The 65888-nt window shown below is 42.5% G+C and overlaps 2 protein-coding genes across 2 annotated transcripts; both read right to left on the reverse strand.

Annotated features, from left to right (window-relative positions):
- Positions 1–32410: 32410 nt before the first annotated feature.
- LOC131240497 (peroxisomal membrane protein PMP22-like) lies at positions 32411–46112 on the reverse strand. Its single transcript, XM_058238762.1, has 7 exons — positions 45946–46112; positions 45269–45367; positions 42545–42646; positions 42032–42107; positions 34415–34485; positions 34247–34332; positions 32411–32660 (listed from the first exon to the last, which is right to left on the reverse strand). The coding sequence occupies exons 1-7, from the start codon at positions 46015–46017 to the stop codon at positions 32609–32611; spliced, it is 558 nt and encodes a 185-aa protein (XP_058094745.1). The 5' UTR covers positions 46018–46112; the 3' UTR covers positions 32411–32608.
- Positions 46113–49362: 3250 nt separating this feature from the next.
- On the reverse strand, positions 49363–53368 carry LOC131238671 (uncharacterized protein At4g13230). The gene is made up of 3 exons (XM_058236291.1): positions 53235–53368; positions 51092–51223; positions 49363–49668 (listed from the first exon to the last, which is right to left on the reverse strand). Exons 1-3 carry the CDS (start codon positions 53346–53348, stop codon positions 49462–49464), a joined length of 453 nt encoding a protein of 150 aa, XP_058092274.1. The 5' UTR covers positions 53349–53368; the 3' UTR covers positions 49363–49461.
- Between the last annotated feature and the right edge of the window lie 12520 nt (positions 53369–65888).

Consider the following 65888-nt stretch of genomic DNA (forward strand, 5'->3'; position numbering starts at 1 on the left):
TGCCCCGCTCATATTTCAGTTTACCCCGCTGTTTTTCTAGTTTGCCCTACTCAAATTTCAGTTTGCCCCGCTGTTTTTCTAGTTTGCCTTGCTCATATTTCAGTTTGCCCCGCTTATATTTCAGTTTGCCCCGCTTTTTTTCTAGTTTGCCCTGCTGTTTTTCTTGTTTGCCCCGCTGTTTTTTTAGTTTACCCCGCTCATATTTCAGTTTGCCCCGCTGTTGTTCTTGTTTGCCCCACTCATATTTCAGTTTATCCCGCTGTTTTTCTTGTTTGTCCCACTCATATTTCAGTTTGCTCCGCTGTTTTTCTTGTTTGCCCCGCTGTTTTTCTAGTTTGCCCCGCTCATCTTTCAGTTTGCCCCACTATTTTTCTAGTTTTTCCCGCTCATATTTGAGTTTGCCCTGCTGTTTTTCTTGTTTGCCCCGCTCATATTTCAGTTTGTCCCACTATTTTTTTAGTTTGCCCCACTCATATTTCAATTTGCCGCGTTGTTTTTCTTATTTGCCCCACATATATTTCAGTTTGCTAAACTGTTTTTCTTGTTTGCCCCACTGTTTTTATAATTTGCCCCGCTCATATTTCAGTTTGCCCCGCTGTTTTTCTAATTTGCCCCGCTCATATTTCAGTTTGCTCCGCTGATTTTCTAGTTTGCCCCGCTCATTTTCATGTTTGCCCCACTCAGGTGGTAGACTAATAGGAGTTTCAACACCCAATCAAGCGTTCGAGTATCCATAGGTGGTGAAATTCCACTAGTGTGAGTGTGTGAGGGTGTGTGTGTGTGTATTAAAAATAAATAAGTAAATAAATAAATCATTCTAGTTTAGGAGATATGCTTGTTAAATACATAGACCAAAAAATGAATTAAAAGATAGGAAAATATTTTTATATACTTATATATACATATTTACATAATTATGTATTAGAGAAAAATGTAAGGGAGAAAAAGTTATCCTTGTATTAAAAAAAAAAAAAAAAGTAAAAAATCTACATAAATTTAGTTTTTTTCCATGTTGCTTTTGTGGGTCCCATCATGAGGTCTATCTTATATCCAAACTGTCCATTTATTTGACGAGCTCATATTAAGGCTTGAGATAAAAAATAAGATAGATCTAACAATCAAGTGGACCACGCTATAAAAGGTAGTGGGGAATTGAATGGCTACCATTGAAACCCTTTTAGGGGTTATAGAAGTTTTAGATCATTATGAAATTTGTTTTTCCTCTTCATCCAGGTCTTTGTGACCCTATGAATGAACTTAGACGGGGAAGATTTCTCACAAACATCACAGTGGGCTTCACCTGAGTTTCTAGTGGTTGACGATCATTCAACACTGTTTTATGTAATGTGGTACATTTGAGATTTGGATATACCTCATTTTTGGTCTCATACCATAAAATGATCTGGAAAAATATAGGGGCGGCATGGATGAAAAGAATACATCATGGTGGGGCCCACAGACTACCAACGATCTGCCATTGGCGTGTGGCAGTACCCAATCCGTTTCCTTGAAAAGAGGGGTATTTTCGTCGTGGAATTTTCCGTCCGTACGAGGAGGTCTAAGTGCGTATGTTAAGTTTGTATTGCTTCAAGAATATCCAAAGGACAAAAGGTGGGGTCCACAGGCGTAAATTTCTCCGTGGTATCAAATGTTGAGTAATTGCAAGATGCTGCTCATTAGGACCTTTATAGTGTAGTGACGCATGGGAATTTTTAACAATATGGACCGTTATTCAATGATCCAAAACTGTTGATATGATGGGACATTCTGTGAATGAGTTATGAATTAAAATATATTTCATATTGAGAGATTATAACAACTTCAATAAAACGGTCCACAAATAGACAGCTAGGGAGAAATATACAATAGATGTCAACATTCAGAAAGGAAATGGCCCAACAGTCAGGAATATTTTTGGAATCTGCGTCTTCCATAATAGGATTCATCAGATAAACGGACTGGATGAGTGGAAGTATTCAATTCCTTTGAAATGCTTGGCCTGTGGAATATCTTGTGGGAATTTGTTCCATTGCCTTTCTGGGAGTCAAAAGGCAGCCGGGGTTGGAGGCGGGTTAGGTACTGACGGGTTGCGTAGCTTGACTCACTAGTGAAGTGACGTCACCAAGTTCTGTGGGCCACACCATGATGTATGTTTTGTATCTACACTGTCCATCCATTTGGAGAGATGATATTAAGGCATGATCAAAAAAATGAATCAAATCCAAAGTTCGAGAGGACCCCACCACAAAAAACAGCGGGGAGAATGACGCCCACCGTAAAAAAGTTCTAAGGGCCAGGAAAGTTTTCGATCAAGCTAATATTTGTGTTTTCACTTCTTTCATGTCTACTTTAAACATGAACAGGTGGGATCTCAAATAAACATCATGGTGAACCTTCGGAAGGTTTCAACGGTGGCATCACTCTCATCACTGTTTTCTGTGGTGGGTCCACCCCAGTCTTGGATCTGCCTCGTTCTTTGGACCATGCTTTAAAATGATCTCTCCAAATGTATGGACGGTGTTGATACAACACATACATCATGGTGGGGCGACGGAACATCATGGTGGGGCCACACAAGTTGGTGACGTCAATTCAGTAGCCAGTCCCGCTACTCAACCTCTCATATCCAATCTGCGTCGGCCGGCATATTATTGAAAATTTTGGATGACCCATCTTTTTTCAAATACCTTCTTAGCCAGGCTGAGGTTTAAGAATCCTTGGCCCTTGAACGGTCTAAGAATAATCATTGACATGTTTGTCCTTTTGAGGGTAAAAGGCATCTCTTTCCTCATAATTTTGATTGACTAATTGTCTTGTTGGATATTTCGGTCGATAAGATCTCCCATTTGATCGAGTTGGCCTCACACATTTCTCACAAAAGTGTTGGTAATTTGGTATTGTTCTGCCTAGATATGCTTCGCCTTAGTCGACCGCAATCTCAAGCCTCACGTCATTTATGATGTTTTGCTCTTAGGTTGATTCATCTGAACTCCAAGATCGATCTTTTGTCATGGTCGAACCGGCCTTCGAGGATTGATGGTGGCCATATTGATCCCTATATTGGATGAAAATGAATCAATATCGCTTCTTTTTCTTTCTTAAAAAATTTCAGTAACCCTTTATCGATATTATCCTAAATAACATTCCTTGAAACAATACATTTGTTAATAGAATGCGACCAAATTGTATGCCATTTATAATATTTAATTTTCTTCAATTCATCGGCTGTCAGAATCTTTTAATTAACCAAAATTTTGATAAATTTGCCAACTAATATAATATCAAAGATTTCATCAGCATGAGAAATATCAAAGGTATCGAACTTTCTAATTAGAGGATGTCACTGTGTCTACTTTAACTTAAACTGAATATGTAAATGGTTGTTTAGCCACTACTTCAGCGATTGCAATATCATAATTAGGGTCGTAATAATATGTCCCTACCGATGAGTTGTTTTACCTCATTAACTCTTAAAGTAGGGCATCATATCGAGACACCTTCCTGGTCAAATTGTAAAGAGTTGTGGATTCCATTCCGATAAAGTTCTTTTGAAGTTTGAATTCCAGTCCATCTTGAGCCAACTTAACAAATTCTATCCCAATCGTAACTACCTTACATCAACTTTTTGCTCTTTTAAACCGAGCAATATAATTCTCGACTGATTCCCCTGGTAATTGCTAAAAAAAGCAAGATTGGCCATGAAATTTTTTTTGTCTTTATAAAAGAACTGAGCATGAAATTTTTCTTCCATTTCTTGTCCATTTTGTATGGAATTTGGTAATAAATTAGAATACCAAGTAAATGATAGCATAATGAGTGTGACCAAATAATTATAATTTATAATACTCATTATTGGCCAAATCTCTACATTGTATGGTAAATCGACATATGTGTTCTACAGTCGCTTGACCTATATCACCTGTAAATAACGTAAAGTCAAGTTAATAGTTCCTGTGCAATGAATATTGTTGGTCAATCCACTCAGGATATGGCTTATGATAAACTAGAATAGTAGTTCGACCAAGAACTTAACCTGCTATTTCTTGAAGTAGTTAAACAATTTGGTTACACTCCTAGTATTGTTGTGCAATAACTGGATATACTTTAGGGCCATCCTGATATTATATTCTTTATTATACGGTTGATTTTTAGGCAAGTGTTGCCCCTAGGCATTCCTTGATTCCTAGTTTCTTAATTACGTTCTTATTTTCATAGTCAGGACGTCCAAAATCTACCGGTAGCGGTCAATTTTGCATGTTCAGGACAGGAATACATTCGGAATATCTGAAATTTATCGATATCGGTGAATTTCGCACATTTTAAATTGGACCAGGGGTAGGAACAGGTGGTGTATTTTGTTGTAATTGAAGTCTCTATAGAATCGGCTGGACCAGTGGTACAGGTGTCCGATTTCCAACAGAACTTATATCTGCATGTTGCTAAGGTGCAATAGGTGCTCTATGATTGAACAAAGCCACTAACTGATTCATGCTCTTGGTGTGGCCGGCCATCCGCATATTGAAAGCCTCAATCTGAACTCGCAAGTTAAAACCAAGAATCAAGGAATGTTTGAGGAGCAACCCTTGTGTAGAAATCAACCATATAATAAAGAATAGTATCAAGATGGCCTTGAAGTACCTCCAGTTGATACACAACAATACTGGGAGCATAACCAAAATTTTCAACTTATTCAGGAAATAACAAGCCAAGTGTTTGGCTGAACTACTATTCTAATTTATCATAAGTCATATCCTGAATAGATCGATCAGCAATATCCATTGCCGAGATATTATTGACCTGATTTTATGTTATTTACCAATGATCTGCTTAAACTCGCTATAGTTCTGTAATGTGTTGAATCCTCCTTTACATATCAATCATTTCGGCTAATATAATCTCAAGAGGTTTAATTCAAGATGTCGATAGTTTATTTGAGTTTGGAGGAACAGGCACTGGCCTAGGTGGTGGATTTTCTTGCTCAGGCACTTGTTGGGCTTATAACTCATCCTCATTAGTAGGACACTCGTTAGCCACAATGACGTTTGTTGAAGTATTACGACCACCTAGGGGTGTACACGAACCAAGCTAGCTCGGTTGGCTCGCTCGACTAACTTGATTCGGATCGAACCTGAGTTCGAATAGAGTCGAGTTGATTTTTGGAGCTCAAAAATGAGTTCGAGCCGAGTTTGAGCTTACCCCAGATCGACTCGACTCGGATCGAATCCAGCTCGACTCGGTACAAGGTATATATACCCTTTATAAAAAAAACCTATTACCCTTTATTCATTTTCCCTTACCGCACGGCTGCTCGCCCCCTAAACCCTAACCCATCTTCTTTCCTCTCTCTCTCTCTCTGGTCTCTCCCTCTCTCTCTCTCTCTCCACATCCGCCAATGTAAAAAATCAAAAATAAAAAATCAAAGAGAGAGCGAGAGATGAAAGGCATCTCTTTGGCGCCTGGCGATTACATCCGTTTCAAATCCCAAGTTCCCCTCCACAAGATCTTCATACTCTCTCTCTCTCTCTCTCTCTCTCTCTCTCTCTCTCTCATCGTTGATTTTCCTAAGTTTTAGATTTTCGGTTTCTATCCTTAACACATTTGGTGCGTTATTCAATTGTTATCGATTATATATTAGAATTGGATGCTACTCCTTATTCAATCTCGTGGTTCTGTTGTGATTTGTTTTTTTTAGCTTATTTATTTATTTATTTATTCATTTTATGTTGCATACACTGCAATTTTGAAGTTGCAGTCAAGGTGTTTGTGAAAATGCCTCAATCTTGGCATTTTAGCTTTCTTTCTTTTTTTCTTTTTCTTTTTTATGTTGCGAACTCGGCTCAATCTTGGCTCGAACTCGGCCCGAGCTGGCCTGAGCTACTGACCAAACCGAGCCGAGCTGGCCAATCAGGCTCGAAGACCGAGCCGAGCCAAGTTGGAGCTTAGGTCAGCTAGTGACCGAGCTAAGTGGAGATGAGGCCAACTCGACTCGGTTTGACTCGATGTACACCCCTACGACCACCCATTCGACCTAGAATGCTACAAAGGCACTAGAGCATTTCTCTTCGATGTGTGCAAATAGCCAAGACTTTGTTTCCTTCTGCTTAACTGTCGTACATGTGTTCAAGATTCTTACCACTAATGAGATGGGCACATGGTAACCAAATGAGAGGGGCAGCCGTCCATCCATTTTTCAGCTCATTTTAAGGTATCAGCCAAAAAATGAGCTAGATCCAAATCTCATCTGGACCACACCATCAAACGAGTTCCATATGTGGCTGATTTTTGGGATATCCCATAACCTAAAGGGGACCCTTGAAATGAGTTCCATATGTGGCTGATTTGGGGATATCCCATAACCTAAAGAGGACCCAGCAAATGCACAGTGTTGATGTTCAACACACATCCCGGTGGGGCCTACAAAGCTCGACCTCATGGAAGTTCCCATGAGGTCAACCTTATAGTACCATTTCCCATGTCGACTGATCAAGTTGGTGGGCCCCACTGTGATGTCTGTAGAACATCTACCCCATTAGTCAGATGCACCATTCCATGGTGGGCCAAGGGCTTAAAAATCAAGTCAATCCATGAGGGCCACACCACATACAATAGTTGAGAAGGGTTACCCTCCCATTAAAACATTCATAACTATTTATTAGGCCCACTAAGTTGTGGTTCACAAATCCAGCCCATCAATTGTGTGTGTCCCACTTGGATGAGGGATCAAACCAAGTTTCAGCCCCATCTTAAACTCAGGTGTGCCCTATCAAGTGCTTTTATATGTTTTCGGCATGTCTTCACATGGTTTTAGATAGTATGGCCCACCTGAGTTCCATATGTATCTGATTTTTGGGATATCCCATAACCCAAAGGGGACCCATCAAATGCATGGTGTTGATGTTCAACAAACATCACGATGGGTCCCACAAAGTTCGACCTTATAGTACCATTTCCTATATATATATATATATATATAACTTCATCCAGTTCTATGTGACCTAATCAATGTGTTGGATGGAAAATAAACATTGCAGTTGGCCCTAGGAAGTTGGTGTTTAATCAGCACTATTTCTTGCAATGTGGTATATCTTAGATTTAGATCTGCATCAATTTTAGGGTCAGGCCCTAAAATGAGCTGGTAAAATAGATGGGCGGAGTAGGTAAAACACATACATTATGGTGGGGACACAGCACTGACCAGTACTGAGATATCAATGCTGGAGGGGATCATTACTGAGTCCGAGTAACTTTTCAGAACACAGCACGTGCCATGGGAAGATACGTCCTGAGGCAATAAGGTTTTTAAATCAGTTTTGGTTCGTTGCCGATCCTATGCACGTTGCCGTACAGATGGTGAATCTGGACAGTCTATACTGGGGAGCTTTCTATTAAGAACCTTGCTACCGTACATAGCATTCGTACCTAATGCTAACCTCCCCTGGATACCCACCGCTAACCGAGTGCCACGTGGGTGGATCCACCCGTCCATCAGATACCCTACTTTATATTAACCCTAGAACCTAAAATTATAAATGATCCAAAACTCTGGTAACCTACACCGTATTAAATAGTTGGGATAGTACGTACAACGTTAGTTTGTTTAGGGCCCACTATGAAGTTTCTACGCCGTTCGATCATGACTGGGATAAAAGGATGCATGAGAATATTAGAAAAATTTGTTAGAAACACTGAAAAATAAAATAAAATAAAATATTTTTGTTTCACAATCATGTGAAATATACACTGATGCAATCGGAATGGTCCAGTTTGTATAGGCACTAGGGAGTGGACCGTTGGTAAGTGACCATTAATGGTTCAAAACATTTGAAAAATGTTTCTAACCATTGATCATTAATTTCAGCCATTTCTAATCATCGGATCGAAAGATTTGATCGTTGGATCATCATGGTCCGTTCATTTTCGGACAATTGTGGTTTTCAAGGTTGTTAGCCTTTTCAATAATCCTGCCGTTCTCGGTCGCCTATAAAGCCCTGACTCATTTCAGACCCTATCGCCATTACAGGCACACTGCCCGTGCTTGAGCGCATGTGCCTTCCATTGCTATCCAACTCAAGCGTCTCAATCTTTCAAAACTCCAAATAAAAATATTACACACACTTCTGCTTATAAACCTCAAATCTTCTCACACACACCACACTTTTTCTTTTGGAATTTCTAAAACTTTTTGGTGGCAAAACCAAAATTCCAAAATTTCAAATATTTGATTTCTTTCAAAAAACCACAAATTTCAACTGAGTATTCCAAAGCTTAGGTGGGCCACACCACAGGATTTAAAGGTTTTGGCGTAATTTAAAATTGAGGGAATGATCATTTTGCCACGTTAGGGAAAGTTACCCTAGATAGGTGACTAGGAGAGGTACCCAAGTGTTTTGCCCATCCTAAAAATAATAATAAATAAATAATAACCACACCAATTAAATTATAACTATCCATCAAAGGACCTTTCTATTAATGGCCCATAATAGAAACCACACCAATTAAATAATAGATTTCCAGCTTGGTGCATCATCATTTGTGGTTTTCTATAGTGGGCCATCTGTGATAGTCCATCAGATGGCCGATCCAGACTCTCGACTTTACATGGGAATGGCAGGAAATGGAGAAGCATAGTGGGCGATTCCCTCCCATGGGCCCTCAATGTATGTGTCGTTTATCCATGTTGTTTATATGTTTTTTTCCTCCAACCATTTTATTGAATGGTTTGAAACATGAAGCATATACAAATCTCAGGTAGACCACATCACACGAAACATTGGTTATTGAATGCAACCACTTAAAACTTCCTAAGGTTCACCATAATATTTATTTGCCATTCAACTTGTGAATAATGTCGCATAAATTTGAACTAAGTGAAAACACAAATATTACCTTGATCCAAAACTTTTATGGCCTGCAAAAGGTTTTTAATCATCAATCACTATTATTTCCTATCACTGTCTTTTACCTAAAATTTGGACCTGTTTTATTTTTGCTAAAATGAGCTAGAAAAAGGGATCGATAGCGTGAATACGCAACACATATATCAAGGTGGGCCCCGCTGTCAGGGACTTACCCACTAAGCTATTATCCGGACCAGGATGGGTGATTCCACTGTCGACGGATTGCGTTCTACCCCTGCCTCAACGGACTCGGTCCTATCTAAGGCTCTGTGGGGTCCATCGTGATTTATGTGTTTTATCCATGTTATCCATTCATTTTAATGTATCATTTTAAGGCATAAGCCAAGGAAAGTAGGCAAATCCAAATGACACCATAGTTGAAATCTTTTTAAAGCCCACTGTTATATTTACTTGCCACCCTACCTGTTCATGAGGTCATATTGATCCAGATGAAGTAAAAACACAAATATCAGCTTGATCAGAAGCTAAGTTTTCAGCAGTAGGCGTTCATACCCCACTGTTTCCGTTAGTGTTGCCCACTTGAGCTTTGGATATGCTTGCTTTTTGGGCATCTGCATTAAAATGAACAGATGGCATAGATAAAACACATACATCATGTTGGGCCCACATAGAGTCTGTGTCAAGACCGAGTCAGTCGTGGCAGGGGTAGGACGTAAGCAGCATCCTCCACCAGCCATAAAAGATGGACGTGGATTGCGTCCTACCCCCGCCCGGACGGTAATCCGTCCAGGAAGGGATATGTTGGGCCCACCGTGATGTAAGTGTTTTATCCACGCTGTTCATCATTTTTCTCAAATCATTTTAAGTTATAAACCAAAAATTAAGGCAGGTCCACGGCTTCAGTGGACCACGAAGTGGGGATTGAACATCCACCATTAAAAACTTCTTCAAAGCTGGAGAAGTTTACGATCAAGCTGATATTTGTGTTTTCACTTCATCCACGTATAGATGACCTTATTAATAGGTTGGATGATAAAAAAAAAATCACGGTGGCTCTTAGAAAGGTTTCAACGGTGCATGTCATTATCACTGCAGCTTCCTTTGATGTGGTCCACTGGAGCATTGGATCTACTTAATTTTTTTTTTGTATCATACCTTAAAATGATCTTATAAAAGCGATGAACGGCATGGATAAAACACTTACATCACGGTGGTCCCCACAAATCCCTGTCGGATGGATTATCGTCCGGGTGTGGGTAGGACGCAATCCGCGTCCTAAAAGACAAAGATATCCATTTCTTGCCTGCCAACACATCATGAATAGAATTTCCCATCTACGCAAGAGGTGGGCCACACGTTGTTTCTCACTGGTTATGAAAATCTATTGGGTGTCTACAATACAAATCTGTTGGGGGAAAAATTAACAAGTCAATAAGTCGACTTATAGAATGGACCAACTCTACTGAACCAGCACGGACCTAATGTAAGTCAAGCCTGATAAGGCATCTACCTCCAAAAACTGGTCAATCTTCAAGGAGGTCGAGACAACTGTAAGGACACGCAAAGAACACAATAATGAGCCCGATCGGATAATTCGTGTTCCAACCTAATGGGTCAATTGCAGATCGGCCACAGTTCGGCCATTGGTCGGATATAGGTCGATCATAGATCTATCCCAGATCAGTCACTATCCGATGATAGATCGATCATAGATCGTCCATTGGACAGATATAGATGGGACAACGTCTAGTTACAAGTCAAACGACGTCCCAGGACAAGGTTAAGGACCATCAGCGCCCAGCTAAGGGTAAACACGAATCATCTGACCTAATTATTGGTCGAACATGGTGAATACTGATCTGTCGAGAAGGACGGGATTGCTCATTCCCGAGCCATCATCCGCCTATGGGAGCCGGCTTAAATTCGAGCTACAGATTCAAGGAATCTCTTATAATCTCTTAATCTTTAGGGGATAAGATCAATCCTGATAACGTAGGAGTCCGGTAATCTCGTAAAGATCTCGGATCTGGATGAATCTCTAAGATATCGGGGCAAGTGATCATACGGTCAGACTCTCTACCTTATATATAGAGGTATCCCCAACCTTCAAAGGTACACAACTTCTAACCCTAGCATTCGACTAGTGTCGCTTTTCTGGAGATCCTACCATACAAAAAGACCCCGTTCCTAACTTAGGCATCGAAGAGTCCCCTGCATCAGCCAGGGTCTCCTTTGTTTCTCTTTTACATCTATACAGATACAAGAGGGTCAACTGCGGAAGGTTTGCTGGAAAACTGCATTAACAATTTGGCGCTGTCTGTCGGAAACGACGTTTTAAGCCATTCTCAATTCTACCAGCAACATTAGTGATGGCCAGGGGAAAGAAGAAAGCTCAATCCCCTCCAATAGCGATTCCAATCGCAACCTTGCCTACAACTAGTTGCATCCCAGAACCACTAGTGCAACCAAGGCAGCCCAAGCCGCAAGAGAGCCATCAGGGTTCCTCCTCAGGCTCGAGCAGACGCGGCTAGCGGAATCGTACCAGGAATAGCCGCTTGAACAATCTCGAAAGAGAATTCAGAGATATGAGGTCACACATGGGCTACATAAAACGAATGTTGAAGCAGATACATCCTCAACATGCACCGAGAGTCATGAGGAGGACGAGCCACCTAGCCATGGTCCTTCCCGCATGCATACCATGCCCCAGTGGAGCCAGCAGCGCGGTTCGGTCAGGCTTATCCCATCTCACCTCTCAGGAACTGTCCCTTTTACTGCCTCCGACCTACGACACGAGTTAGATCAGAACAGGAATGACAAAGCCCCAGTCGAAGCCATTGCTTGAGCGAGGAGTCGTGGAAAGCCGAACTGAAAATTCTACATGATCAGATCGGAAACATGCAGCAAATATACCAAGCCAACACAACGATGACCGTGATGGAAGAGACCAAGTCCCCGTTCAGTGCTGAGATTCTACGCGCATAGCTTCCGGAAAGATTTCAATTGCCTTAGATTAAACCATTTGCAGGGGATACTGACCCATCGGAACATATAGAATCTCTTCAGGTTTACATGGAACTACATGTACGGGTGAAGGTCAGAAGATTTCGAGTCAGAGACTTAGTGCTTCGGAGGACGTTCCAAAATACTAAGAAGATAGGGTTAAGAACCTTAGGTCCAAACTGGGAAGGACCCTATGTGGTAACGAGTACAAACCGACCTGGTTCATATCAACTGGAGGACTTAGCTAGACAACTGCTCCCACACCCTAGAACGCTGAACATTTAAAGATCTATTACCCGTAAATTGGTCAATATGACATTAATTATGTATTGTTCAATTCTGAGTTACACTAATAAAACGTCAGCACGTTCTCCAATTAATTCTCAACCAAAGTCTAACCAATGAGCGATCTTAACCCGACCAATGGTCGGCCCAAATCTGCTCAACGACTGAACTATGTCTGAACTCACTGGTTTAGACAAGTTTCAGCAATTCTCTGTACAAAGTCCGAACGATGCCTGAGTTACAACTTAGGCTCAGTCTGACACGTTCATATGAAGTAAAAAACAATCTACTTAGCTCAGGAATTTGGAATTTAAGACGAAAGCATTTTCATTAATAAGGGCCCGAAGGGCATAATTACATCTGTAATATCCTAGAAAAATACATGTACACCGATCTACAAATGACTAAGTATTGAAGCTTAAAAAGGCATAAGTGGGCAGCACTTGAAGTGCTTAAAGTTAAAAAAGGAAAATGAAAGGCAGGACGAAGGAAATAATGCTTTGCAAAAGCCGAGCATCAGGCTTGAGAAGGTTGCTCGGGAGTCACCTCAGGAGCCGCCTCGAGAGTCTCTTCGTCGCTTGACCCTTCAGAACTTGATTCTGCCTCCTCAAAAGTAGAGAGATCAAGCTCTGGGAAGGTCAGCTTCATCACCCTCGCGCACTCAGTATAACCTTGGCGGAAGAGGTTATCCCTCTTGTCCAAGAACGTCTGAGACGTCTCGAACTCCCGGACGACCTCTTTCCGAGCCATAGCGATCGCAACCTTGGTCTCCTTCCTTAGCTTGTCCAACTTCACCTCGGTCTCGACAAGCCAAGCAAAGCACTCGTCATGCATGCCCTTGGATTCCTCCAGGCATGTGACTACCTCGGCCTTCTCAGCAAGAGATGCCTCAAGAGCAGTCTTCATAGCCTACAACTCGGCTCCAAAGTGAGCCACCTGTTGCTTAGCCACCTCAGCCTGAGTCTGCATCCAAGCAAACTCAGCGCGCTGCCTCAACACGCACGGGGCGAACTACAAAAAAAAAGTAAGGGTGAGCAACTGAAAAATGAAATTCAAATAAGTCTCGGACAAGGTACTTACTCCAAGGAGGGTCGTCGACATGTGCCCGAGGAGCGTATCCATGGGAAAGCCAAACAAATTAGAGAATTCCTCATCGGCAGCATAACAGTCTACCCACGGAAGGATCTCCTCCACGGTCTGATGAAGGGTCCCTCGCTTCTCTTCCTCCTCTCCCTTCCCCAAAGGTCGGACCTCAGTCGGAAACCCCTTGGATCTTGACAGGAGCAACTCCTTATGGAACTTCTGTTCCTGCCCCTCCAGAAGGGATCTCCCCCTTTGTACCCTCTCCCTCGACCTCGTAGACGACCGGGCAAGAGGGACTTACCTTCCCCTTGGACTTGGAAAAAGTCTTCTGCCTCTTCCTTTTCGGTGCTGCCAACTCATCCCGAGCGGGTGCGCAAACCTTTGAAGTTGGATGGATGAACGACCGAACTTTGGGCATCTTTACATTAACGTACAAGGATGAGATATCAGGAAGGTTATCGAAAAATTCCAAGTCGTAAAGCTCGGCTAAAGACCTTACCAAAGTTCTTGCCAGTAAGAGCGTAGTCCAAGCCTGTTTTGAGGAGTAGCTCGGGCTGAAGTACCTTCCAAGACCTCTCCCCTTCCTTGAGCGCCCACAAATCACGGATCCGAGCTAATGATCCACTGCTAAGCGTAGAAGGATGCTTGGGTGTGGCTACATCAGAAAACACAGGTAACAAAGGTCAGACGTTAGTGAAAACCAATCAATTAAGGGACAACTACTACAGTAGAAATGCTAACCTGTGTCGGAGAAAGCTCGGGGGACCATGAAGGTCGACTCTGGCTCAGCTGTCTCCCAGCACCCAGAGGCCTATAACCATTTGTCTCTCCAATTTTATTGGATGACAGAGGGTCGGTTATAAGGGCCTCACTAGTGTTCCACTAGGCGAAGAAGTAGAACCAGTCAGGCTGAAGTTTATTCAGCTTTAACTGGTACAAGTGAAGGAACTTGTCCACAGTAAGCTCGGACTAGTCTAGTTTAGCCCATAGGACTGCACAGCCTAATAAAGCCCTCCATCCGTTAGGGATCATCTGTCCCGGAGCTAAGCTAAGGCGAGCTAGAAGACGCCTGACTATTCCCCGCAGAGGAAGCCGCGGGCCACACTGAAGCGCGACCCAGAATATCGCGACGGCCCCCTTTAGAGGTCTGTCCAGAAGCTCGTCTAGCGAAGGAAGCTGGAGAACCACAAACTCGGGGACATGATATCTGAGCCTGATTCAGACAAACTCTTCCTTAGACAAAGTCGAGGGCACCGACCCCCTCAGCTCTCTTCATCATCAGGTTCTTCCGGATCAACCTATCCGAAGGGGTCACGCCCAACGACCACTGGGCCCTTAGCCAGGGATGTGCTTGATGCCATAGGCGTGGGTGATGTCCTCTGTAATGGGGACAAATTCAACTCCATGTCCATGGGCATTGGCCTCTAGGCAGAAGACCACTCCAACACCCGCGACGCCAACGATCGGAAGTCAGATTTCGCCATCATCACCAGCGACGATGGTGGGTTCGACATTACCCTAAGGCGAGAACTCGCCCCACTATCACTGCCAAAGGCCCCCTCCCACGAGCTCAATGAGCTGGACATAATGTTAGTGAGTAAAGCTACTCGAAAATGGAAAAATGACAGGAGGGAGAGATGGAAGCTCACCGGAGAGGAAATGAACGGGTCGCTGGCCTGATCACAGAAGAAATGGATGCCAGAAATCACCCGAGGAACAACAAAGGAATGAAAGGGGGGAAGAAGATGAAATGCAAACGGAAAGACCCTGAGGGTTAGGGCTTCCCTTATACAAAGATGCCACTTGGCATTCATTAAGGGCACCCATCAATGCAATTCTATACGCCGCCCCCTCGACTATCCCAACTTGACACGTGGCGCGACCCCATGCACTGCTCAACCCTAATATCGAGTACAACGTCACGCGTCACGGTCTTATTGGTCCGCCATCAAAAAGACGGCTTGACGCCCCACGTGACCTCGAGCCACGAAACGGCATGTCACGATTACGGACAGATAATGCTTCTACTACCGTGCTGGCTGCCATACTTGGCATTAATGATAAGGCGACCCGACCTACTCCGCACATAACCTGACCTAACTACGGCTCAGCTTACTTTCCGAACCTCTGAAGATCGGCTCGAAAAGTAAGGGGGGCTCATTGTTGGGGGAAAAATCGACAAGTCAATAAGTCGACTTATGGAATGGGCCAACTCTATTGAACCAGCACGGACCTAATGGAAGTCGAGCCTGATAAGGCATTTACGTCCAAAAACAGGTCAATCTTCAACGAGGTCAAGACAACTGTAAGGACACTCAAAGAACATGATAACAAGCCCGATCGGATAAATCATGTTCCAACCTAATGGGTCAGTTGCAAATCGGCCACAGTTCGACCATTGGTCGGATATAGGTCGATCTTAGATCTTTCCCAAATCAGTCACTATCTGACGATAGATTGGTCATAAATTGTCCATTGGACAGATAAAGATCGGACAATGTCCCATTACAGGTTAAGCGATGTCCCAGGACAAGGTTAAGGACCATCAACGCCCAGCTAAGGGTAACCACAGATCATCAGACCCAACTATTAGTTGAAGATGATGAATGTTAATCTGTCGAGAAAGACGAGGTCATTCATTCCTGAGCCATCATCCGCCTATGGGAGCCGGCCTAAATTCAAACTACAGAGTCAAGGAATCTCATATAATCACGAAGATCTCTCCCCAAATCTTCGAGGGATAAGATCAAATCCCGATAATGTAAGAGTCCGACAATCTCGTAAAGATCCCAGATCCAAATGGATCTCCAAGATATCGGGGCAAGTCCTCATACGGTCAAACTCTTTACCCTATATATAGAGGTATCCCCGGCCTTCAAAGGTACGCAACTTGTAAGACCCGTATCATAGTCCGCACAATTCCGTGAACTTCTACGGTCCTTCTGGTTGAATTTCAGTAACCCTCGACCTGTATTCGACGTTTGCCGCGATCCTAAGTCGGGTCCCACATACCAACGTCGGCTCAATTCGAAACTTGTACCTTAGCGACCATGCCGTCGCCGCAGTTCTAACGACGTGACTTGCGCACCGAACCAATACCCAGGTCAGAAGATGTAAGCCTGCGTTTATTTCAAAGAAAAGCCGCGCGTTGCGAATATCGAGAGAATCTCTACGTATATCCCATCAATCAATGTCAAGTACAAGCCATACCCCAAGTACAACAACCCATCCCTACCTTTTCAAAAGTCAACTCTCTCTCCCCTCATCATTCCTCTTTTTTTTCATTTTCAACCATAACCATACCTCCCATCACCCTTTCCTTACAACCACCACATCACCTCATCCCTTAAGCCACTACTTCTCTCTCTCTCTCTCTCTCTCTCTCTCTCTCACATTTCATCTCTTCACTTCCCAAGCAACACACCATCCCACGTCCAAGCTCTCCCCCTCTCAAACAACAAGTGTGGCCCACTTTTTCTACCCTCTTATCTCACATCTCAACCTTCCAATCATCATCTACCACCATCAAAACCCCATCAACCTTCATCAAAAGGCAAGCTAAGGAGCATAGGAACCTAAGAGAGCAAGGAGGAGGCCTAGTGGTGAGTGATCCACAGTTAAATTCCTTTTTTAGGGACCACTTGTTGGTGGGACCCATTTTAGGGACCACTTTTTTAGGGACCACTTGTTGTATCATGTGGGGCCACAATGTGATCATCACTACATATGATGAGCCCCACACACTCTGCTAAGCATGCATCTCATATAGGTTGTTTGCGCATTCTGATATCTTCGTATTAGTGGACTATGGGACATATCAAAACCCCTTACATTACTTTCATGAATCTCTTGAATTATTATTAATCTTAAAGGATAACCATCACTATGAGTAGGGCGTTGACCCTCTCCAACCATACAGATGATGCAAGTGACGCATAGGTAGAGGATCCAGAAGACTAGTCCCTAATAGAAGATGTTACAGACTAGAATAGGCAAATTAGTTCAAGATTCCCTTTCTTTATACTTTCGCAACGTAATTTGAACATTGTAGCAAGCTCCCGCCAATATGTGAGCATTTGACAATTATTTAAGTATGGAATGAGAAATACAATTATTTTATTCTTATGAATGATTACCACTGCCAATGTATTTGAATGCGATTCCTAATAAGAAGGATCTCATGGCTAGCCTTCGAGACTCCTACGTCATACATTAATAACACACTAATTTCCTCGAGTGTGAGTATAATCTCTAACCGAGAAAATTAGGGCTGTTACAGGATGAGTCCAATCCATCTAGGATTGTCCAAATTGGGTCGTCTATAACATTACTGCTGCATGATAAGATGATAGCCCTCCTTCGACGCTATACCGACATTTTCACGTGGTCCCATGAAGATATGCCGAGAATTGATCCCGACATCATCACGCATCGACTGAACATCGATCCATCCTCCTGACCGATTCAACAGAAGCGACGGGCCCTCAGCCTTGAGAGGTATGTCGTAATTGAAGAAGAGGTCAGTAAGCTCCTTAAGGCCAGTTTCATCAAAGATATCTACTACCCGGACTGGGTGGCCAACATCGTACTAGTCAAAAAAGATGATGAGAAGTGGCAGGTCTGTGTAGATTACACAGATCTGAACAAAGCATGACCTAAGGATAGCTTCCCTCTTCCCAAAATCGATCAGTTGGTCGATAGTACAGCAGGTCATGAATTGCTTAGTTTCATGGATGTATATTCAAGATACAATTAGATTGCAATGAATTCTAATGATAAATCTAAGACCCTTCCGTTTGAAAAATGCAAGACTGACCTATCAGCGATTGGTCAACAAGATGTTCACCTGCCAAATAGGTCGGACTATGGAATTCTATATCGACGACATGCTCGTTAAGAGCATCACGGATACAGACCATGTAACCGACTTAGAGAAAATGTTCCTCATCCTTCAAAAATACCGAATAAAATTAAATCTGATCAAGTGTGCCTTTGGCGTCAGCTCAGGGAAATGCCTTAGTTTTTTGGCCAGCCAGTAAGGGATTGAGAAAAATTCAGAGAAAATTAAAGCCCTACTCGACATGGAGTCACAAAAAACAATCAAGGACATGCAAAGGCTCACTGGAAGAATAGCGGCCCTCAACCGCTTCGTGTCCCAAACTACAAATAAGTGTCTCCCCTTCTTCAAACAAGTGAAGGGGAGACAGATAATAGACTGGACCGAAGAATGCAAGGCAGCCTTCCAGTAGCTCAAGCAATACCTAGGATCGCCACTCTTGCTCTCTAAACTCAAGCTAGGAGAGACTCTGTTGCTATACTTGGTTGTATCCGATGCAGCAGTTAGCTCGGTGCTGATTAGAGAGCATGAGGGGAAACAGTTCCCAGTTTATTACATCAACCAAGCTCTAGTCCATACAGAGATGAGATACCCCACATTGGAAAAGCTAGCTCTGGCATTGATAATCTCTTCTCGATGCCTGCGGCCGTATTTTCAAGCTCACGCTATCGTCGTTTTAACCAACCAACCACTACGTTAAGTCCTCCAAAAACCTGAAGCCTTGAGTCAGCCGACTAAGTAACGATTGAACTAAGTGAGTTCGACATAAAATACCAGTCGCAGGCCGCGATCAAGGGTCAGGCAGTGGCTGACTTCATTGTTGAATTAACCTGTTCTCCCGAGTTAGATTCGATCATTGACCAATCTACAACTAACCTACCTAGATCGGAAGTCGCCGCAGGCATTATTGAATCATCCGACTCCAATGCAATTTCCAACCCACCCAAGTGGACTCTCTACATTGATGGCTCATCCAACTCTAAGGCAAGCGGGGCCAGGATAGTCCTGGAAACTTCTGACCATACGTGCATACAGTATGCCTTGAGATTTGGATTTTAAGCCTCCAACAATACCGCGGAGTACGAGGCCTTGCTCGTTGGACTCAAATTAGCGGCAAGCATGGGGGCTCAACACCTCGAAGTATTTAGCAACTCTCAATTGGTCGTCAACCAAATATTCGACGCTTATCAAGCTAAGAAAGAACGCATGAAATCCTACCTCCAAAGAGTCAAAGAATTGATCGCCAACTTTCAAAAATGTAGTGTTGCCCTGATCCCGTAAGCCGAGAATTCAAAAGCTGATATGTTGGCTAAGCTCGCTACAGTGGATGAAGATCAAATCCCGAGATGCATCCCGATCGAATTCCTACCCAGGTCGAGCATTGATGAGGCCAAGCTCACGACCATGCTTCCTATCAGCTTGGACACGACGTAGATGGATCCGATCATCAAATACCTTGAAAGCGACGAGCTACCCGAGGATCGAATGAAAGCACAGCGAATGAAGGTCAAAGCCGCCCGATATATCATACTCAATGGAATACTTTACAAGAAAGAATTCTACCTTCCTTACCTGAGGTGCATTCGACCCGAGGAAGCAAAATACATCCTAAAGGAGACCCACAAAGGAATCTGCAGGAACCACTCCGAGGGACGAGTATTAGCACACAAGGTCATTCGACAGGGTCACTACTGTCCAACCATCCAGCATGATACACGGAAGCTCGTCCAAAGGTGCGATAAATGTCAAAGATTCACTAGTGTACCTCAACAACCCCCAGAAGATCTCACCCCAATGGTCGGGCCATAGCCGTTTGCTCAATGGGGAATCGATATTATCGGTCCACTCCCCATGGGTAAAGGTCAAACCAAGTTTGCCGTCGTGGCTGTCAATTATTTCACCAAATGGACAAAAGCAGAACCATTAGCAAAGATAACCGAGCAAAAGATCACAGACTTTGTTTGGAAGAATATCATATACAGGTTTGAGATTCCTCAAACTATCGTCTCTGACAACGGGAGACAGTTCGATAACAAGAAGTACCAGGAGATGTACAAGAACCTCAGAATTCTCAATGTCTACTCTTCACCACGACATCCACAAGCAAATGGCCAGGTCGAAGCAATTAATAAGATCATTAAGCATCATCTCCTTACCAAGCTCGAGGACGCTAAAGGAGAGTGGGCCGAAGAACTCCCGAAAGTCCATTGAGCATATCGAACTACTGCCCAAACAGCTACCAGAGAGACGCCTTTCACCTTAGCATATGGAGCAGAGGCAGTCACTCCTATAGTGATCAGGCTGCATACAGCCTGAACAAATTCATTCGATAAACAAGCCAATACCGAGCTTATGGCCCTCAATCTCTACCTCCTTGAAGAGCAAAGGGAACTAGCTTGGACTCAGACAGTCGTTTGACAGTAGAAGGTTTCGCATTTCTATAATGCACGGGTGAAGGTCAGAAGATTTCAAGTCAGAGACTTAGTGCTTCGGAGGACGTTCCAAAATACTAAGGAGATAGGGTCAGGAACCTTAGGTCCGAACTGGGAAGGACCCTATGTGGTATCGAGTACAAACTGACCTGGTGCATATCGACTGGAGGACTTAGCTGGACAACTGCTCCCACACCCCTAGAACGCCGAACATTTAAAGATCTATTACCCATAAATTGGGTCAGTATGACATTAATTATGTATCGTTCAATTCTGAGTTACACTAATAAAGCGTCAACATGTTCTCCAATTAATTCTCGACCAAGGTCTAACCAATAAGCAATCTTAACCCGACCAATGGTAGGCCCAGATCTGCTTAACGACTGAACTACATCTGAACTCACTGGTTTAGACAAGTTTCAGCAATTCTCTGTGCAAAGTCCGACCAATGCCTGAGTTACAACTTAGGCTCAGTCTGACACGTTCATATGAAGTAAAAAACGATCTACTTAGCTCAGGAATTTAGAATTCGAGACGAAAGCATTTTCATTAATAAGAGCCCGAAGGGCATAATTACATTAGTAATCTCTTAGCAAAATACATGTACACTGATTTACAAAGGGCTAAGTATTGAAGCTTAAAAAGGCATGAGCGGGCAGCGCTTGAAGTGCTTGAAGTTAAAAAAGAGAAATGGAAGGCAGGACGAAGGAAATACTGCTTTGCAAAATCTGAGCATCAGGCTTCAGAAGGTTGCTCGAGAATCACCTCAGGAGCCGCCTCAAGAGCCGCTTCATCGCTTGACCTGTCAGAACTTAATTCTGCCTCCTCAAAAGCAGAGAGATCAAGCTCTGGGAAGGTCAACTTCATCGCCCTCGCACACTTAGCATAACCTTGGTGGAAGAGGTTATCCCTCTCATCCAGGAATGTCTAAGACGTCTCGAACTCCCGGACGGCCTTTTTCCGAGCCATGGCGATCACAGCCTTGGTCTCCTTCCTTAGCTTCTTCAACTTCGCCTCGGTCTCGACAAGCCAAGCAAAGCACTCGTCATGCACGCCCTTGGCTTCCTCTAGGCATGTGACTACCTTGGCCTTCTCAGCAAGAGATGCCTCAAGAGCAGTCTTCATAGCCTACAACTCAGCTCCAAAGTGAGCCACCTCCGCCCGAGTCTGCATCCGAGCAAACTGGGCACGCACCCTCAACACACACAGGGCGAACTACAAAAAAAAAAAAAAAAAAAAAAAAAAAGAGCAAGGGCGAGCAACCAAAAAATGGAGTTCAAATTAGTCTCGGACGAGGTACTTACTCCAAGGAGGGTCGTCGACATGTGCCCGAGGAGCATATCCATGGGAGAGCAAAATAAATTAGAGAATTTCTCCTCGGCAGCATAACGGTCTACCCACGGAAGGATCTCCTCCACAGTTTGACGAAGGGTCCCTTGCCTCTCTTCCTTCTCCCCCTTCCCCGAAGGTCGGACCTCGGTCGGAAGCTTGGAAGCCCCTTGGATCTCGACAGGAGCAACTCCTTCTAGAACTTCTGTTCCCCCCCTCCAGAAGGGATCTCCCCCTCTATGCCCTCTCCCTCAACCTCGTAGACGACCGGGCAAGAGGGACTTACCTTCCCCTTGGACTTGGAAAAAGTCTTCTGCCTCTTCCTCTTCGGCGCTGCCAACTTGTCCCGAGGGAGCGTGCAAACCTTTGAGGGTGGATGAATGAATGGCCGAACTTCAGGCATCTCTACATTAACGTACAAGGATGAGATATCAGGAAGGTTATTGAAAATTCCCAAGTCATAAAACTCGGCTAAAGACCTTACCAAAGTTCTTACCGGTAAGAGCGTAGTCCAAGCCCGTTTTAAGGAGTAGCTCGGGCTGAAAGAGTACGCTCCAAGACCTCTCCCCTTCCTTAAGCGCCCACAAATCACGGATCCGAGCTAATGATCCACTGCTAAGCATAAGAGGATGCTTAGGTGTGGCTACATCGAAAAACACAGGCAACAAAGGTCAGACGTCAGTGAAAACCAATCAATTAAGGGACAACTACTGCAGCAGAAATGTTAACCTAGGTCAGAGAAAGCTCAGGGGACCATGAAGGTCGACTCTGGCTCAGCTGTCTCCCAGCATCCAGAGGCCTAGAACCATTCGTCTCTCCAATTTTTGTTGGATGACGGAGGGTCGGTTATAAGGGCCCCGCCAGTGTTCCGCCAGGTGGAGAAGTAGAACCAGTTAGGCTAAAGTTTATTCAGCTTTAACTGGTACAAGTGAAGGAACTTGTCCATAGTTAGCTCGGGCTAGTCTAGTTTAGCCCATAGGACCGCATAGCCGAATAAATCCCTCCATCCGTTCGGGATCATCTGTCCTGGAGCTAAGCCAAGGCGAGCTAGAAGATGCCTGACTATTTCCCGCAGAGGAAGCCGCGAGCGCACTGAAGAGTGACCTGAAATATCGCGACAGCCCCTTTGGAGGTCGGTCCAGAAGCTCGTCCAGCGAAGGAAGTCGAAGGACCACAAACTCGGGGACATGATATCCGAGCCTGATTCGGACAAACTCTTCCTTAGACAAAGTCAAGGGCACCGACCCCCTCGGCCGTCTTCATCATCAGGTTCTTCCGGATCAACCTGTCCGGAGGGGTCGCCCCCAACGGCCACTGGGCCCTTAGCTAGGGATGTGCTTGATGCCTTAGGCGTGGGTGATGTCCTCTGCAATTGGGACAAATTCAAATCCATGTCCACGGGCACTGGCCTCTAGGCAGGAGCCCACTCCAACACCCGTGACGCCAACGACTGGAAGTCTGATTCCGTCATCATCACTAGCGACGATGGTGGGTTCGACATTACCCTAAGGCGAGAACTCGCCCCACTGTCACTGCCAAAGGCCCCCTCCCGCGAGCTCAATGAGCTGGACATAATGTTCATGAGTAAAGCTACTCAAAAATGGAAAAATGACAAGAGGGAGAGATGAAAGCTCACCGAAGAGGAAATGAGCGGGTCACTAGCCTGATCACAGAAGAAATGGATGCCAGAAATCGCCCAAGGAACAGCAAAGGAATGAAAGGGGGGAAGAAGATGAAATGCAAACAGAAAAACCCAGAGGGTTAGGGCTTCCCTTATATATAGATGCCACTTGGCATTCATTGAGGGCACCCATCAATGCAATTCTGTACGCCGTCCCCTCGACTACCCCAACTTGACACGTGGCGCGACCCCATGCGCTGCTCAACCCTAATATCGAGTAAAACGTCACACGTCATGGTCTCATTGGTCCGCCATTGAAAAGAAGGCTTGACGCCCCACGTGACCTCGAGCCACGAAACGACATGTCACGATTATGGACAGACAACGCTTCGACTACCGTGCTGGCCACATTACTTGGCATTAATGATAAGGTGACCCGACCTACTCCGCACATAACCTGACCTAACTACGGCTAGGCTTACTTTCCGAACCTCTGAAGATCGGCTTGAAAAGTAAGGGGAGCTCACTGTTGGGGGAAAAATCGACAAGTCAATAAGTCAACTTATGGAATGGACCAACTCTATTGAACCAGCACGGACCTAATGGAAGTCGAGCCTAATAAGGCATCTACGTCCAAAAACAGGTCAATCTTCAAGGAGGTCAAGACAACTGTAAGGACACTCAAAGAACACGATAATGAGTCCGATCGGATAAATCATGTTCCAACCTAATGGGTCAGTTGCAGATCGGTCACAGTTCAACCATTGGTCGGATATAGGTCACTCTTAGATCTATCCTAGATCAGTCACTATTTGACGATAGATCAATCATAAATTGTCCATTGGACAGATATAGATCGAACAACGTCTGATTACAGGCTAAGCGACGTCCCATGACAAGGTTAAGGACCATCAACGCCCAGCTAAGGGTAAACACAGATCATCCGACTCAACTATTAGTTGAAGATGGTGAATGCTGATCTGTCAAGAAAGACAAGCTCGCTCATTCCCAAGCCATCATCCGCCTATGGGAGCCGGCCTAAATCCGAGCTACAGATTCAAGGAATCTCGTATAATCCTAAAGATCTCTCTCCAAATCTTCAAGGGATAAGATCAAATCCCGATAACGTAGGAGTTCGGCAATCTTGTAAAGATCCCAGATCCGAATGGATCGCCAAGATATCGAGGCAAGTTCTCATACGGTCAGACTCTCTACCCTATATATAGAGGTATCCCCAGCCTTCAAAGATACGCAACTTCAAACCCTAGCATTCAGGTGGTGTCTCTTTTCTGAAGATCATCTCATACGAAAAGACCCCGTTCTTGACCTAGGCATTGGAGAGTCCCCTCCATCAGCCAAGGTCAACCGCGGAGGGTCTTCCAGAAAACTACATCAACAAAATCTATGGACAGCCAATGGAATAGTATTGATATGGCCCACCCAACCAATAGATTTGGTCATGATTGTGCGGCCCACCTTTTTCATTGATCGGATTGAACCATGACACGTTACACGGACACCAGAGGCTGTATCCGCCCCGGTAGATGTAACAGAAATGTTCAGCTATAGCACCTCTTTGCATAAGTATGCATTTTGCCACTGCACAGATGGCCCATATGTACCTTAATCAAAACCATCCAAATCACCTACCCCACTGTAGATCCTGCCTGGGCATAAAATTGAATTGATTGAATGATGCAAATCTATTATATCCACGCAGTCCATTCATTTTGCTCATCATTTTAAGGCATGAACCCAAAAATGAGAGAGATCCAAACCTCAGGTAAACCATACCACCGAAAGCCGTGGGAACACCAAGACCTTCGTAGGTGTTACCCTAACCATGTGGGTCTACCTTAATGTACTTGTTGTGTATCCATCCTGTACATCTGTTTATATATCTCATTTTAAGGAGTAATCCTAAATTTTAATAAGATCTAAATCTCAAGTAGACCACATCACTAAAGACAGCGCTGAATGACCATTAAAAACTTTTTGGAGGCTGTCTACAAAAGTTTTGGATCAAGCTTATCTATTTATTTACCTTGATCCATATTTTCTTGACATTATCAACAGGTTTAATGGCACACAAACATTACGAAAATCCTTATGATGGGCCCTTTGGAATTTTTAATGGTGAAACATTTAATTGCCATTATTTTATAGTATGGTCCAGCTGAGATTTGTATCTACTTAATTTTTGGGATCACGTTCCAAAGTAGGCTGAAGAAACGGTTGGATCCTTACTCTTCCTCCGGTGGGAGACTCTCAGGTGTTTCAACACCCGGTCAAGGTTCGAGCATCCATGAGTGGTGAAATTCTACCAGCGTGAGTGTGGGGGTGTGTGTGCGTGTGGTAAAATAAAAAAAATTAAAAAAAATTTTAAAAAAAAAAAAAAAGGTCTGACGAAACGGTTGGACGGCGTGGATATACAAAAAGCTATCAGGGTGAGCCCTACGGAAAGGGTAACACCGTGGTGGGTGTTACCCGGGTACCCCCTAGTCCGCTCCCAAAATGGCCAAGCAAAGCGAAGCGTGTTGAAAGTTCATTCGACTAATCAAATCTCGCCACCTCAGGGCCTTACCAAAGTGGGTGTTACTCCGGCCCCACCCAACCCAACCCCACAAGGCAGGGGCGCGGATTAGATACTGAAAAGGTGAGTAGCCAAATCGCCTCTGAAGTGACGTCACCAAGCTCTGTGGACCTCACCTCGATGCGTGTGTTGTATCCATACCGTCTAACCATTTGTAGAGATCGTTTTATGGCACGAGAAAAAGAATGAGATAGATCTAAATTTCAAGTGGACCCACCACAGAAAACCGTGGGATCAGTCACACCCACCGTTGAAACATTTATAAGGCCCACCATGATGTATTTTTTAGATCCAACCTATTCATAAGTTAACATAGAGATAGATGAAGTGAAAACAAAAATATAAGCTTTATCGGAAACTTCTGTGGCCCCTAAGAAGTTTTGAACGGTGGATGTCACTGTCCCCACTGTTTTCTATGATGGGGTCCACTTGAACTTTAAATCTATCTTATTATTTTTCTCATGCCATAAAACGATCTCTCCAAATGGATGAACGGTATAGATACAACACATGCATCATGGTGTGGTCCACAGAGCTAGGTGACGTCATTCAGTAGCGATTTGGCTACTTACCTTGTCAGTATCTAATCCGCGCCCACAAGGCACTGACATTTCCCTTCATCAAGACATGTGTCAACTTATCAACAGATTGGCTGGTAAATAAAAATTGGAGTGGGCCTTAGGAATTTTTTAATGGTGAGAGTTCAACCACCACTGTTTCCTATGGAATAGACCACTATATAAATCTTCTTCAATTTTGGGCTCATGCACTAAAATGAGCTGTAAAAAAGGATGGACGGCGTCGATTTATGACAAATGTATCAATGTGGGTCCCTCTGTTATGGCCTACCGAACGCCCTTTTATACCGACTGATCGAATCCTCTCCCGCAGGAGCGATTTGATTCGCTAGCAGTTTCACTACCCTACTCATTCGGACACTTGTTGGATGCCATACACATGTCATATATGTTGATCAAGTAGTGGGCCCCATTGATTCTAATCCAAATCATGTCCTTAGTTGATGATTTTAACTGTCCAATTGGTGATCATCAGTTCATCACATATATGGCTTAAATAAAAGAAAGAAAAAGCCAGCAATTCATTTGCCCATTAATTACAGGTCATGAATATCATCCGATTGATCTGACTTTTATGCCATGTCTCACACAAATTGGCTCCTAAGATCTGGACGGTTTAATCTGAGGTACATACATTCCACGTGTGCAGTGGGAGTGTGCGCGTGTATGGATGGCTGCACTCTGCCAGAGTATTCATTTCTTTCCACCCTTTTACGATTACAAAAGCCCTGCTCCAAAATGTCTTACCTCAGATTTTAAAGGAGTAGCTGCATCCTACAAACGAAGGGAGCGATTACATGCTAGGGGAGGCAATCTAGATTTTGCACCACATGTGGCACGTGTATATACCCGTTTGGTATCGTATTCGTGACTGTTACTAGAAAATTCAATTGGAAAGAAAAAATATTGCAAGGTAAAGATTTCAAAAAATGATTATAGTATTTTTTACGGAATTATAATTAATAGAATAATCAAATAGTGACTAGTTAGAAAGAATTCAAAATCAAACTAGGCAGTTGACCAAGCGGCTGATAATCATACAGATCAATCAAGTGGCCGATAGTTATACATGAACTTGATCGAACAGTCAAGTCATTAAGGAAGCGTAGAACGATTACTAGGACATGTTTTAAGGAAGTCTCTAAAAAGTTGTATAGTAATGAACAATTATAACAGCTGTTAGACCAAGTCTTTTTATATTACGTATGGTGTAATTATACTAAATCAAACTCAAACATTATGTTTTAATTATCAAATTTTTTTTATATTCTGTATAGTGTAATCATTTACTTCTTACCAAGTAAATTACATTTCTTATCATAATTATTTACTTTCAGCTTGCTATATACATTTCGTATTGTACTTCATTGTATTAATCAATTAGTTGATAATTTTAATTGTAATTTGAGTCTATGCTCGCATGATAGATTTAATCTTGCATCAAGTCCACCGCTGCTAGAGATCAAGACCTCAAGGGTTGAAATGAGGTATCTCTACTCAGTCTGCCAGTTGAGCTATGAATTTTGTTGTTGATCTTTACAACTGTATATAAGAATTCCTCTCTGGTTTCTCTTTTAGCTGTATTGAAAAGTAATTTTATATGGAAAATGAAGTTGCAACCGATGGTCACAAGATGAACCCTACCAAATAGCTGAATAGGCGGCCGATGTCATTAGATCTCGATCATATACTCCGTGCCAATCTTTGCACCTGGGTTATAATTGTTCAGTTTGAAGTTAGCCAATGGGACACCTGCATTCCAACCACATAGGAACCAACGCCAACAACAAGTATACGATGATTCGAAGCAGGCATATTGTTGAATCTTCCATTGATTGAGCCTACTCAACATTTGATTTGGTTGGAGTATCTTCCCCATCTAATAATAGTTCTTTCCTCTGTTAATGTGAACCGTTTATATGTATATTCTAGTGTTCATTTGTATTGTACCAATTAAAGTTCTAGGATCATCCAAATATATTGATTTCTGGAATAGCGTATTCACTATTACGTAGATTAACGGTTTAGATCTTATTCATATCTACCACGTGGCCACAAATGACATCGATGCACGAAAATGACGTTGACTCGAGAAGCACTGGAAGTCAAGTCGATCCGGGTAGAGTAATCGGCTTGGCTCAAAACTTTGAAACTGCGCCGGCTAAAGTTCGTTTATCGGCGTCCTGGAAGATCTTGATAAGCGGTGGAGTAATCAACCATTTCTCATCCTATTTCTGATGCTGTATTTTTGTGACATGACACGCGCTGTTCTGTGAATAAACGGTTTCACCTCTTCCTCTGTACACACATGGCATCATGTAAATCAATCCAAACCATCCAAATCACTGGCCCATCATGGATGTATCATGACTCTTAAGCACGCTATCTGACCACTTAGCCGTCTGATTCCCCAGTTGGATCCAGACCATCTTCTTTTAAATGCTCCATTTGGTGGCCACCACTTGGACGACTAAGATTGGAGGATCAATTTGATTTTAAGGCTATGCTCCTTCCAATGAATGACGCTATTTGTGAGACTTTTTACAAGCGAAAATGAAGATCTTGAAAGAAATAAGATAGCAACGGTTCCTAAAAGAGGCCATATATCATAAGGCCAGGATCTTGAAACTGACTAATTTGATAGGAAGCCATCATCTACGTGGGGCCCATCAAACCAATGGTTTTGATCAACTAAAAATGTACCCGAATGTAACAACACAAAAACGGTTATAAAAGATATCAAGCACTGGAAGTATATGATCTCCTGATGTGAAAAGCCCAAAGGGCGTTATTCACCAAAGGTGGGGCCCATCATGCCAGTGGTTTGGATCAAATAAAAATAAGCCCCACTTATAACAACACAGCAATAGCTCATAAAAGATGCCACATATTTAAAGGCTATGATCTTCCAAATTGAAATATTTGAAGGGAGTTCTTCATTCGTGGGGGCCCATCAGGTCAATGGTTTAGATCAACTAAACGTGGGTCCCACTCAGAGTAAAAGATGTCTAGAGGAGCAATGGTAAGTCGTAAGGAGGGTTTTCCGAGCATTTAATAGGTTAGCGGTTTCGACTTTCAAGGTTCACACAGGTGTGCAAGAAAGCTTGTCCATCCATCCGGCTGGTCCAACCTTCTACGTGTTTCCCAAAAATAAATCTAGTCCACTCAGTTCATAGGCCCCAATAAAGGAAATAGGTGGATGGCTTAGAAAACTTCAGCCATGTTTTTCAGAGCCATGCGACTTTTCGTTGTGGCCCTGACCAAATGATCATCCTGATTCTTGGACTGGGTATCAATAGTGTTGCGATTCCAATGGATGGATTGGATCTCAGACCTATCATGACATGCTGGCACGTATGGAGGGCGCGTGTGGGCTTAGCCAAGCTCTTGGGGGGGAATTTCTAAGTACTCATCACTTAGTTGGGATATTTAATATTTCAGTGGCACTTTCATAATATTGCTAATCTGTACAGAGTATTTGTCTTTTAGTGTTGTCACCACCTGTCAAATTCAGAAACCCTATGGCCTATCTGGACAGCGAATTACTACTGTAATAACCCCATCATTACGATTTTATAGCGCCATCTTCATTGCCATTGGCCTAGGTGGCCCACTTAGATAAACAGTCCAGATCCATGTGGTGTCCACCAAATACATGTGGGGGGCAGACTATTAACAATTAGAAGCCAATGCAAGATCTGGGCCGTTCATGAGGTGGGGTCCCACTATCAGAATACCCTCCCCAAGATCAATCTCAATCATCCACTTCTCAGGGCAGGCCATGCAATTCATCAGAGTATAATTAGGTGGTCATGCTACCCACTGCCCAGATCTTGGATGAGATCAGAAATCTGACCCTCATAGTCTTAAAATCTGACCATCATAGTCTTAAAATGAGACCATCTGGGACAATATACAGGGATTGATGTGTGGTCCGGGTATATGCACCCACAGCTAATTTTTTGTTGACAGTGGACCATTTTGATCATTTCATAGCATGATCAAGAACAAACCATACAGATCAATATAGTCAGTGGTGGAACAAGTGGACCCACTTTATCCTACCACCCATCAAGTCAAGCAAGTGCGGTCCACTTCCCATCATCATCATCTACTCAAAAGATAGAAAACAACAATGGAGCAGTTCCATGTTAGTGCTTGAATAAAAATTGGATGCAGTATCACATTGAATTGTGATCATTAGGTGATATTTAATAATAATAAAATAATTTGCAATAACGTACCTTTTTCATCAATTTTGAGAACTGGGTTTCCTGCATTTGTAATTACTTCAAAAATGACCAAGTATTTGCAATGGGACCAAAAGGCGTTCCCAATTCATTTCACTCAAGCATCCAAAACAGAGTATTAGATGTAGATGCCATCAATATCTGTTACTACATGATGGGCAACATGAATTACTACAGAGAAGAAAAGGGACCACATTGTACTAGAATGACTGATCAATGGCTGAAAACAGTGGGGGGAATGGGGGCATTATGATAGATGTACAATGTGGAAAAACATAGACATCTGCATCAGCATCTGTTGCTGAATAGAAAACCATAGACAATTGCCCGTAAACTGAAAAGTTAGCGTACCTCACACAGCAAGTGATGGGGTGCACGTGCCCGTGTAGAGAGGGAGAGATCCTTGTGTAGTAAAGGGTATGGGCTATAGAGAGAGGGAGGGAAGGAGGGAGGGAGGGAGAGAGTCCCACCTACATGCAAAGAGGGGTTAGGAGCTACACAGAGAGTGTGTAGACGGAGAAAAGAAAGGACATGGGCTTTTCCTGGGTAAACTATATGCCAATGATAGTTTTTTCCGGGTAAAATCAGAACAGTAAGTTGCCAACCAACCATAAGCCTCCAAAGCACTAAAATACTCCTAACTTTATTTCAAATTCTTTCCCATATTCAAAGTTAGGTGCTCTCTTGAAAATAATTGCATGGGTAGCATTACCCACCACAACTCGCATCATGTATAATAGAGATACGAGAATGATCACAATAATCAGGTCTGAAATTACATAATAGATACGATGAATAGGATTATTATTTTCTCATAAGAAAGCATTGGAGATTCCGAAAACACAATATAACAGCCAAATCTATCTGAAATTTGGCTCAGTACCAGACTGGGCCTCAAACTACCCAGTTGACTCAACTCAGTCCTAAGCAGCAATCAACAGTATAAGATCGATTGCTAGAACAAAATCAATGATGTTTCCTTGTATTCATCACGAGGAAGTAGAGCCCTAAAACTGCAGTTATGTTCCTTTCACGTCTAATTTGAAAGTAATGTAATTGTAATTTGGAGAAAAGATCCCCAACCATGGAGTGTTGCAACGGCCGTTACTGGGCCGTAAAGATTACAGTGGCAACCGTTACACGTTACGGGGTCATAATGACAATAACAACCATTATGGGAAAAATGACCTGTAATGGCCATTTTGTAATAGCCCGTTACGCCCCCCATAAAGGCCGTAACGGTCCATTATAAGGCCAATACAGGTTTTTTGGGGTTTTTTCAATTTAAAAAAGAACGACTGTAACAGCTATTACAACCTGTATCGTAGAGGTAAAGGTGGTAGCTGTTATGGCCACCGTTATCATTACGTAATGCCTTGCCCCAACCTAAACACTAAAGAGGGATATATTAACTTGGTTAAGACACTTCAACAAAGAGATAAATTGCAATTCAATTTGATAGCGCGTCCACATGCACCCTCAAGCTCTATATCCAAGTACATATAGCCAAAGGATCGGCTAGGAAACATAGGGGACATGAGTAGCAACAAGGGTGGGATTTTTGTTATTTCATAAAAATTATGAAACATGAGGGGGGGGAATCATCTCATGCAATTTTGAAAGAACCATCCAACACCAATTTTCATTATTAATTGATAAGATATAACAAAAGTTCTGATGACAATGCATAAACAGAGCTAGGTAACCACTACAAGACAGAAATGGGGTTTCCTCCATCCTTAAGCCTTTTTAATAGCAACAGAACGTGCTTTTAGGTTTAGAAATATTCCCCTAAAATTGCCAATGAAAAGAAACTGTAAGTCCACATATATCCATACAATCAAACATGCATGCGCCCAAAAGTTCAGACAGAATGTGCATGTGCGAATGAATAAAAATGTCGCATCGTATGTAGAAGCATTATATGAGACACCATGCACATTTGATGCACTAGCAATACACATTTTTTGCATAATATATACCCACATAACTACGCATATATTCAAAAACTTTAAAGGCCATGCTTCATGCTCAGTACGCTCGTCTTTCATTGCATGCCCTAGACATTGAATGTTCTCAACTTCCCCTTTCTTGGTGGCTTGAACTAGTCATCCTAAAGTTAGTATGGAGCTTCACCATGCTGACATGTGAGGCGTGTTGTTAATCATGCATCAGGAGGTTCCCGAGTTTGTGCAGCCAATTACTCAGAGCATGACCTTTCATGCTTGAGGGTGCTGCATGCTTAGCAGTTTGCCTGGCAACCACCCCTCCATGACTCAAGACTTTTGGCTGCTCGCTGAATGGGTATGTGTCATGCATGTAGTAGTTGGCTGACGGTCAATACTGATAAGATTGCTAGCATGTGAGTGGTGTCATTGTGAGCTACCGCCATGGAGAAGGGCTATGATGATGATGTACATAAATAACTATAAAAAGTGCACCAGCATTCAGTAAAATACACAACCATAAGCAAATACATGTGTCCACAGCCCTACACATGTACATGTGTTGTACAAAAGCTTACACAGATGCTATTCACATATGTGGGTGCTTAAGTATCCATATAGCTTATATAAATATGAACTAGAAAATGAATGCATCAAGGAACACAGAAGCATGATGTGTATAGGCCCACAGCATATACAAAGAAATGTACTTCACGTACAGGAGAATGACTGAAAATATCCATGTGGAAGTGATACATGCATATCTGCATGGAATACATATTCATCCACATGAATGTGGAAGCATATACCTAGCCCACGCTTTCATAATATGCTTATGCAAAACTTCAAGGGCAGAATTTGTAACTATACGCACCATAAAGGAGTAATGTAACTATATATGGTTTCCTAATCTCTACCATATATAACACAGAGTAGCAAGGGGCAAATTTACCCATGCAATTAGTGGTTTTTGTTTTTTTTTTTGTTTTTTTTTTTTTTTTTTTTTTTGTTTGGGGGGGGCTGATTGAAAATGGGAAGGAATAGGTTATTTTGGTAATCTAGAGGTGTGTGGACCACCTAACAACCAACGGTTCAGATTTTGCCCCCTCCCTCCCTCCCACCAGTGTGTCTGCCTAACAACCAACAGTTCAGATTTTCCTCCCTCCCCCCCTCCCTCCCTGCCTCCCTCTCTCACATTGTGAATCCACTCAAATACTCATGTGTATGCATTTATACCAATCTATAAAAGTTAACATGTGTATGCATGCACCCATGCACAAACATAAACATATATATGATATGTAAAATGCCCCCAAAAAAATTTCTGAATGGGTTACACATCCAGCCACCCTAGCAGGAAAATAGAGGGGTTAGAGATGCCACTGACCAGGCAGAGAAACAAAAAATGAAAGAAAATGAGAGGGTGCATACCAGCATGAAGCTACAAAGCTGTGAAACACAACACGGAACTGCAGAGGCATATATTGGTAGTTTATCCAACCGACGATAGGCCAAAACTGCAAATTAGAATACCAGCAGCTTAGCTTAGAACAATCACCCTATTTCAGAAAGTTATTAAAGGAGTTCCCAAGTCCATACCTTCCACGCAGTCAACTGGACAGAAGGGTAGTCCTTTCTAACTTTGTTCTTAACAAAAATCCAAGGTCGTCCTACATGGCCAAGAAATATTAACAATAAAAAGGAACAAGCTTTTGTTAGAGTGGAGATGCACACAGCTCACAAGAGGAAACAGTGAAGGCACGGTGAATTAGAGCCACTTCCCCAACAAAGAGACTGAGTAGAAGCACATTGTCACTGTAAAAGTGGAGATATAACATATTTAACAAGGACATGGCACTTTTTGCATTAACCAACATGAACCTCTGTCCAACAACCATGGATATGGCTCATATGAAAAACTAATTTAAAATCGTATCTTTTATTTTAACATATTTTTTTCATGGCCACTAAGATTTTATTACAAGGCGAAACAAAATAGGCTTACAATAAAGAAGTAAAATGTATACATGATGAGAAATCATATCTCATTACAAAACCCGCCTTTTTCCCAACACTAAGATTTGTGAAGATAGAAACAGCATAACGTGACTCAAGCCTATCCTAATTTTCCGCTTCTTTATTCCTTTTCTAACACTTCAAAGGGAGAGAGAAGAAGAGAGAGCTCTTCCCGGGAGGGTCTCTCCATGCAGTAAGGAGGACAAAAGAAGAAGATGGGAGTCTTCTAACATCTCTCTACGAGACAGATTTTATTTTTTTTCCTTCAGGCAAGAAGTTATTTAAAGGGTTTTTCCCATGTCCAATGTCCCCAGACCTTTTAAATGGCAGATGGGGTGACCTATTGTCGATCCAAACTGTTCATTCATCCATACAAGTGAACAACTAAGAGCAAGTCATGGTGCAAAAATCATGCCAACTGGGTGATCCTAAGCTCACCATTAATAGCATGAAAATGGACAGTCAAGATTGACTAGAGATACAAAAATAAGCCCAATCAACATCTTGAACATCTAAAAGATAGATCCCACTTAGTATTTCTTATGATTCCAAAGAAACACTTTGATTTGATGGTCCTAACCATGTGATTTCTGGCCTGTAAACAACATACAGTTCTAACAAATTGGCCCCATTCAAAGGGTTAGGATCATCCAATCGGCATGATTCTTGCCTCATGGTTTGCTCGTAGTTGTATGAATGAATGAATGGTTTAGATCGACAATAGGTCACCCTGTGTACCATTTAAAAGGTTTGGGGATGTTGCTAATGGCACCATGAAGATGTAGACGTTAGCAAAAACCTTATTTAATAAACAAGTCGTCATCTTTCTGCTTTCGGAAGGATCCATGGCATGTGGACCTAGAAAGGCAATGAGTCTGCACATGGAGACTGCTTTTGGCTCTGGCCTCAGGGTCAAAGAATTGTGCCCAAATTTGGGTCCAATTGTGAGAATGGTATCTCTCTAAAATCACATCTATCAATCAATCCTAATCAATTAAAAGTAAAATAGTGCTTGGTGAAAATTCAATGGGAACATCAATGGTAAATATTATCTTCTTCATTCAATTTTTCAGCAATGATTTGTAAAGCGTTGGTCAAGCGCTTTGGACGGTCTGGATTGCTTTATAACTATGACAAGTGTACGTTTAAAGAGAACCATTTTTAAATGGTGCAAAACTAACATATGATCTAGCCCACAACCCCATCAATCTATTCTTTATCGGACCGACAACCTCCACAACACCTGTTTTATGCATGCGTAAAACATCCAAGCTCTGTGGTCCCACCATGTTGTTTGTGTGACATCCATTCCATCCATTATGCCCTTCAATGCTAGGCCATGGCGAAAAAAATCAGCCAAATAGACAACTCAGGTATGCCACACTAAAAGGAACAATGGGGATGGGATGCAAACCATAGGTTTCCCTCTATCTCTCTCAATTTTTTTTCACCCCTACTCCCCCCACATGCATTGCACATGCCATATCCCCGAGTCTCATTTAATAAAGCAGCCCACAGCACAACTAACCACTCTCCTCCAGTGTTTCAAATAGCGCCTGTAGCATAGCGATAGCATATGCTACGTAGCGTAACGTGGCCTTAGCACTACGTAGCGCCCCAAATAGCATAAATCCCCTGTAGCGTACGCTACAGGGTTCGTAGCGTAAGCTACAATGTATTTTTTTTACTATTTTAGTTTTTTATTATTTTTTCATGTTTTCTTTGTTTCTAATGTTGAGGAATGTGACACTTGTATTGTATTTGATACTTTTAACCTATGGGATATTTATTTCTTTTCATAATTGTGACTTGTGGTTTCAATTAGACATTATTAATTAAAGTGGTTTGCTTAGAAAGTTGTTGATTTGGCTTATATACGTGGATTGGCTTTTGATAAATGATAACTAATAACTTTTTTGAACATGTTTATAATTGATCAAATAAACCATCTTTTAGGCATTTTTATATTTTTTTTCCTTTTTTTCACTATTTATTATATTTGTCCTATTTTTAAATTAAAAAATAGAAGTATCATGTAGCTTACGTTACATGTTACGTATTTACGCTACACGCTATAGAGGGCTGAGCGCTACGCATCATGCTACTGCTATTTAAAACATTGCTCTCCCCATGGCATCAACCACAGTAATCCAGCTAGCCACTCTCCCTCTGCCCTTTCTAAGATGCCTCTCCACATATAAATGGTTAATTTGTACGCTTATTTCACTTATTCTTTACTTTCACAAATAAATATTGAATTTTTGGCTTATTTTAATTACTATATAGTTATTTTTATTTTTATTTTACAAATGAATAATCACAATACTATTGAATATAATAGGTCATTACAATAACTACTTGTGTCAACATGCTAGTGAATCTTGACTTTCTAAAGCCACGATATCCAACCCAACGACACCTTTATCCATGTCCTACAAAACTAACGCGGCCAAATAAAAAAGAAAGAATTTCGATTCACAAACATATCCTTTTCTTGAAAATCAAGCAACAAAATTTCTTCATAGATGCAATATAAAATAAAAATAAAGGACTCTTGATTGACATCCAACAGCCTACTAATGGTTTGCTAGTAATCAATATCCCCCCTCTTCATCTACCATAGGCAACACATGCCAAAGAACCAATACATAGTGTAATCCAAGAATTCCATCATAACTATTCGTAAAAGAGTCTTTATATGCTTTAAGGGAACCCTAATATAACCCTAACCATCAGTTGCTTCTAATCCTAAACATTTGTTCCATTAAAACATTAAAATTGACCAAAACAACCCTTAATCCTGTCACAACCATAAATGACTCCCAAAAACAATGGTAACTCACTAAGACAATGATCCTTCAAAAAAAAAATCACTAAGACGATATCAAAATTCCATGATCTTGGGCTTATTTGGTAGAAAACTCTGCAGGCTTTCAAACACAACCAATTTTGTGTCATTCAGACATTGTTTGCTACCCAAAAACTCACAAAATAAGTGACAAGAATACTAAGGAAACTTGTTCAACAAGCCTAACAAGTAAGGAAGCAATTAAATGTGGTCCATAATGCATACCAGGACTGCAGATTTTTTCCATCAGATCAACCTAGACCCTCAAAATGGTTCAAATCTCCAATCTTGATGGTTGGATGGTCTAAATCCTCCTTGATCACAACCCATGGATGGGCACAACCTTCTATCAACTAGCTTATGTGGCCCAGATGCATCAATTCCTCCTGAATTCAGAAAAACTTGTCCTCGAGTTCAAAGTCAGTAGCAGTCTACCACAACGGCCTGGCTTGTAATGTGCCTTCTTCAACTCCAATGGTAATTGATGTTGAAGGCTTCCATGCTAGATCAGGATCTTGATCATATAATAGCGACACGCATAACGCTGTTCTTTCTTTCACTTCTTCATGGTCCTCCATGTCTAGGGTATCAACTTCCACTTCTTCTACAACAGTGGATTTACAAACTTACAACATTGGAATGTTGATCATGGCTTCATTTGTTACTATGGATCAGCCTCTGGTCGTCACAGTGTTGTCTTTATCATTGTCGGCTTTCGATGTGTACTCTGATTCTGTGGGACAGTGCCATTGTGTTTATCTCCATAGAGATTGCAAGCATGACTATCACACTATCCATTTCCTTGATCATTAAGTACATAATTGTCTATCCTTCGGTCTTTTCCTACTGGGTCATTTGTCGATTGATCATCTGATTCAGTTAAAACATCCTCTGATCCAACTGTGAATCATCAACATATCAATCAATGTACCCATCAGGCATCCAACGACAAATTCTCAGAATGTTTTCATTAGAAACCTCTTCCTTAGGAGATTCAATTGCTGCTTCAAACCAAGGTATGCAAACTCAGGACACGGACTACACTCGGTCAGCCTACAAAACTTCACTCGGTTGAGTCATGTTTTTTCTGTTTAAATGATTCTATAATTATATAGATTACATATAAATATTTTAAAAACTTGACTAAAGAGAGACATGAGAATGGGGGAGAGACGTAGCCATGAATGGGGGAATTCTAGGAGTTTTTTTAGTTAATTGAGGAATGGGGAATTCTAAGAGTCGTTTGACTGTTTTAGTCTTTTAAGATGCGCATTTGATACTCAGGCCATGTATAACACTTGATCCACAGCCACCACACACAAAAATGTTACACATGGCATACACTAACTCAAGCTAAAGCAGGTAAACTATGCAATCAACCGTTGCTGAGGCACAATCCAATATTAGGATTCTTAAATAATCCTGACCACAAATTTGTACACTCTTGTTTGTTGAAACAAAACCATTAGTTTTAATGTTTTATTTTAACTGCCCAATAAAGGCCCACCAATCTTATAGATGGATAACCAAATAAGCCCAAGTTTTGGCTCTTGGTACATCTAAATTGGTACCTTATTAATTTGACAGTTTAAATTGAATTACTTAGATTGCATGTGTGCCTTTAAAGCCAACTTCTAAGTGCCTACCTATCAAGAATCACGCTCTGCCAGAGAATCAAACTTTTCTCTAAAAGAAAGAGGCTATTATTTAAAATAAAATTAAATTAACTGCATTCATCGTGAGTTTGCACCCATGTGAGTGATTTTACTCGGCTGAGTCATGCATTGACTCACTCAACACGGCTGATTCCTGTTTCAACAGAATGCCATAAAAACTGCTACGATCGCCGAGTCTTGTTGCTTGAATGAGTCACCAAGTCAATCCAAAACTTGGGAAAACTCACCCGAGTTTTGTTCAATCGTAACCCCCAACAAGTCTACACCAATTTTATTCGGTAGGGGTTCAAAACAGAGTTGACGTAGGTGAGTCCCAAGTCGACTCACCAAGTCTGACAACCTTGCTTCAAACATGACAAATTTTGTGTCATTCAAACATCATTCGATGCCCAAAAATGGCACACAAAATAAGAGACAGAAATACAAGGGTAATTTTCTTCAACTAACTCTAATAGCTAAGCGAAATGACTACTCATGTGGTCTATAATGCAGATTAGGACAACTAATCTTTCATCAGATCAACCTAGACCCTCAAAGTGGTTCAAATCTTCAATGTGGAAGGTTCGGTGGTCCAAATTCTCCATAATTGAGAACCTTAGATGACTCGATCTTCAATCAGGTAGCTTGTGTGACTCAGATCCATCAAAACATACGTCCAAGTTGCGTGGATTACAAGTGTGACTGAAGCTAGGGTTTGAGATGAATATTTGGAGTCATGTAAAAGCGGAGAAGGGATCACAACTACAGCGTTTCACAAAAATGGTCCATTTCGCTTCAATTCATTGAATCCCATTCAAATCTTGTATTTGCTCTCAAAACAGGCCTCAATATTGTCTAAAATTAAATTAAAGCTTCCTCTGAGAGAAACTGAAGATTGAAGTGGAAATCAGAGAGAAATTGAAGATTAAAAAAGAAAAAGAAAAAAAAAAAATCAAAATCAGGCCTTTATGGCTGTATGGCGGATGCAGGCAGCCTACTTTTTTCGAACAACCAGTTCACCCCGACCCATTACGCGATACGGGGCTGTAGCGCCCATGCTAAAGAAAAAGGGGTCCATAACGGCTGTTCCAGGCCCGTATCGGGCCGATATGGGCCCGTAATAGTCATATACATGGGCAATACATTTTCTTCCTTTTAGAAAAAATGACAGTTACAGGGCCCTGTAATGGCTGTTACGTCGTATTGTCCAGCCTTGCCACTATTGAATACCTTACCTCCCGTATTGTGTAACGAGGGTAATTGATATACAGGGGTAGCACATACGGTTACAACTTACAATATAACCAATACAGCCATATCTTAACTAATATAAATATTTAAAACCATGGCAAGAACAGTAGTGTGAAGTCCACAAAATAACTTTTAAGTCGAGAAAAGATCAATCACAAGGAACACCCTTGCTCTAATATCATACTTCTCTGAGAGACTGATTGCGAAGGGATTAGCCCCCATATATACATCAGCCAAATGAATAATAAAAGCAAAGAAATACATAAATCACAAAAAAAAAAAAAAAAACCCGAGAATGTGACCAAGATGGAAAGGGGTCAAAGTAGCCCAAGGACTTCAAAATAGATGTTAATGCTCATATAAACTCAATGTGAATGGGGATCCAAGATATAGGGAATACATTACAACCATCCAACAGCTATGAACTAAGAATTAGGCACATAATAAAAGAAGAGGTCAGGGGCTAAATGCTTCACCAATAAATTTCACAGGTATTTTTTATTGGTGAAAAGCATCCTGCATACTTGATTTGAACTAGGAAGCAAAAATACAGAATTATGTAAGAACAGTGTCCCAAACATGAAATTAAGCCTTTCATGGTAATTACACGAAGTCACTGCCGGTGTTTTAAATATCGACGATATCAGCCGATATATCCCATGATATATCTTGTATCCCACCTGTGCGATACGAAACGCACAGGCGGTGCCGATATATCCCAACTATTTGATCTAGTGAGCATTTTCAATTTTCGATCAATGTTTTTATTGTAAATCACGATAAACCAGTGTGAAATGGTTACAAATTTATGATTCTTCATGTTTTCCATGAAAATTTATGGATTTGGAACTTCGATTTTGAGATTTGGGAGAGATGGGTCAAATTGTGCAAAATTGAGAAAAAAACAAAATTTCTCAATTTCTCACAAACCAATTGCAATCTTTGAATCCAAACACAAAATTAAACATGTATGTAACCTGATCTAGTAATTCTTCTTTTGCTTTTGAATGTATTGCTCGTGTTTCCATACATGTCCTCTTATGTTTATAAATTATATTAATAGACTTTGAATATACTTGCATCAGTTCAATTGGAAAGCACATATATTAGGACCCCATACAAAGGAAACCTTATATGCACTTTTTTTTGTAATGTTTTTATTTCTAAGTGTGTATTGATGTCTTTTACAACAATCCCTGAAGTTTCATTGAAACATTCGACCAATTTCCCAATGTTCCCATGTTTCCCAACAACAACGATACATTACGCGATACAACCGATATATCCCATGCGATAACCAATTATTATCCATATCCCAAGGGTGCGATACATTAGACGATAACGATATTTAAAACATTGGTCACTGGTAGTCTGGTACATAAAGACATCAGTGAAAAAAGTAATGCTGATATCCATGAGACTAGAGTTATTCATAAAAGTACTTACCCTCAACTACCAGGCCATAGTACATCATAAAAACCATGTTGTTCCATGGGGAACTAGTTAATTGTTCCAACAGTACCTGAAAGAATACCTTAGTGTATAGTCATTCAAATAACCTTATAGCCAAGGCGCAATTTAACCAATCAAAATGACACAACTCAAATCAATGTTTAAAGATCATCTGTAGCCAGTACATATGGCTTGATATGTACCAGTCTCATTCATCGCCCATGAATGTTACAGCTGTATTGGCCCGAAACAATCTGATACAGGGGTGATACGGGGTGATATGGGGTTGTATTGGTGGTGAACGATACGATGCTGGATACATTGATTTAAAATCTTGACTCAAAAAGTAACATGATTCAATTATTCCTTAAAACCATACCCCTTCTCCTCCCTCCAAACCCCACACTCTTAACAGTTCTCAATGTTAGCAATGATGGAAAAAATAACAATGGCATGCTTCATTATAGGAAAAGAAAGTATAAGATTTACAAAGAAACTGAAACACACCTTCTTAGCAACAGTTGCATTGCCCTTCCTTCCTTTGAAAATAACATCCATCAGCTTGTGCAGAAAGTGACCAAAAGGCCCTCCATATGCAAAACCATAGAGCTGCAAATTATGATAGGATAGACAGTAGAGTTAAACAACACTAGACATCTTATAGACATAGGTTCCATTATACATAATATATGTGCATCGGCAACCACAAGACGTTCAATGCACAGTAATTATATGATTAATGACCCAAGTCTTTGCACAGTATACATGGGATCTCAATTCTAACAGGTGGGCCCCGTGGTTCGGTAATCCAAGGCCCAGCCATTGATGTGTTGTGTCCCACTGTTAATGGAACATGCCCTAAGAATCTCCCAGATTGGAAGATCCCAACAACCAATCTTGCAATTTTTCTTTAAGTTGAATGTAGAGTGTTGTGTATTTCTCTTCTTAACTAACTGTCAGCCTCAAATTGGAAAAGCTAAGATTGCCCTATTGAGTATAGTTGGGAGCATAGACCAATAGTCTAGATTACCAAACCATGAGCCCCACTTGACGGAATTGAAAACCTATAGAAATTCTACAAAGCCACTGGTCACAAATCATATAGTTCCTCATCAACAAAATGCTTAAAGAAAGCTCTTTTTGGAAAAATAAAAAATAAATTACGAAAGAAAAATAGAATTCAAATTCATTTCAACTGTCCTCATCTTCAAGGATCGCAACACAAACGGTAGATTATCTCTAGCAACAAAAGGTTACAATTTGGAATTCACATGTGAATCCACATCATCATGTTTAAACACGCAGTTGGGGAGCCTATTTGATTCTAAAAGAGCACTTAAGCACATACACTCAACTTATTTGATTGTCCCTTCAGCCAAGATGGAGTAATAAGAAAGATGGCCTCCATTTTCATCAACACAAAGGTAACCCAAATGGATGAAGTGAGATAGAAAGTCCAACAAAAACATGAAGAAAAGAAAATGAAAATGGAAGCCATTTTCAGCACCTCTTCTCTACCAACATAAAACAGAACAAATAATAATAATAATAATAATAAAAGGAAGAAAAGAAACTTTTTTTTTAAGCAAAGGAAGATATCCTTCTTTCTGTAACCATTTAGTGTATGAATGTATGTGAAATGCAACCCACCTTTACCACTAATATTGTTAGAAATTTGAACTTGAGGAGACACAAACCATGCATGAATCATGGATCCTGCTATCCTTAATAGGTAAATGCCTCCACACTGGTCAAACTGAGTATACAAAGGGTTTACAGCAAGTCTTCACCTCTAGGGTCGATGACTGTTGTTGATTTGTTGTGCAAACATTTGCAGCAGTGAAGAACAACCCCAAAGGCCTCATAAAAACAGCCTACAGCTTTGAGAACTAGAACCGATTTGCAAACTGGTTTTTATAGAGAGAGTAAAGCATAAAACAGGTTCTTTTATTTTCTATGGATGCCTTGGTAGGGTTGTTGCCTGTTTGCATGTACACCGAAGTCTCTTTATCTGGACTGGGAGTAATTTCATCATTTTGGATTCTCAACAGTCAACTCCTAACAAGGTGGCCAACAATGGCCAAGTCCTGATAGATGGGTCAAACATGGATTACCACTAACCCCCAGCTAAACCACACCTTTTTGGCCACTAACTGAGAGTAACGGCCAATAAAAATAACCAGGTTTGAACCTGGCGGGTGAGAAGTGCAAAGCATGCCTCAAGCACCCTTATAATCACTCAAGCCCAGACATAGGAACAGCAATAGACCAGGTTTAGGCCAAGCTGGTTTTCGGTCAGGCCAGGCCAGACACCTAGGAACCAAGGCCCGAGTGCAACCCAAGTCTGGCATAGGCCTAGCAAAGCAGGACCAGGCCCCAGCCCAAAACAAATTGGTTGGGACCGGGCCTGACCCAACCCAACCCAGCCAGGCCCAAAAATCAATAAAATCCTTGTTTTCCCACTTGAATGTTCCTAATCTATCCATTGATCAAGTGGACCACACATGCACAAAGAAATAAACATTTTAGAGTGAAAACAACAATCTACCTTCAAGATGCATAGGTTTCCCAAGCAAGGATTGGAATGGCATATCTGTAGGATATAGCACATGTGCCTATGAAGTTGGGCCAAGCTAAAATGACTTGAGCCCAAGCCTGGCCTGAAAATTGATCGAGCCATGCATTTGAGGCTGAATCTTGGTCCAACAGGAGGTCGAGCTCATTGAGCCAGGCAGGCCCATTGCCACCATTACCTACACCCTCGCGCACGGTATCCTTTTGTAGAAGTGAACATTTAAGTGCTAGGAAATTGCTCATACCAACCTCATGTGGAATTTTGCAAAGGTCAGGTTTATAAGATGTTTAAATGCCCATTTAAAGGCCCATGTGTTACATAAGTACCATTGGACCGAGGTTTGACCTAGGTTGGAACTTATACTGAAAAATCAACCCCAAAAAAATAGAAACAACCACCCAAATGAAAAAGGGAATTATGCAAACAAGGAAGAAAACCTACAAAACATCATCATCAAACCAAGATTATGACCATTCCCTACACACTGTTTCAAGTAATTTCAACTAACACAATTAAGCACTCAAAAAATTTAAAAAGAAATATATATATATATATATATATATAAAATAACAAACAGAAAGGAAAGAAAGGATCCAAACGTCAAGCCGCCATTTGAAAAAAAAAAATGAAAGAAAAGAAAAGAAAATATGACATACCACAACGAGAAGCAACCTTCTCAACTGAAGCTTCTTTATTCCAGAAAGCTTCTGAGCAATTGCATCACTACATCCTGCTAATACTCCCGCTGTCACTGCCTAACTTACATACAAAACCAATCAAGAAAATCTCTTATTATGGAAAACAAAAATCAATAACAGCAATAGTAAGAATAACTCTAAGCGTGGATTTCTGGGGATTTGGATTTAAGATTTCAAATCTTTCAAGTGTGTTTGGCAGCTTGGATTTGAATCCAGTAATCCATAAATTGAGTTTAGCAGGCTAGATTTTGACATCAGAATTATATTATGTATATTCACATGAAAATGAATTTGATGATGAAAAAAGTCTCAAATTTTCCAACATAACTAAAAAACAGTTGAGGAGGATTCCAAAATGGCCCTTTCTGAGGATTTTCTGAAATCCCTGCTGCCAAACGTCCTTAAAAGGAGTGAAATGGATTTCCAATCAATTTCCCCCCAAAATCCTTGCAAACAAACGACCCCTAAACGGAATTTGATATCTGCATCCACCCTTTTCATATTTCCATACACCCATATGAGGAATTCTCAAAATGGAAATGAGCAGTATGAAAATAAAAAAGGGTAAGTAAATAAATTTATTTAAAAAAAAAAAAAAAAGAATCAGAAAGAAAGATAGTCGATTGCAGTTGAACCTTAGTTCTAAGAGGGTGAAGTTGCAGTTGGCGAAGGTAATTCTTCCATGCGTCTCCAGCTATCTCTGACATTTTCTCTCACTAATATGAGAGTCTTGAAGCGGTATTTTGGGGAAGAGAAGAGAAGACGAGAAGGAAAGGTGGAGGCTTTTGACTTTGAATTTGAACGTCAACAGAATGCGGGATGATTAAGAAGGGGTTAGGTAAGGGGAGCAGAGAAATCATCAGATACAGCGGTTGTACAACAAATTCAAATACAACCATCTTTTACCCTCAATTTGTTGATTTTCTAGAATATCATATCCGTAGAAAATGTGATATCATAATATTTTCATTATATTTTATAAATACTAATCGGATGTAATCATTGTATGGGCCACACCATACACAACCATCGGAAGTCTGTTGATATCAACGTCATATCCGAATCAATATGTGGATCCGAATGATTTTTATAATATACGGTTATGATGATGTTTTTAATAGAATTTACGGTTAGGATTTTCGATATATGTGACAATTTGGCGTGGAATATTAGCTGTATCGAAACTTCTGATGCAGCCACCGTTTATGATCATTTCCAGGGAGGCAAGACGTGAGACACGAACAGAGGGGTTCGTTTTCCGTCTGTCGCAACTAACGAGGGGAAGATGCAGTGTTAGTCCACGGTAAGCGTGCAACAAGCCCGGCAAACTCGGACTCGAGATTCATCTCGAGTTGAGACGGGTTCGGTGGGGTCCAACCCAAGCCCATCCGACTAAAACTTTCAAGTTAGGTTGGTCTGGTTTGGTATAAGCCTAACTTAAGGGCCTATTTGGATGTCCGTAAGTTATTTTAAGTTATAAGTTGCTCATATGGAAGTGGCTTTTCGCCCCGTTCTATTACAATTTTTTGGTAGATTTGTCTATAGATAACTTACAGGTTGTATATTGCTTATAGGTGAATTTTCTCTCCTAAACACCACCTATAAGTGACTTCTCTATAAGTCACTTCCCACTTCCCCAACATACAGGCATCTAAACAGGTCCTAAGTTACACCCTTAGTTTAATAACCAGAATGGTCCATAGGCCATCTAGTGGTGTATCAAGATTCTTCCTTTTTGGTAGTCATAGTGGCAATAAGTCAGATTTAACCTCAATTGGGTTAGGTTACGATGTCCAGCAAAACTCATTGGTAACCTATTTCAAGTTGTGTTCAACCAAGGCCCAATCCATTTATTTAAATAAGGCACATTCAAGTTTAAGCTTAAGCCACTACGAATTTAGCTTGGTTTGAACTCGCCTCAAAAGCAGGCTAGGTCGTTTGACCTGCCAGCGGACTTTACTCACGACGACCCCAACTTTTAAATACAAGTAACTGATCAAAAATAGCAACACACATGGATGTAAGAAGACGGAGATCAGGACAGATGCAGGAGTCAGGGAGTGAGATAGACATGAAAGAGTGCAAGCTACTTTCATGAAATGCGCTATTTTCAGTCCATATCATGCCCATTCAAAATCAAGTTACAACATGTGAAATGCATTAGCCTGCACACGCTTACATTGTGAGGCTTTCTTCTACAAGCGCATCTATAGATTAATACAGCACATGTGGCATATGAAGATTCCTTAGGGCGGACTTGCACATGTGTTTCAATGTAACATGCATACAAGATTAGGGGCATATATGCTTATATGCGCACAGAATATTCTCTTGTTAACACCGAATGGATAGGTTTTCTGGTTTGTTTTTAATTATTATTTTTATTTTCATGTAATCAAGCAGCCCTGAATTAAAGGACACAGCTTTGCACTGGGTGCACGAGTTTCAATTCTGATAAGTGGGCCCTTGGTTTGGCAATCCATACCATTGGTTGCTCCTTTGGTGGACTGTTTTCATACAAGTTTCAATCTGATAAGTGGGGCCCATGGTTCAGCAATCCAGACGACTGGTTTGTTGCTCCTTTGGTGGACCATTTTCCTAAAATGTGTAGATTGGTTTTTTGTCAATTGAATGTGGACCATGGTTGTATTTCTATTCCTAGCATTATATTTGTAATTAAACTGTGAATGGAATGGCCACGCCCACGAATGTCTTGTAAGAGGAAGTTCACATACACAAGACATTTCCCACTAAAACTCATAGGAGCTACATCAATGGGAATAATGTAAAATTGCTCCAACCTGAGTTCCCATATTTTCTATTTTCTGTTCATCCTCGTGATTTACACCTGATCAAAGGGGTTACGTGAAAGACACAGACCATCGCGGCCCCACACTCGAACCTGCGGTTGTCATCCCATGCCTATTCATCCCCCATTTTTCCATATGGCCTAGCCCATCTGAGTTACGGATCTAGCTGATCTTTTGTCTTAGGGCCTAACATCGAGGATAGAACGAGATAGACGGGGTGGATTTTAAATCTACAACATGGTGGGGCCCACAGACTTGGGTGTTTAAGGCAGGTGCTGCGGAGGATTCCAGTACAATGCATGTGTCACAACAACTCAAACTAACTTTCTGAAACCGACGCAACGGAGGACTAAATGACCCGCCCAAACTGGCCCGAAACCCAACGCAAATTACTAGACTGTGTACACATGATGAATGTACATTTGTATATGTCCATAGATTGATAGGTCTGGCATACTTCTAGCCCCATATTCGATTCGTAAACCCAATTGATGTACGTGTATATTTTCATGGATTGATCCACTAATTGGTGTGGCTAGGGGTGCACAAGGAACTAATAGTTCTGGTAGTTCCGGTAAATCGAACTGGAACCGATTAGACCGCACAATTTGATCCGGTGCATTGGCTCTAGTTCCAGTTTGATCAATAATCAAAGAAACGGTTAGTTCGGTTCGGTTTTTTGTTTGGAGTTCTATAAAAACTCTATAAAAACAAATTGGACCGTAAAACCAAATCATGTAACCGAACTTGGAACTGAACCCCTTGATCAGTAAATATTTAAATTTTATTTTATTTTTAAATATGAAAAATTAGATCATTGATCAAATGGATCACAATATGAATAGACATTAGCAGAAAAATCGTTTTGGGAATACTAAAGAGTCATAAAAACAAACCATGACAAAATTAATCTCCATGAAAATTTTCAATAAAAGAGCTTGGGTTGGATTAAAAAATAAATAAATATAATAATAATAAAACAAAGCAATTGGGCTGGATTATAAAAAGCCCAGAACTGGAGAACTAAACTGGATGAAACCAATTTCTTACAGTCCAGTTCCAATTCAGTTTTAGGGTGCAAAGGGTCCGATTCCAGTTCTAGTTTTCCTGGAATCATTGGAACAGTTTGGTTCCAGTTGCCCAAAACTGGACTGAACTGAACCATGTGCACCCCTAGACGGCTGGCATACATTTCCCATTTCGTAAGCTTGATTTGGGTTGCATGGTAAGCATGTGGATCATTCAAACACATCTATATGATAATAAATAATAATTAATAAGAATATGACAAGATTAAGGAGAATGTTGCATTTAGTTGTAATGAATATGGTGATGTTGTGATCATGTCATGGAACGCTTGACAGACTCAGCTGTGTCCTTGATGGTATCAACGGCATCCTCGACCTTGTTGGCTACGGTGTCCTTGGCCTTTTGGGCTGCTTCCTTTGCTGAACACCATGCATCTTGGACGGTTTGTTTTGCTTTCTCTCCTGTTTCTTGTGTTGTTTCAGATGCCTTGACTACCGCTTCTTTTGTCTGCTGACACCCCTGAGGCAGTTAAGAGCGAGGGTAGTTTTGTCAATGTGAATATTTTTTCTGGGAATTTACAGCATTAAAGTTTGTAATAGCCTAGTTGTAGACGATGAAGACTTTAAAGGAGAAAAAGGAATTAAAAGCATCCTGATGCATAAGAACGTGAAGATTGGAATTTATCATTATTGAGGGATGATATGGACGGTTCATTTGATGGGATCTGTATTGACTGGGGTTTACGAATTTGGAGTTTACCATCCCTCAAATGGAGGTCTGCAAATACACAGTTATAAGAAATTGAAGCAATGCTCAGATCTTCCCCCATCTATGGTGAGCCCCGTAAGATATTCCAGGATAGGATCCTCTCCCTTGGTTGAGAGAAACATTTTAGTCTTAGCTATCTGCTTTAAGGGCGAGTCCCATGAGATCAACGGTGTAGATCAAGGAAACATGGGCCCCACTTGCAAATATCTGTGCACGAGGACTTTATCAGCATTTCAATTAAGGAATATTTCAAGAATGCCACGTAGAACATGGCACGCATACATTTCTGGCATGGTTGGACACAAGAAGGTAGATCATAAAATGGTTTTCACTTTTGATTCGAGTATAGCTACGGGGCGCATGACCTATCAATATTTAATGAAATGAATTATCTGGGGTAAATTGTGCATCAGTCCATTTCATCAGAAAATGTGTGCTTTTAGCTCCAAAACAAATTTTAATGGAAGTTACTATTTTTAGTAATTTTGACTTTTAATACATTTTTTAAAATTTTTAGAGTTTTAAATTTTCCTTTTTTTAAAAACAATTTATAATTATGTTAGTACTCTTCCAGCAAAAAGTTTAGTTGAAGTTTTTATTTTTAAAAATTAGACTTTAGATTAGTTTTATTAAAATTATGATTTTTATTAGAATTAAAATTTTGCTATTTTTAATAATTAAGAATATTTTTTTTCTATATTAATAGTGTAATCAACATGTAGACATTTGATTTTTTTAATTAATATTATTTCTTTCCTTTATTTTTTTTTTGCTCATGGATTTGATAAGTCCATCTATCCTTGAGGAAGAGGAAGGAAGGTGATCGGACTAATCTCGTTCATCCTGCATCAAATGCTCATCACAAATAATTAAAATAATGTAATAAATAAATAAATAACTCTTGCTGGATTTAAAATATCAGCAAAACCTTCTGTCGGTGATCAAGGACCATGGGGTGGACGCGCCATGGATACTTCAAAATGATCCTAACCATCCAATCATAGGCGTGGAAAAGTAAGGACAAAAATATCGATATTCAATGAGCAATCAGTTATTATGATCGTGCCATCAATGTAGTTTCTGGTCCATGAACACTCTACATTGGGCCCCACTGGATCGAACGGTCCGAATCATTGCACATGATCGTATGGATTTGCAGAGAGAATGAACACACCTGATCTGCGGCTGACGTTACCTTATTCTTCACATCTTCCGCAGTCGTCTTCACTTCCTTCACCCCTTTCTTGATAGCCTCGGTCGCCTTGTCAGTGGCATCCGATGCTGCTTCACGTGATGATGATCTCACCTGTGACAAATCAACACCGTTCAAAATCCAAACCAGATATGCGTCCACCGTCTGATTCGTCCAGATCCAGCACACACCATCACTAACAACAGACCAATCGGATGGACGGGATGCCGATGGGCACATTAAAAAGATGCCTCGCGCCTCACATTTGCCAATGTGTCAAACACATGTGAGATCCTTGCCTTTCATCGCAGGTAGTGGGACCGACCATGAGACGCGGATTTCCTGGGAACCTAGGTAGGGCCACCGTGATGTTTGTGAGAAATCCACTCCGTCCATCCGTTTTTTTTTGAGCTCATTTTAGGACATTAGGCTAAAATGAACCGGATCCAATATTCAAGTGGGCTGAAAACTTGAGGATTGAACATCCACGGTTGAAATATTCGTGGGGCTACAGAAGTTTTGAATCAGGCTACTATTTGTGTTTTCAGTTCATCCCAGTAGAAATGAATGACGTTATGAATGGTATGCATGGTATGGATGGCATGTAAATATCACTGTCGAACCCAGGGAGATTTCAACGGTAGGAATTTCCCTACAGACCTTTTCCTTTAGTGTGGCCCACTTGAGTCTTTGATCTTCTCACTTTTGGTCCCAACTCCTAAAATGATCTCAAAAAGCGGATGGACGGAGTGGATTTCTTACAAGAATCACTGTGGCCCCACCTAGGTTTTCAGGAACTTCATGCGAAAGGCTTTCCAGGAAATCGGGGTACCCCACTGTGGGAAACGGAATGGCTACTCCCCCGCCACCGGCCCGGTCGCTGGTGATCGGTGCTCCGTGGGCCCCACCATGATGCATGTGTTTCATCCACTCCGTTCATCCATTTTTACAGATCATTTTAGGGCTTGACGCCAAGAATGAGAGGGATATAAATCTCAGGTAGACCGCACCACAGGAAAACAATAGTTTTGGATATGCACCATTAAAATCCTCCTGAGGCCCACCGCACTGTTTATTTGACATCCAATCTGTTGATTAGGTCATACGGACGCAGATTAAGGGAAAAAACAAAGATCATCTTGATCCAAAACTTTTATGGCCCCCAAAAATTTTTTAATGGTCGATGATCATTCAACACTGTTTCCTGTAATGTGATCCACTTGAGATAGGGATATACCTCATCTTTTTCCTCATACCATAAAATGATCTATAAAAATAGATAGACGGCACGGATGAAATATATACATCATGGTGGGGCCCACGGAGCACCGACCATCAGCCATTGGCCGGTGGCAGGGGGAGTAGCCAATCCGTTTCCCCCACCATGCACTTCATGAAATCGGATTGCGTACTGAGTTACTCAGTACGCTCTCATCGTACTGAGTAAACTATGTTGGGCCCACCGTGAATGCATCTGGTTTATCTACGCCGTCCATTCATTTTTCCAGATCATTTTAGTAGTTGAATCAAAATTGATGAATATGCATAGCTCAAGTGTACCATAAGACAGGAAAAAGTAGAAATATTGATTTCCACCGTCGAAAACTTTCTGAGGCCCCCAGTGTTGTTTAGTAGTCATCCAACCTGTTTATAAGATAAGACGGACATGGATGAAGGGAAAAAATAAATATCAGCTTGATCTAAAACTTCTTTGGCCCCCAATAAATTTTCAACAGTCGATGTTCAATTCACACTGTTTCCGGTGGTGTGCTCGATCTGAGGATTGGATACACTCAATTTGTGGGAAAAATACCTAAAATCATCTATTAAAAGAGATGGACGGAGTGGATAAAATGCATGAACGACAGTTGGGCCCACAGAGTTTACTCAGTACGCTTAGCATACTGAGTTACTCAGTACGCAATCCGCTTCCGCACTTCATGCTCTTGTATGGGGCACACACATGATCTATGGTCCGTTTATCCTTAGCGGTTAATGTTTCTCCTACGCGTGTGATCCACGTGATGAGTGGACGGGTCTGAATTTTGAGTCAGGGCTAATCAACAGCGGGACCCACATGATGAATGGCCAGGACTGCGTACACGTGTGTAAAGAAATAACTCACCAGGAAAGGTCTTGTGTTAGTAAGGACACATGACCGAGTGCTGGAAGGCCTCCTTGTGGCGATGGTGGAACCAAGGTGGCCAAATTTGGGAACGGTAGTGATTGCGAGTATCATGCTTTCGATATTTTACTTTCTTTGGGAAACAACTGAAATTGGATCGTTTTGAATTTCATGTATATATAAGATGCAGGCACGTATTAGAGCGTGGCATGTGGCAGAACCGTCCAATATGGGACACGTGGCAAGATGCAGCTGGTGATGGGACCCAGTATTCGTGGTTAGGTTGTTGTTGCACGTTGACCACTACAAATGCATTCTTTTGCGGTCGTTTTGGTTCTTGGAATGCTTTGCACACGTGCATGAGTGGTTATCAGTTATCACATGTGTGAGAGAGAATCGTTTGAAAATATCTCTTTAGCGGGAGCAAATTAGGTGTTACACGAGTGACAGCTTAGTGGCCCATATTGATGATGTGTTGTATATCCACGCCGTCCATCTGTTTATACAGATAATTTTAGTAAGGAGTTACAAAAATTATGCATATCCAAATTTCAGGTCAACCACACCAAAGGAAACAGGGGTGATTGAATGCCTCAACATTAAAATTTTCATAGGGCTCATCGTAAAGTTTTCGTAATGTTTATTTTCAATCCAACCTGCTGATTATGTCAAGAAGATCTTGATGAAAGGAAAATAGAAAGATTAGATTTATCCAAAACTTTTGTGCCCCACAAAAGGGTTTAATAGTTATTCATCACCGTTTCTATTGGTACTGTTCACCTGATATTTGGATCTTCTTATGATTTGGGACAGAATCCTAAAATGAGATGGAAAAACAGAAGAACGGAATGGATATACAAAAACTACATCAAGGTAGGCCCCACACGGTCAGGGTAACAGCCACTAAACTGTTACCAGTCAACTCGGCCCTGTTTGGGAGCATGGATTTGGAACTCCCTGGATTTGAAACCCCCTGGATTTCAAATCCTTCTATTGTGTTTGGCAATCTAAAAGTAACCCAAAAGTAGCCGTACATAGTATATTTCCAGAGGTTTGATTTTAATTACTAAATCAACTTTAATATCTGTAATTAATGAACATATATAATATTTGACACAATGGTTGTAATAAGCCTGTTGAAATATATACTTTGCCATAAAATGACGAATTTTCAAGTCTCGAATGAGCCATAAGCACAAGATCATGTAATCAATCATTTTTAACCGTTGATTTACATGGACAATGTTTGGACAGCGTTGATCATTGTATTCAAGTAATTATAGTGATGCAATTGATAATCCAAGCATTTTGGGTAATCATTAAGGGGTCATGTGTCCAATAAATTAATATTTAAGTGACACATTTTACACATGCAACTCTGGGAGGTAATTTAGATGTAAGCCAAGCTCTCGCCGTGGATTTCAAACCCTTTGGATTTGCAACTCTCAATTACTTTATGGCACCAAACAATCAAGGATTTGAAATCCTCTTGAATCCAAATGACCCCATGCTATTAATGGTACTAGAATCCTTGAAGCATTCGTGAGACCCAAGCATTGCGGGCCTACGTGTTGCAAGAGTGACATCTGTTGATGCAAAAATCCGGTGCGTCCTCCAGACCTTCGTGTACCTGCACGGAAAGAGGACAAAGGAGACCCTGGCTTGAGCAGGGAACCCTCCGATGCCAAGGTCAGGCCTGGATTCCGGGTCTAAGTGTATTGAGTGGTTTTTTGAAAAAGAATTTTTGCCCTTACCCCACAAGACGATGGAGGTTCCTCTTTTATAGCTGCTGGAGCATTTAATCGTACGAGGATTCTTCTCCTGATATCGTGGGCGGGATCCTCTCCTGGTATCACGGAGACAGGATCGTGCCCATCTCCAGCCTCCATCCGATCCCGTGAGCTTCGGGGTCGGGGATCTTATCCCAAGATATTCGGGACGAGAGGCCTTATCTTGCGCTGGCCGATTTTATCAGATCGGCCCGATGCATGCCCGAATTGCTGATGTGTCGTCCGAACCGACTTAACTTCTGTCTCGGTTTAGTGAACCATGCCTCGGATCTGACACATCCTTTGGCGACCCGAGGCATTGAGTCCGAGTCTCCGAACTCTGTATCTTTTGTCCCCAACAGTAAGCCCCCTTACTCCGTGTGTTCCATATGACACTTAGGAGTAGCGAGTTTTGAGTCGGTTCATAACTTAGTCCGAGACAATAAGTAGTCATTTAATGCATTCTGTGTCGCCTTTGACGGGAGACGGTTCAGTTTCTGACATCGCATGCGCCGTCAGCCGTCAAATCGCTCACCCCGCCAATGAGGGTTGGACACGTAGCAAGGGCATTATTGTCGTCAGTCGACGTGCGCCACGTGTCGAGTGGGGGAGTCGATGCAGGCGTCGAATCATTTCCTCATTAATTGCTTCCGCCACATGGCGATCTTATAAAATGGTGGGGGTCCCGCATTTCAAACTTCTACTGTCATTCCCGCTTTGCATTTCCTTTGGAGCTTTTCCGATCTTTCGTCTTCTTCCTTTCCTCTTTCTTAACTGTCAGCGGCTCCTTTCGCCATTTCCGTTTTCCTTCCTCCCTCCGGTGAGTCTCCCCTTCCTCTTTATTTAGTGATAATGGCGGTTAGAGGTTCTCGAAGTCCCCAGGAGGGAGTTTCCGGAGATGAAGGCGAAGCGCAACGTTTTTGAAATGTTGAGGAATCGCCTTCCTTACTGACAGAGATAGCAGTCGATGCGAACGCTGCTTTTCTTTCTGAGAGGGTCACTGAAGCTCCGGCGGAGCGCCCTGCTTCCGTTGATCCTTCTCGTGGTGGGTCGTCTTTAATAACCCGCCCGGGAAGGCCTAATCTTCCAAGGGGCATGGAGGAAGAGGAGGAGGAGGAAGAGGAAATATTGATTGCCGAGGGAACCTCTGGGCCGGTTCCTGTTGATGTCTGAAGGAGAAGGATCGGGGGATGATCTAAGCGGCCCGGTTCCTTCAGTTTTGACTGAGGCGGATTTAGACAGAATCCGAATTGGGTATCACATCCCCGAATCGGTTATTACTTATCTCCCCTGTCCGAATGACTTGCCGGATCATCCTCCTGCTGGGGCGGTCGCGATCTACCAAGTCTGCCCCTTCAGGCCATCGTCTGGGGAGTTTTATCTCGTATTCAGATTGCCCCGGGGCAAATAGTTTCGAATGGGTGGAGGAACTTATTTGGGTGTGCGGTGTTGTGGGCTGAGATGGAACAGCCACCGCTAACAGTCGACGAATTTCTCCACTTATACCAAGTGCGCGTGAACCCGAACTACCCCGGCTTTTATATCTTCGCTGCTTGGCGGGGCGGTTCCCTGATAATCGACCCTCCCACTTCCAACAAACATTGGAGAGAACGTTGGGTTTGGGCCGTCCGGGTCCTGCGAGGCTCGTGTTCCTCGGGCGTTCCAGAGCAAGTGACTTGGGTCTTCTCTCTTGCCCTTCTTTATTTTTGTAATAGGTCCGGGCCCAGATATTCCGAAGAAGCGGCAAAAGCTCGGCTTCAGTGCTTCAGCTCGGATCAAAGAGTTGAGGACGTTGGATCAGCCAAATAGGTCCTGGAAGGTGCTCTTACAGTCGTAGCGTCTTCATCTCGCAGGTCTAGACTCGGCCATCACAGGTAACAGAAAATGTATCTTCATGTATCTTCTGAATTTTTCCTGACTTCGTTTTTTTTTTTTAATTATTATTTTTAGATTTGTCCGAAGCTCGACCCCATCTCAAGATTGTTCCCGAATCGGCCCCCTCGAAAATGACTGGAGCTCGTCCTCCTCTTAGGGCGGTTTCGAAGTTAAAGGCTCCTCCGCGATTAGTTCTTCTGTCGGAGCCTTGGCCGCCGAAGAGACAAAGAGTGGTGCGGAAGGAGAAGGAGCCCGCGAGTTCTTCTGCCCCTACTGTCGTCGTAATTTCTGACCCGGAAGAAAGGGTGGAAGGGACGGTGGCCGCAGCCTCGGAACCTCAGGCGGCGCCCGACTCGGGACACGTTGCGACGGATGTTCCGAGACGGGAGGAAGAGACTAGGGCTGCGTCTTCCAGAGGGAAAGAAGAGACGAGGACTGCATCCTCCAGAGGGGAGGAAACGAACCAAGAAGGGTCGTCCGTCCTGCAGAAGGTGGTGTCGGGGATGGTTCCCTGGGCCTTAGCCCATGGGAGCGAAAAGGAGTTCATCAATCTCTACAACGCTCCTTCATCGCAAACCATCAGCCATGCAGCAAGGGTGCTTTTTGAACTCGCTCTCTGCTTGATTAAGGCCAGCAAAGAGTTATCTTCGACTCATCGGCTGCAGACTCTTCTGTCGGAAGCCGAAGGGCGACGCGAGGATACCGAAACTCGGGTCGGCATTCTGACTGGCGAGGCGGCCCTTGCCCGGAAAGCTGCCGAAGACGCAAAGGCAAAAGCGGCTTCCTCCAGGAGAGCCCTCGATGAAGCGCAAGCCGAGGTTACTCGGGTATTGGCTCTCCTTTCCAGAGCTGAAGAAGAGAGCCGACGAGTTCTCGCAGTCCATGCTTCTTGTGCAGATGACTTGGCTCGGGCTAAGCTTGAGGCGGAGGAGCATATTCAGCAGGCCAACGAGAAGACTCGGGAGGCTGAGAAGGTTAGGGACCAAGCCGTCCAAGCTTTCCTCGAATCAGCGGAGTTCGAGGATGAGAGGGATCGCTTGTTCCAAAGCGGATATCTGGAATGTGTCAAAGATATAAAGAAATCTTTTCCTGACCTTGATCTCTCAGAAATCGAGAATCCGGACGCCACCGCTGAAGTCACTGCTGGGGATGAGGCCGGTACATGCGAGAATGCTTCGGGTACCGTTCCTACCGGAGGACAGTAACCAGGGCCCCTTGTGTTTTTTTTAAATCGATGTATTCACATGTTGTACTCGCATGTGGTTGATGAATGAAAGAAAACGCTTAGTTTTATTCATTTGACTTAGCTTTAATCTTTCTTAGTTCAGAGTCTTTAAACATTGAATAGTAAATCTTGAGGTGTTCAGCGTTCTAAGGATGAGGCAATGATTGTCCGTTTAGATCTTCTAGCCGATACGTTCCTGGTCGGATGGTGCCCGAGACGATATAGGGTCCTTCCCAATTGGGTCCCAACGTACCCGATCCAAATTCCTTGGTATTGGAAAATACTTTTCGGAGAACCATATCTCCCATTCGAAACCTCCTGATCTTAACTCGGGTATTGTAGAACCGAGCCACTTGTCGTTGCCGTGCCTCCGTGCGCAGCCGCGCCACTTCCCTTTGTTCGTCCAGAAGGTCGAGCCCGAGTGTAAGGAGTTCTTCATTTTCTTCCGCATTGAACGAAGTGATTCGAGCCGAGGGTAATCCGATTTCAACGGGAGTGACGGCTTCCGAGCCATACGCGAGTGAAAAGGGAGTTTCTCCTGTGGCGGTTCGAGCTGTAGTTCGGTAAGCCCAAAGAATTTTCGGGAGCTCTTCGGCCCATGCTCCTTTGGCCCGGTCAAGCTTGGTCCGAAGATGTTGCTTGATAATCTTGTTAACCGCCTCAACTTGTCCGTTAGTTTGAGGATGATGAGGTGAAGAATAGACGTTTCTGATTCCGAGGTTGTCGCACATCTCGCGAAAGCTCCTATTATCAAATTGTCTTCCATTGTCTGTAATAATAGTACGGGGCACTCCGAATCGGCAGATAATGTTTTTCCATACAAACTCGGTGATCTTCTGCTCGGTTATTTTAGCTAATGGCTCTGCCTTGGCCCACTTCGTGAAATAATCCACTACTACCACAGCAAACTTGGTCTGACCTTTTCCCATAGGGAATGGACCTATGATGTCGACACCCCACTGTGCGAAGAGCCAGGGACCAGTCATCGGCGTCAGTGCCTCGGGGGCTTGCCTCGGAATTGCCGCGAACCGTTGACATTTGTCGCATTTTTGGACGAGCTTGCGAGCGTCGTGTTGGATAGTGGGCCAGTAATATCCCTGTCGTAGGACATTGTGGGCAAGAGATCGCCCTCCAGAGTGGTTTCCACAGATTCCTTCATGGATTTCACGTAATACATAGTTCGCCTCACTGGGTCTGAGTCACCGCAGCAACGGAGCGTAATAACCTTTCTTATAGAGGGTTCCGTTGAGTATGGTGTAACGGGAGGCTCGAATCTTAACTCGTCGAGCCTCGGCACGATCTTCAGGCAGCTTTCCCTTGTCAAGGTATTGGCGGATTGGATCGATCCAGGATGGTTCCGAGTCGATTGTATTGACGGCCTCGCTAATTGGTTCATTTATACTCGGCTTATTGATGTATTCGACAGGGACGAACCTGGGTATATCATCTTCATCGGCGGAGGCGAGCTTTGCTATTAAATCGGCTTTGCCGTTTTCTGTACGAGGGATCCGAGTGACACGACAGAGGTGGAATCCATTGACAAGTTCATTCACTTTCTCCATGTATGCTCTTAATTGGTCTTTCCGTGTCTGGTATACACCGGTAACTTGATTAACAACCAACTGAGAATCGCTGAAAACACTTAGGTGCGTGACTCCCATGCTAGCGGCGAGTCGGAGGCCGAGTAACAATGCTTCATATTCTGCTGTGTTGTTCGACGCTTGGAATCCAAGTCGTAAGGCATACTGTATATAGGTATGATCGGGGGTTTCCAGCACAACCCCAGCCCCACTTGCCTTCGAGTTGGAAGAACCGTCGACAAACAGTTTCTAAGGAATAGGGCAGGGTAGGGTCGGGGGAGCGGTTGTTGGAACTGCAACATCCTTTGGCATATCGTTGACCGGGAGTTCGGTTGGCGGTGTTCCCTCGGCAATAAAATCAGCTACGGCTTGCCCTTTGATTGCTGCCTTCGGTCTGTATTGAATGTCAAACTCACTTAGTTCGATGGCCCACTTCGTGAGTCGGCCAGAAGCTTCTGGTTTCTGCAATACCTGGCGAAGCGGAAGATCGGTCATCACGATGATGGTATGGGCATGGAAATACGGCCTGAGTCGGCGAGAGGAAGTTATTAAAGCCTGGCAATAATGCTTTGCTGACGTAATAAACCGGCAGTTGCTTTCCTTCGGATTCTCGTATCAAAGACGAGCTAACCGCTGCCTCGGATACTGCTAGGTAAAGGAGCAGGGACTCCCCTGATTCGGGTTTTTATAAGAGAGGTGGAGAACCGAGATATGATTTTAATTGTTGGAATGCCGCTTCACATTCTTCCGTCCAACCCATTGTTTGTCTTCCTTTCAACTGTTTGAAGAAAGGGAGACATTTATCTGTGGCTCTGGACAGGAACCGATTAAGTGTCGCGACTCGTCCAGTCAACCTTTGGATGTCCTTAATGGTTTTAGGGGATTCCATATCAATCAAAGCCTTTATCTTTTCAGGGTTTGCCTCTATTCCTCGCTGACTAACCAAGAAACCGAGGAACTTTCCAGAGCCCACCCCAAAAGCACATTTACTCGGATTCAGCTTCATCCGAAACTTCCGTAGGATGAGAAACATTTCTTCCAAATCATTCACATGATCTGCCGCGTGTATACTTTTGACGAGCATGTCGTCAATGTATACTTCCATAGTTTGGCCTATAAGCCGAGCAAAGATTTTGTTAACTAGTCTTTGATAAGTTGCGCCGGCATTCTTCAGACCAAATGGCATCACTCGGTAACAGTAAAGGCCTTTGTCGGTGACAAAGGTAGTTTTTGATTTATCTGTTTGATGCATTGCAATTTGATTATACCCCGAATATGTATCCATGAAGCTGAGGAGCTCATGTCCGGCGGTACTATCTACTAGCTAGTCTATCCTCGGAAGCGGAAAGCTATCCTTCGGGTAGGCTTTATTTAAGTCAGTATAGTCAATACAGACTCGCCACTTCCCGTTGGATTTTTTTACAAGCACGACATTCGCGACCCATTCTGGATAGTGTATTTCTTCTATGAAATTAGCCTGGAGGAGTTTGTTGACTTCTTCTTCAATGATTTTGGGGGTTCCCGGATCGGCGGTATGACGGATCGGTGTTTGAGCCTGAGTCATCACAAAGGGGTCAATCCCGGTCATATCTTCATGACACCATGCAAATACGTCGGCGTACCTACGAGCGGGGCTATCGCCTTTTCTCTCAAGGGGGATGAAAGACGAGCCAATTGCACTGCCTCTTGGATCCATCTGTTTCGACCAAGGGGACTGAGATAAGGTCTTCGACCGGCTGCCCTCGTTCATGACTCTCGCCCCGAGGGTCCAATGATTCGATCGTTGATATGTTGATCGGACCCCTTTACAGCTATCATGTAACAACGCCTCGCATCTTGCTGGTCTCCTTTGACAACTCCTACTCCCGACTCAGTCGGGAATTTCAGTGAAAGATGGTATGTGGATACCACGGCCTGGAGGAGACTTAATGAAGGTCGGCCGAGTATTGCGTTGTATACTGAGGGTTGATCGACGACCAAGAATTCGACCATCATCGTCGTCTGATGTGGGGCACTACCAGCAGTGAGTGGTAACGAGACAATCCCTTCGGGCAGTACTTGTCCTCCGGAAAAACTGATTAACGGGCGTAGCATGGATCGTTCGATCCCCATTTTGTCGAACGCCTGAGTAAACAACACGTCTGCAGATGACCCCGTATCGACGAGTATCCGGAACACTTTTCGGTTAGCGATAGTCAGGGTGACAATCAATGCGTTATCGTGGGGGTGATAGATACCTCGGGCATCTTCCTCTGTGAACGAAATGCAATATCTTTTCCTTTTCTTCTCCATTGGTGGCCGATCTATAATCATAAGCTCGGACTTAAGCTGACTAAGTTTTCTCGCATGATTCCTTCGAGCATTGTTTGAGTCGCCCCCACCTCGCGGACCGCCGATAATTGTCCGGATTTCTTCCATAGGCTGACTCTCGGTCGGGCGCGCTCGGCTACCCCAGCTTTAACCACATGTTCTTTGAGTTGGCCGTCCTTTATGAGTCGTTCAATCTCTTCCTTTATGTGACGGCAATCACTTGTGTTATGCCCGTGATCACGGGGATAAGGCAGGATTTATCCTTGTCCCGCCGATTAGGATTACTCCTGAGCTTACTGGGAGCCTTTGATTTTCATCAATACCTGTTCCTGAGTCTTGTTCATGGGGGTATATGTGGAAAATCTTCGATCCGGCCGTTGCCTGACCTTTGCTCATCATGCGCTTGATCATCCTTGTGTTTCCTTCCTCCGGTCGGCTTCCTTTTGGTCGACTCTTTGACCAAAGTTTTAGTTTCACGCAAGATTTCGGCGTTTGCATACTTATCCGACCGTGCCATAAATTCTGCCAGAGTATCGGGCGGAGTTTTGTCTAGAGATGCCAGGAATGACTTATCTCTAACTCCTTGCATGAGCGCATTGAGAGCCGTTTCTTCTTAATGTTTTCGAACCTGAAGGGATTCGAAATTGAAACGCTTGATATAATCTTTCAATAGCTCTCCCTGCTTTTGAACTATGTTGTTCAGATGTGCAGGGGGCTTCAATTTCTTTTTCCCACCGATGAAGTTGGTGAGGAAGGCGTCGCTCAGCTCAACGAATGAGCTGATGGACTTTGGTTTCAACTGTTTGAACCACAGTCGAGATTCGATATGCTCTGTCGGGTCGGTCTTGCCGGTGAAAAGAGTGATTTGAGGTAATCGAAACCTCTCGGGCAATCGAGCCTTCATTACCGAGTCCACAAAGGGGGACGTCTTTGCCTCGGATCTGGTCGAATACATATTCCGGCCATGCTTCATGTCCGCCATCTCTTTCACCATTTCTTCCCGCACTTCTCTTTTAAAATTTTGAATATCGGCTTTCCAAGGTTCACTGCTCTCTGCCGTGCCTTCCATGGAAGGGCGGTTGCGCCTTCTTCACTCTATCTCGTGTCGAAGATCGGTCGGGGGCAGGGAAGCGTTGGCCGACTGCGCTGGAGATGGTTCTGATTCGCCTCGGGGTTGGCTCAGCCGAAAAGACTGCGGCGCGGAAGGTTGAGGATCAACCGCCGCAGTCGGTACGTGTGCTGTCTCCCCTTGAGGATGCGGGAGTGGCTGCATTTGCTGCTGATACATTCGTTCCAGCATCTGCTTCATCATATTCATATCAGACCGGATTTCTTGAACCTCCTGGTCCAACCGCCCGTCGTTGCGACCCCGCTGATTGTTGCTTGTTCTGGTCGCTCCTCGTTGGCGGTTGTTAAGTGGGTTCTGGGCTGCGGGGACCGTGACTGGACCCGCTGGCCCTGTAATCGCAATCTCATTCAAATCTTCCTCTGAGACCGTCCTTCTAGTCATCACCATGGAATTCAATATAGAAATATGAGATGGCTTTTTGTACGGTTCCCACAGACGGCGCCAAACTGTTGATGCAAAAATCCTGTTCGTCCTCCAGACCTTCGTGTACCTACACGGAAAGAGGACAAAGGAGACCCTGGCTTGAGCAGGGAACCCTCCGATGCCAAAGTCAGGCCTGGATTCCGGGTCTAAGTGTATTGAGTGGTTTTTTTAGAAAGAATTTTTGCTCTTACCCCACAAGACGATGGAGGTTCATCTTTTATAGCTGCTGGAGCATTTAATCGTACGAGGATTCTTCTCCTGATATCGTGGGCGGGATCCTCTCCTGGTATCACGGAGACAGGATCGTGCCCATCTCCAGCCTCCATCCAATCCCGTGAGCTTCGGGGTCGGGGATCTTATCCCAAGATATTCGGGACGAGGCGCCTTATCTTGCGCTGGTCGATCTGATAAGAAGATCGGCCCGATGCATGCTCGGATTGCTGATGTGTCGTCCGAACCGACTTAACTTCTTCTCGGTTTAGTGAACCATGCCTCGGATCTGACACATCCTTTGGCGACCCGAGGCATTGAGTCCGAGTCTCCGAACTCTGTATCTTTTGTCCCCAACAACATCCACTCCATCCTTCATTGGTGCCGTAACACATTGACAGTACATCTCAAATAAATCTCATTCCAACCACGGAAAAATCCCAAATAAAATCTCATGTCCATATTAAGAACTTTTCTATTCAACCAATCGTTTTACTTTATTTGTGACCGTGCTTGGGACACCTAATTAGAGAGAACACATATTATATTAACCAAAAGATATAACATGTTTGAAGAGTGCTTTTTATGGAATGACAGCTAACAAGAGAAGTAGCAACCGAGAAGTGTTCAGAAGCGAAATGAGTAGTGGAGAAACATTTAGGATACATGGTTGAGAGGTGTTCAAAAGCAAATCAAGCAGCTGAGAGTTATCCAAAAGAAAATCGAACGGTCGAGAGAAATCAAGAAATGGAATGTGACCTAAAAGCTCGATTGAACAGTTGAAACAAAAGGATGAGGAAAGCAATTAAGTAGAGCGTGGGCAAGCAACCGACAAAAGAGATGCAATCGACATGTGGTCGAAGAGTGAGTGACGACCGATAAAAACAAACCTTAGACGAGCGGAAGAGAAACAATCATAAAAGGAAAATATAATAAAAGAATGATCTAAATAAAGACTTTTCAACTACCGTAACCATTGCAGTAATGGAAGAAAAATCTAGAAAAATAAGTTGCAACAGAACTCTATAAACAGTAGAGGAATCCAAAGGAGAAAATACCCTCCAATCCAATCACAACAATTGCAAAAACTAACAAACTTATCTTATCAAACTATTTTATCTCAGCTTATCCTAAGAGTAGCAGTAATCAAGTAACGGTAATTCTTACCTATAATAGTTGTAATCCAAGTCTACACTCATACGATGGATTTGTTCTTTATATAATATCAAGCGATTCTTTCAAGAGATGCATTCTTGCAATTGCCCATAGTGACCAATTGTGAGTTTTTCTTTTTGTTTAATCTACACTAGTATTCTAAAAGTCATTTTTTATGTAAGGCACAAAGTAACTCATCTTTAAAAGAAGAACCTCACCTTTCGATTATCGCTTGATCGTTATAAACTTTTACAAGTTGTTGAGTAAGCGACCGATCTTCTCAAAATCCAGTCATAACCGTTCATATTGGACGTATTTGCTTATTTTTTCGCTTAAGGTCAAAGTTGATTGGTTTGGATCGAGCTGCTATATCGATTCTGGCATGCCCGCATAATTGAAAACAAACCGAGCAGCCAACACCAATGACGCATGAAAATGGACGGTTGGATCATAAGTGCAATGGCTAATATGAATGTGTTTGCACCTGTTTAGATTTAATAACATGTATGATGCTAGATGACAGCAAGATCTCGATAAGATACAAACAAAAGATCTTTTCAACTGCTCTATCAACTAAATTTGATCAAAATCTACAAAGTCATTAGTAGTCTAAAAGGAATAAGTATATTTGAGATGTATATTACATATTTCGCTCATGTGATAATATCGACTACTCACATTGGTAACCTTATAATCAATAATGAGCAACAACCAAAATACAATCACAACTAGTGACAAATTCAGCTAATGCATCATAGCATCATACAAAGAGACCCTTACGACTAAAATCGCTTGAGCAATGAATCAACATAAATGTAACGGCGAGTTGGTCGATTTTCAAGGTGCACAATGCACATTTAAGTGAAAGAAATGAATGATGATTATTAATATGTGACGTACTACAAAGAAATTTTGCCTACGTAATTGACTTAGGATGTGCGCGTAATCAATGGCCAACTTATGACAATGACTAACACA

Source organism: Magnolia sinica, chromosome 3, assembly GCF_029962835.1.
Source record: "Magnolia sinica isolate HGM2019 chromosome 3, MsV1, whole genome shotgun sequence".
Taxonomy (NCBI): Eukaryota; Viridiplantae; Streptophyta; class Magnoliopsida; order Magnoliales; family Magnoliaceae; genus Magnolia; species Magnolia sinica.

What these genes read in the sequence shown, in the direction of transcription:
- LOC131240497 (XM_058238762.1), bottom strand. Translation starts at nt 46,017, where the DNA reads ATGTCAGAGATAGCTGGAGACGCATGGAAGAATTACCTTCGCCAACTG. An exon ending in ATGCAACTGTTGCTAAGAAG is followed by an intron (nt 42,108 to 42,544) that starts GTGTGTTTCAGT and finishes GTATTCTTTCAG; the next exon opens with GTACTGTTGGAACAATTAAC. An exon ending in TCCAGTTGACTGCGTGGAAG is followed by an intron (nt 34,333 to 34,414) that starts GTATGGACTTGG and finishes TCTAATTTGCAG; the next exon opens with TTTTGGCCTATCGTCGGTTG.
- LOC131238671 (XM_058236291.1), bottom strand. Translation starts at nt 53,348, where the DNA reads ATGATACTCGCAATCACTACCGTTCCCAAATTTGGCCACCTTGGTTCC. An exon ending in CTAACACAAGACCTTTCCTG is followed by an intron (nt 51,224 to 53,234) that starts GTGAGTTATTTC and finishes GATTTGTCACAG; the next exon opens with GTGAGATCATCATCACGTGA. An exon ending in TAACGTCAGCCGCAGATCAG is followed by an intron (nt 49,669 to 51,091) that starts GTGTGTTCATTC and finishes TAACTGCCTCAG; the next exon opens with GGGTGTCAGCAGACAAAAGA.